The sequence below is a fragment of the Coffea arabica genome, chromosome 3c (assembly GCF_036785885.1).
Source record: "Coffea arabica cultivar ET-39 chromosome 3c, Coffea Arabica ET-39 HiFi, whole genome shotgun sequence".
In the NCBI taxonomy this organism is placed as follows: domain Eukaryota; kingdom Viridiplantae; phylum Streptophyta; class Magnoliopsida; order Gentianales; family Rubiaceae; genus Coffea; species Coffea arabica.
Window position 1 is genome coordinate 42731874 of NC_092314.1, and position 72089 is coordinate 42803962.

The 72089-nt window shown below is 32.9% G+C and overlaps 3 protein-coding genes and 1 long non-coding RNA gene across 11 annotated transcripts; 3 read left to right on the forward strand and 1 right to left on the reverse strand.

Annotated features, from left to right (window-relative positions):
• The first annotated feature begins 5574 nt into the window (after nt 1-5574).
• Nucleotides 5575-11459, forward strand: LOC140037749 (uncharacterized). Of its 3 annotated transcripts, XR_011841751.1 has the most exons (6): nt 5575-5896; nt 7806-7873; nt 7999-8312; nt 8819-9512; nt 10755-10848; nt 10979-11459. It is a non-coding gene; the product is annotated as an uncharacterized lncRNA (long non-coding RNA). The 3 variants fall into 3 exon arrangements; XR_011841749.1 differs by having other exon boundaries at nt 7806-8312; XR_011841750.1 differs by having other exon boundaries at nt 7806-8312; nt 8837-9512.
• A 3542-nt stretch (nt 11460-15001) lies between these two features.
• On the forward strand, nt 15002-21863 carry LOC113735140 (U11/U12 small nuclear ribonucleoprotein 35 kDa protein). 4 transcript variants are annotated; one of them, XM_072082790.1, is made up of 9 exons: nt 15007-15371; nt 15465-15562; nt 15706-15757; nt 16405-16475; nt 17517-17607; nt 17683-17758; nt 20487-20565; nt 20869-21226; nt 21324-21863. In XM_072082790.1, the coding sequence occupies exons 1-8, from the start codon at nt 15230-15232 to the stop codon at nt 21202-21204; spliced, it is 945 nt and encodes a 314-aa protein (XP_071938891.1). In that variant the 5' UTR covers nt 15007-15229; the 3' UTR covers nt 21205-21226; nt 21324-21863. The 4 variants fall into 4 exon arrangements, with proteins under 4 accessions (XP_071938893.1, XP_071938891.1, XP_071938892.1 ...); XM_027262102.2 differs by having other exon boundaries at nt 15013-15371; nt 20869-21239; XM_072082792.1 differs by lacking the exon at nt 20487-20565 and having other exon boundaries at nt 15002-15371.
• A 24521-nt stretch (nt 21864-46384) lies between these two features.
• LOC113735141 (formin-like protein 2) lies at nt 46385-52011 on the forward strand. Its single transcript, XM_027262103.2, has 4 exons — nt 46385-48671; nt 49033-49226; nt 50008-50252; nt 50901-52011. The coding sequence occupies exons 1-4, from the start codon at nt 47068-47070 to the stop codon at nt 51723-51725; spliced, it is 2868 nt and encodes a 955-aa protein (XP_027117904.1). The 5' UTR covers nt 46385-47067; the 3' UTR covers nt 51726-52011.
• A 1028-nt stretch (nt 52012-53039) lies between these two features.
• LOC113735142 (acyl-coenzyme A thioesterase 2, chloroplastic-like) lies at nt 53040-58972 on the reverse strand. 3 transcript variants are annotated; one of them, XM_027262104.2, is made up of 5 exons: nt 57949-58972; nt 56398-56575; nt 54727-55199; nt 53933-54061; nt 53040-53397 (listed from the first exon to the last, which is right to left on the reverse strand). In XM_027262104.2, the coding sequence occupies exons 1-5, from the start codon at nt 58837-58839 to the stop codon at nt 53260-53262; spliced, it is 1809 nt and encodes a 602-aa protein (XP_027117905.1). In that variant the 5' UTR covers nt 58840-58972; the 3' UTR covers nt 53040-53259. The 3 variants fall into 3 exon arrangements, with proteins under 3 accessions (XP_027117905.1, XP_071938896.1, XP_071938894.1); XM_072082795.1 differs by having other exon boundaries at nt 56398-56564; nt 57949-58144; XM_072082793.1 differs by lacking the exon at nt 53933-54061.
• Nucleotides 58973-72089: the final 13117 nt, after the last annotated feature.

The following is a 72089-nucleotide window of genomic DNA, read 5'->3' on the forward strand; positions in this document are numbered from 1 at the left end:
AATTTCGGCATTTGGACTTGTATAGACTGAGTTATAGTAATTACAGTTTTGTGTGATTTGCAAACCTGTTTTGGGAATTCTGGTATAGTATTTTGCATATTTGACCTAGTTGTGTTAGGAACTGGATTGAGTGACCTTCTACATTATTGTAGCTCTGTTTCTTGGCTTCGAAATGGTGGATCTTACACCCCCATCCGATAATTGTAGTGAGAGTTGTGCCATTACCGCAAAATGACGTCAAAACTGTATTTTTCCGGGCCAATGCTAGTTACATTTCCGAAATTTCTGGTTTCCTCTATTGTTTGTAAATGTTTATGGAACCTTATTGGGGTCATGTTTGGCCTTGGTTTATGACTCGTTATCGAGTCTCATTGTATTTGTTTGCATGTTTTTAGGGCGTGACGGTGGTGCACAACGTTCTTTTGACTAAAGTGTTTGAAACCACATTGTGCTAGCTTGGTGAGTGTACTACTCACTTATGTGCTATTACATGGCTTTGATCTTTGTACTTGAGATGTTGAATGTTGATTGATCCAAGTGAGAGTGTACTTTATCACTTTCACTTATTGTTTCGCATGTTATTGGAAAGTTATATGAAATGTTATATGAAATGAAATACATGACTTCAAATATTATCCATGAGCTCAACCCCATTGGTTATTGATTGAATCGAGCCGGCGAGGGCTTGGTCGTGCCAATTAATGTGCCTTGGGGCAACATCATAGGGAATCTTGTAGTATGAGAGACTCTTGATTCCGGTTTACTCGAGTAATACCACAATGTAAGAGTTTGGATTTCGGGCCCGGTTGAGGAATGTTAGGAGGAAGGGAATGGAAGTTAAGAGGAGTCTACGGTTGGTTACCTTTCAGACATTGACGGAGAGTCAATGAGACCTGATCAAGAATTCAAACGAGGAAAAGGGCTCTTGAGAGCCACCCGTATCCTTTTATCCTCATTATTAATGTGTGGCTTTATTTATTTTGGTAAATTGGACTGTTAAACTTGACGTATTCATGAACTTGGTTGCTTGAGTTGTATTCTCACTGGGCAATTAGCTCACCCCGTTCCTTTTGTTTTCCTTACAGGAATATGACTCTTTTGGAATGAATTTTGATAAATGGTTGCCGAATGAACTAGATGAATGACTCTTTTGTATTGTATATAAAATGGGACCCTAAATGTATCATTAGGGCCGTTTTCACTTTTGTTTTGGCAAACCATATATGTAGTGACTTTTGTATCACTTTTAAATGTCATTTTTGGTTTGTAAAGGCTAAATGTTATGTGGTATATGTAATTCGATGTTTGGTTGGGTTCGGACGAGTCAGTTACTATTCATGGCCGACTCCGGATTTCATTTTCTTTTATTTTGGGTTATTTTGCCCTTTTACCTTATTTGCGCTCGTTATAAGTTCCGGAACGTGAAAGATCGCTCTATACTGCACCGTTAGTCCTGGCGAGAGCTGGGCAGGCAGTCCGCTAACCCCTTTGGTTCGCCTTAGGGGAAGGTGGGGCTGTCACAATTCCAATCTTCTCTTTCCATAAATTGATATTTGCAACGTGACACTATATTCTTTTCAATATGCCAAACACACAAAATGATTTATTGAAACTTGAACAACCAATAATCTCAAGCAATGGTATTTTATATCCATTGGTCTTATAAGTGCAATCTATCATAAAGACATTAGGATAACTTCTACTCAATACAATTAAAAAAGGATGAGCAAAGAATAAGTGTGTTATCCGTCTATTAGGATCTTGCATTGAGTTATAGATAAAACCTTCCTTATCATGTTCCTCCAACAAAACTTGTATAAGTGTGTGACCAGATAAATATTGTTTTCACAACTTTGCCTTCAAATTGTTTACCATCTTAGATATTGCTTGAGTGTTGGCATTGTGTTGCCTCATTGTAGAAAGAATTTGACAAGTTGGTATACCAGACTTGATCAACTATTCAAAATCTATTTTCTCATTCTTGGAGAACCGATGACAAAAAGGATGACCTGACATATCTTCTTAAGATGCATGATTATGGATGGCATTTCCTATTTCAAGCTTTCAGTATCCCTTCTTCTTCCTTCCACGAATTTCAAAAGGACAATTAATAAGTCTTGATGCTATATTTTTCTTACGATTGTGCTCCGAGAGATTACTTTTATTGCAATATATGCCTCCTCTACCATACCTTATAACTATCAATTTATCTTTTTTGGACCTCTTAATAGACAAAGAAAAGCCTCATTTTAAAACAAACTCTTGAGTTACTTTCAAAAGACTTGAGATTTTCAAAATGGTTCTTTCATAATTCCAAATGATCATCTTGCATTGCATATTATGATTCAGTTTCTATTTCAAAAGTCATTGATTCTCTTTCACACATTATGCCTGCAGTTAAAAGAATAATGAAACCAGTCATATATGCATACATGTATGACTTGAGATCAAAAAATATTGATAAATATTCGTAAGTTATTTTGGCTTAATTACAAACACTTGATACCTATAAAATGTTAGTAATTCATACCAAAATTCACATGTATGCTAGGAATAAAATCAATTACAAGTGTACTAGTTTAAAAATAATCAATTGTTACAAGCACTCAATATATTAAGAGAATTAATAGAATTACGTTTGTAAACAGATTAACACTACCAAACAATAATTATTTCCATGTCAATTTTTTCTAGCATAAAATAAGCTTCTCATCTGAATAACCATATTGATCCAACCAACTAAACATATGATTGTTTGGTGTCCAAATCAAATAAAAGATTAGAAACCATAATATCCAAAGACTCTAAAATGACTAAAATTTCTTAAAACATCCAATCAAGAAAACCCAATATTATTGATAATAAAAAATAAAAATTTCAGGATCAAAATTGAAGAGTGATACTTGATTTTCAAATATCTATTGATCATAAAAAATAAATGATGATCATTGCAATGATTTCATATTCACTTAGAACTAGAAGTTCAGAGTTCTCCAACTGATGATAATAATTGCTGCTGTAGTTTGTGAACATCAGAAAGTAAGAAAAAAGAATGATGAAAGAACGCAATTGAGCGGGGGGAAAAATAAACTTAATTGGCATCATCTTTCTCCACCACAAAAGATTAGTTTTGGTATTGAAAAAGTTCCTATGAAATCCTGATAAATAGTATGAGGTTTATAGATATTTTAGCGTAAAATATGTGGATTTACACTAGAGGGGTGTAGATTTAGTCCTATCCAATGATATACTATTTTTTGATACTATATGTGATTTGATTCATAGTGATAAATAGTAAATTTTAGTATTTTTCTTTAATGTGTAGGTTAATATTGAATTAACTAAATAATATAGTAGAGGAGAGGCAATAATAGAATCATATTATCTTCTCTATCCTAATATTAATTTTTAATTATTGGTTGGGTCTAAATGTTATAAGATCTGCTATAGTTCGTGAACATTAGAAAGTAAGGAAAAAGGATGATAAAAGGATGAAATTGAGTGGGGGGAAAATAAACTTAATTGACATCATCTTTTCCCACCACAAAAGATTAGTTTTGGTATTGAAAAAATTTCTATGAAATCCTGATAAATAGTATGAGGTTTATAGATATTTTAACGTAAAAGATGTGAATTTACATTAGAAGGGTGTGGATTTAGCTCTATCCAATGATATACTATTTTTTGATATTATATGTGATTTGATCCATAATGATAACAACAAATTTTAGTGTTTTTCTTTAATATGTAGATTAATATTAAATTAATTAAATAATGTAGTAGAAGAGAGGTAATGATGGAATCATATTATCTTCTCTATTCTAATATTAATTTTTAATTATTGATTGGGTCTAAATGTTATAAGATAATTAACCTTAAGAGAGGTTAATGTAAATTTCAAAATATGGAGAGAGGTCAGTGAAATAGTAAAAAGTCTTAGGGGAGGTTTCTGAAATTATCCCTTGTTTTTGTAGTATATAAAAAGAACTTTTGGACCATGCAATATACACACGCAAACATTTATGTATATATATACACACACATATATATAGACACATGCACATATATATGCTTGAGTACATTCAATTATTTTTCTAATATCTTCTTTATGTCTTTAATTTACTTGTGCTCTAAAAATACACACACACACACACACATAGGGTCTGTCTAACCAGTGCCTATAGAACACTCATTAAAATATATTTCAGGTGTTATATTTTTGAAAATGTAAGATTAATTAGAGAAAGTAAATAAATATAAAGGAACATAGGTAAGATTAAATAGGAAAAGTATATAAGTGCAAGAAAAGATAATAATTGTTAATATGTGTATGTACATGTTATGTTAGATGAATATTATGTGTATTAACGCACCATTAGAAAAATCCACATATATATATATATATATATAGATTAATCTTTCCCACTGTCAGTGTGGGATGAATGATAACTATGTAAAATTTGAATTTGAAATTCAACATTTGCATATGTATCATGAATCTAATGGTAATAGTGTATACACTGTTAGTATATATAAAATTTGCCTTACATATATATATATATATATCTGACAACTTTTTTATACACTATCAGTGTATAATTTTTTTTTAGGAGCAAATTTAGATCATGCCACATAACATGAATTCAAATTTCAAATTCAGATCATGCACATGTTACATACATTCAAAATCTTTAATATAAAAAAATTACTATACTATTAATACATAAAAATTTAATCCATATACATATATATATATATATTTCTTGAGTTAGGAACAACATCTAGAAAACAATAGAAATTTCTTTTCTAGCATTATTTTTTTGTCATACAAATTTTGTTTTATTTGGAAATCATTTTCTAATATAATTGTTGCCTCCTTGCATTTTGGATAATTTCTCAAATTAATTTTAATTATCCAATAAATTAATACCAAGAGTGTCTTCTAACTAGTGTCCAAATCTTTTTTTTAATATATTGAATATTTTCTGTCTTTTGTTTATGTATTTATTTTCATTTACCATTGCTAGGTTAGTTGGCTGTTTTATGGTGATAAATTAACATAAGGAAATGTTATTTATACTCCCAGTTTTTAAATTACATTCTCACTATTACTTTAATCGTATAATTTTTATTTATTAAATTATATGATAAAACAAAAAATTAGAGTGCAATTAATAAAAAAATAAGTGCAAATAACATTTCTCTTTATGGTATTAGAAACAATTAAATATACTTTAAAGTTGTAAAATACAATGGCATTATAGATTTTTCGTGTGTCAAGCTTGTAACAGAAAACAATATCATGAAACAAAATAATAAAACTAGTTCAAAATTTATATAATCTATAGTTTTCCATTTTATAAGGAAAAGAGTGTATATGATACAAATGTGTTTCCACTCCTACAACGTATTAAAAGAAATTCTACAGACATTAAATAATAAATAATAATCGCTTTGTATGGATTGATAGTTTCCTTTATTCTAATTTCTGACCAGTAAAATTTTGGAAAAATTGACCAAATTTGACCGAAATAATTCGTCCCCACTACTTTGTATCCAAAACAAGTACAAACACTTATTGTATTCTGACCGTTAGAAAGAAGTTCTCCCATAAAGCAAGCAACTCAAAACCCCTCCCCCCACCTCTGTACTTTACTCTGGATTTCAATATCTCCACCTTCCCATTTTGTGTGTCAAAAAAAAAAACAGACATCCGGTGGTTCGACGTAATATGTTTCACTCCTTAAAATTGCTTCCCTGATGTCTGATAGTGCCTTCGTGTGTTTTTCGTGGTTGTTGGTGTGCGAACACTGAGCATAGAGAAGAGAGGTGCTTCTTGGCTGTCAGCGGCCATCTTCGTTAACCATCTGGCAGGAATCCAATAATTTCCCTTCAGGTACATCTCCTTCTATAAATTGTTGCCTTGTTTTTTTGATTCATGGAAAGGGCTATGCAATCGTAGCTTTTATTAGCTCTAGATAGCAGATTAATTGTACAATGATACTGTAGTCGGGGTTAAAACTTAGGGTTCGTCATTTTTTGGGGTTTTTTTTAGTACAATTGCAGGGAGCCAATGGTTCCTATTTTCACCGTTTTAAGAAGACAAATATTAGTTCCAAATAGCCATTTGTAATGACCACATGGTTCTCATACGAGATTTGCCGATGAAAAAGATGTTCCTTTGGTTTACTTTAGATGCTTGGGATAGTTAATTATTTATCATTCAGTATACAATACCAAGCAAGGCCTGAAAATCACACGAAAAAAATCTGAAATTTGCTTAATAAATGCAACAGGTCTGTATTGAGGTAATGCTTTGTATACAGATGCCTTTACACTGGAGGAAAAGACACTATTAACATAAAATCACGTTGATGTTAGTTGATTTGGCAATGAGAAAGAAAATTTTGACTGGTTAATTCTTTTTGAGCAAATTATCCGAATGGCCACTAAACTTTTGCAATTGTCGAGTTTTGGCCATTGAACTACTAAATCTCTGGTTTTGACCATTAAAATATCAAAAGTTGTGACTCGAGACCATTTCGTTAGATTTAGTCATTAAATATGCTAGATCTAACTGCCCGCACCATTCCCAAGACAAAACGAATGGGGCAAATTAGAAAGTTGAAAAGAGTGCTTGTACCACTTCTTCCTCTCCTATGCATCTGGTTCCTCGTCTTCCTTTTTTTTTTTTGCTTAAACCCAACATCAAACATTTGAGAAACGAATAAAAACGAAACGACAAAGTGAATGGAGGGATTAAGAATCAGCAGGAAGGGTTGACAAATAAGATCTTCATTTCCTAGAATGATGGATTGGGTGATTAGACTAGCAGTAGCAACAACACCAGCAATAGCAAGTTCAAATTGGTAAAGTGACGAAAGAAGAAGTAGTACTGACTTTGGGGGTAGAGACATGGAAAATCGAAGGAGCAGTGGTGATAAGGTTGTTGAGGCAATCGAAACTCGTCAATGTTGAGTTTCCAGGAGGAGGAGTCATGGTGGATGGAGGCGGTGGGTTGAAATGGAGGAGAGATCAATTCTCTCTTTGAAGATTGCAAGGAATCCGATCCTCCGCCATGGGCATCTCTGCTAGTCAAGGCAGCAAGGCTAGGGTTCTTCATATTCTTCTTCTTGAGATGCTACTGCCACTACTATTGAATAGTAAAGATATTCTCCAGCCTATTAATCACCACTAGATAATTTGCCCCTTTTTCTTGCGGTCTTAGGAATTGTGCGGCAGTCAAATATTGGCATATTTAACGACTAAATCTAACGGAATGATCTTGAGTCTTAACTTTTGACATTTCAATGGTCAAAACTAGACATTTAATAGTTCAATGGCCAAAACTCGATGATTGCAAAAGTTTAATGGTTATCCGGATAATTTGTTAATTCTTTTTACTCATCCGCAAAATTCGACGCGGCAGTCCCATTTCTATTATAAGTCCTTCATTGACTTGTGCAGCCCCTTATTCCGGAACACTGTTGTTCTACCGATCTTGTCCTTTTTCACACGTTTATATGCTCCATAAATGCCGTCGTGTCCTTAAGAGCAGTGGTAAGACCCTTTTGCATGTACTACTTTCATCAACTTAGCCATGAAAGTAAATATTATATGTTTATATGTTCATTTCATCTATATTCCATAGCTGTTTTAGCACACACTAGTTATGGTTTGGCTGATTGCCTAACTACTTTCATATTTTTTTTATTACAAACTTCAGCTGAACTTTTTTACTTCAAATTACACACTTTTCAGTCCCTAATATGACCATGTTGCATTGAAATTTATTTATTTTATAGTCTAGCAATCACATTTCGAGACCACTTCAAACGATCTAGGAGCATGTGCAAGAAACTACTTGCTGAAGGTATATACCTTCTCCAACTTTCAATTGCCAGCCCTCATTTTCAAGTCCTTTTGCTCTTATTATCTACCGCTAACCCAACAGTAATATATATATATATGTCGGTCAAATTAATGATGATTCCGAAGTAGCTGATTGAAAAAATCACCGCACTTTGGAGCCAACCTTTGTTGCTACATTGGTGGAGTGGCATAGTGCATGGGACAAGCTGCAGAAGGGCAGGTCAAATTGGTATCACTTGTCCTTACACATGAATGACAAGTGCAACATAAATTTGAAATGAGATCAGTACCGATCCAAGTTTTATAGGTTGGAAACTGAATGAAAGTGTTTCACTCAGTTAACTGGGATGTCTCGATCAACTGCAAAGATAGGACTCGGGTGGAATGCCGACCTTTTGACCTTCCAAGCTATCAAGGAAAAATGGAGTGCTCTTAAGAGGGTAATGCACTCCATTAACTTCTACATTTAAATTTAGATATGTGTGGTGTACTACTGCACTACATTATGGACAATACCCATAACAGCTTTGGCTATTTGATGACCTTTTGTTTCCTTGCTACTTAAATATAATATTAGCTTTGGTTTGGCTCGCTGGTTATGAAACTTAAACTGTTTTATATGCCTAATTTAAGACTTGTGCTTTTCAACCTAATGTGCTGATGTAACAAATAATCATAGTCGGGAAATACTGACAACAACCTGTGTTTAAAACGTTTGCTATTGCTTAAAATTGTCAAACTCACATCAAAGTGTTCATAATTGGTGATTATTGCTGGATCTAAGATGGATTTGTCTTGTACTTGATACTTATTTTGCATCTGATGTTACATACTCAGGTTGTAGAGTTTTAATTAATGCTACTGGATTGCCCTTTTCCTTTGCCTTGTAATTGAAAAAATCCTGGTTGTACTAGATCTGTCTAAAAATTTTCTACTATGATTTTAGATAATGCTACTTGCTCAGGGGTTGCATACTAGTGAGTAAATATTTGAATGGCCGGAAAGCAAGCACTTTGCACAGTTCAAAGAAAGTCGAAGCTGTGGCATTTTCTTTGAGTTGACTGAAATTCTGGAGGAGTGCACAGCTACCGGTAAACATGCCCAGTCATCCGCCCAAAGTGATGTCCACCACTCTCTGTGATCTACCAAAACGATAGCAGGTGCATGTTCGAGGCTCAAGGGAAAGACGAAACTTGATGGACCTTGCTCCGACTTCTGGAGAGAGGATGTGTACATCCCTGTTCGCGATAATAAGGTTGAATTTGTTTCAAAGAAACCTGGTAAAAGACCTACATCGAGCCTAGGGAATTCGTCACATGATGGATGTAGGAGCACTAAATCTCAAAAGACCGGGATGCTCTAAGAGACGCAACCACCCACATCAGCAAGTTGTCACAATTGAAGATTGAAGATAAAGAATGGCGTAACGAGTGGCGTGTCACTGCAATAAAAGTTTGGGATAACAGCTATTCGAAACATGAGTCCGTTAAGCTCTAGTCCCAGAAACGATTGGCCTGCATGAAAGAGTTTAAAAAGAGTGAGAAGTGGTGCCAAATGTTCCTCTAATCAGATGAAAGCTTCCAGTATTACTATGCTGATTCCATTCTGGATCCTTAAACCCCACAACCGTCACACACTTGGTACTCCCTGAAACCTTTATAGTTGGTGAGCAGTTTTGTAGTTTAATCTCACCAATTTTAGGCATTTGGCATATATGTTGTTACTATGTGAAATTTGAATGTGTTATGTGATTTCAACTGTGGAAGTGGGGGAATTGCTTACATTTTCGCCCCATGTGAAACTTGATGTGTGTTTCGATTAGAAGCGGGGACATTAAAGACGTGGTATTCATTTTAATTTGAACGAATTGTAATGTGATCACTTGGCTAAAATCTTTTAATATTGTGGACATTGCATAACTATTACTGGAGGTAAATTATACGCATAGCTGTTGGGATCCATATATATACACATTCTAATATAATTATATATTTATTTATGGATATATATAACCCTATATATAACGATGGATATAAATGCATATATAAATATATATATATCCATATATATTTATATAAATATATATGGATATATATATATATTTATGTATATGTAAACGTACAAATAGATATATGTATATATATACATAGTTGTATATAAATATATATATATTTATGCATATATTTATATAGAAGTACATATGTAAATGTATATGTGTACTCATTGAAGTCCTTTTTTTGTGTATGTATATATACTTTCTTCATAGCAGATTATATGAAAGGATTTTTAGTAGTGGAGAAATGAAAATGAAATGTTCATCACCTGAATTGAAAACATTTGTTTTAAACGTTTTGATTGGAATGTGCCATTCGTCCCTATCAATTACAAGTAACCCACTGGTGGCATTCAAATGTCGCTCACTGAAAGTTGATTTGTCTTGTAACAAGATATTTGCATGACATTGAGGTCCCCCTAATTATGCTCTTTATTACTCCAATGAACTGAAATCTGGACAAAAGCAACGCTGTTGTTTTGCATTCATCCCTGCACGCATACTTCTGGCTGATGAAAATGTAGAGATTGCAACTTTTACTCCTTATCCATGCTCTTCAATAGTTGATGCCACTAGTGTCTGATGATGCATATGGCCATCTACATTGTTAAAACTGTATAGCTTTATTAGACATCCGGATGGAAGTACTTGTGTTTTAACAATGAAAGTGGAAATGTTTTCACGTAGACCCATTAAAAGTTATCTAAACTTATTGGTAAGGAACAAACAAATAACTGTATGGACTAGTAAAAAATAAGATTGTGTGAGATTCCCTTGTACAGCTGCCAACTACACGGACTCATTCTTTGTCTATAAATTACTGTGAAAGAGATATCGGCCACCTACTTTCACAACGGTGTAGGCTAACCTTCCAGACACATATTGGTTGCTCGAGACACTAGTTTGACTGTATCACAATGCAGGTAAATGTATCATAACAAAAAATCTATTTGTCTTATCACATTTGTCTATGTAAAATTAGATCTTCTCCTACCAAGGATTCTTATAACCTGTGCATTGTCTAATGAAATTGGCATTTTGAAATTGGTATAGGTTGCTTGTATCAAGAGAGAGTAGAAGCATGGACAGGAACTGAACTACTCGGGGAACTTCTTATGACCAAGATGAGGACAATGAGGATTGGCAACTAATTGAATGGACAGTTCTTGTTCTTTTCAATTTGATTGCCAAATGAGCAGTCGAGTATATATTGCCACTACCATGTAGAAATAGCATGTTATAGATAAGAGATTATGTCCAAGAAGTGATTCATAGATATCCAGCAAGGATTCTTGAGAATTGTAGGGTCACAGTGGACTCTTTCATGCGATTATGTTAAATTTTGGTTAGTGGAAGATACATCCCGCAAAACCCTTAGAAAAGAGTAAAAATAGAAGAGGCAATGTGTATGACATTGGTGATGTTAAGTCACAACCATCGAATGCGTTGTCTTGATGAACGATTTCAGCATTCCCTGGAAACTATATGCAAGAACATTCACGAGATCCTACGAAGTCTTTGTGAATTAGGAAAACATCTTGTTCGACCCAAAGGCCAAAACAATGTGCATCCAAAAATTTATACGGATCGAAGATTCACCAATTGGTTTATAGTAGAAAATTTTTGCACCCTTTTCATAATGCATATTTTTAATGATTACAAATCGATCCTTTACTCCTAAGATTAATATTTTTTATTGCCATGGAAAATGCTATTACAGACATCACACCAACTCATTTATTTCATGCATAGAATGCAATAGGTGCAATGGATGTGATTCATATTCCAGCACATGCTCTGCCTGGGGAACAGGTCACATACAAGAATAGGCATGGCCAAGCAACTCAGAATGTATTAGCCATATGAGGTTTTGATATGCACTTTATATATATTTAGGCTGGATGGGAAGGGAGTGCCCATGATGCACATGTGTTGGATGGAGCACTAACAGGGCTCACACATTTTCCAATGCCTCCGCCAGGTGGAAACAATTATATAATAATCTTTTTTTATATAGTTTTAAGTGTTTATTCTTGTACTAATCACTGGTTCTTTTTTTCTCGTTCAATGAATGACATGGTAGGAATACTACTTGATTGACAGTGCATATAGAAACATTCTAGGATTTCTTGCACCTTATCGTGGTACACTCCGACAGCAAGTATAAGGACAACGAAGTTTCACCTCCCCGCAGCAGCTTTTCAATAGTCGTCATTCATCGCTTCGAAATGTAATCGAGAGATGTTTTGGGATGCTAAAAAGATGATTCACCATATTGCGCAGTCCAGTGCCAAATTTTTATATGACTACATAAATAAATGTTATCATTGCTTGTTGCACACTTCACAATTTTATACGAGACGAATTGCTAGTGGATGACATCTTCAATGACCACAAACAGGAGATGGAGGTTGAGGGAGAAGGTAGGGTGCCACCAAGGCCAGAAATCCAACCCTTCCATGCCTCGTAAGAAGAGGTGAATGAATGGCATGGAATGAGGGATGCAATGGCAAATGGAATATGGAATGACTACAAAAATGGTAGGCGAAGGCAATAGGAAAGAAATTATCAATGCTCTTGTTTTAATTTTAGTGTGTCGGCGTACGGACTGTACTAAACATATAAAGTACAGTTATCATCTAATATCAACTACCTTGATAATTCTGTTTGTGTCATGATTGTGTGTGCTAGTTGGTAAGATGCCACTGTCCGATTAGAAGCACTTATTTGTATTTGCTAATCTGAATCTGTCGAGAAATTACTTGCACTGTGGAACAAGAGTTAGAGATGCCATGGTACTCGTGTTTTTAATTGATTTAAGGGATAATTGCAGAAACCTCTCCTGACTTTTATAGTAATAGCATTGACCTCCCCTATCAATTTTGAAATAGCACTGACCTCCCCTATCAAAAGTTGGATGCAATTTAATAGGCAAAAGTGGGTCAATTTACTAAAGTACCCCTGGCATGATTTAATTTTACCAAATGAATGTGATGAGTACTTTCATCAAACCCAACAAAACATTTGTTAAAAAAAATTACACTAAATTAACTATTTCTGCATAGTTTAACTAATTAACTAATTAACTAAATAACTAATAATCTAATTAATTAATAACTAATTATCTAATTAACTATTAACTAATTAACTAATTATCTAATTGTTAATAGTTATTAACTAATCAAACTATTTCTGCATAATTAAACTAATTAACTATTAACTAATTATCTAATTAACTATTAACTAATTAACTAATTATCTAATTAATTAATTAACTAATTAACTAATTTCTGTTTATCTAATTAACTAATCTCTATTTATCTAATTAACTAATTAACTAAAGTTGTTGTCTGTTCGAAACTAATAAACTATTTGCATGTTAAACTAATTAACTAATTAGCTGCTTAACTAATTAGCTACCTAATTATCTAATTAATTAATTAACTAATTTTTATTTATCTAATTAACTAATTATCTAATTAACTAAAGTTGTTGTCTATTCGAAACTAACAAACTATTTGCATGTTAAATTAATTAACTAATTAACTGCTTAACTAATTAACTAAAGCTGTTGTCTATCCTAAACTAACAAACTATTTGCATGTTAAACTAATTAACTAATTAACTGCTTAGCTAATTATCCAATTAATTAATTAACTAATTTTTGTTTATCTAATTAACTAAAGCTGTTGTCTATCCGAAACTAACAAACTATTTGCATGTTAAACTAATTAATTAATTAACTGCTTAATTAATTAACTAATTAACTAAAGCTATTGTCTGTCCGAAACTAATAAACTATTTGCATGTTAAACTAACTAACTAATTAACTACTTAACTAATTAACTAACTAATTATCTAATTAATTAATTAACTAATTAACTAATTTCTGTTTATCTAATTAACTAATTAACTAAAGATGTTGTCTATCTGAAACTAACAAACTATTTGCATGTTAAACTAATTAACTAATTAACTGCATAACTAATTAACTAACTAATTATCTAATTAATTAATTAACTAATTTCTATTTATCTAATTAATTAAAGCTATTGTCTGTCCGAAACTAACAAACTATTTGCATGTTAAACTAATTAGCTAATTAAATGCTTAACTAATTAACTAATTAATTAGCTAACTAATTAACAAACTATTTGCATGTTAAACTATAAGCAGTACGCATTACCTATTTAAAGTATTGGTTCTTTATAGGTATTTTACTTTCAAACATTTAATTTATGATAAAAATATCAATGTTTGTAAATAAAATTCAAAAAGTGTTACAAAAAATATCAATAATCTTACTTTCAAACATTTAATTTATGGCCCTATGTCCCTCCCTTTTTGTAAGAATATTACTGTAACACATTTTAAATTTTACTTACAAACATTGATGTTTTTATCATAAATTAAATGTTTGAAAGTAAAATACCCATAAAAAGCTGATACTTTAAATAGGTAATGCGTACTACATATAGTTTAACATGCAAATAGTCTGTTAATTAGTTAGTTAGTTAATTAGTTGATTAGTTAAGCAGTTAATTAGTTAATTAGTTTAACATGCAAATAGTTTGTTAGTTTCGGACAGACAACAGCTTTAGTTAATTAGTTAATTAGTTAAGCAGTTAATTAGATAAATAGAAATTAGTTAATTAGTTAATTAATTAATTAGTTAATTAGTTAATTAATTAATTAGATAATTAGTTAATTAGTTAATTAGTTAATAATTAATCAGATAATTAGTTAATAGTTAATTAGTTTAACTATTAACTAATTAGATAATTAGTTAAGCAATTGTCAAGCAAATAATAATTGTCAAGCAAGAAGAGGGCAAAATTGAAAGAAATTTCTTATCTTACTTCTACAAAAGTTGTGAGGGAAGTTTCTGCAACGAATTGTTACTGTTCAGGGGAGGTGAATGCAATTTTAAAACCTAGAGAGGAGGTCAGTGCAAATGTCAGAAATCTCAGGGGAGGTTTCTGCAATTATCCCTTGATTTAATAGTTTACAAAGAGCAAAGGCAAATTATGCACTTTCAAATAATTATGACAAAAATTTAGAGGTATAGAATTAACAATCCATACAAAAATCCTATTTAGAATTCAAGAGAAATTAACTATCCAAACATAATTCTCAATATATTTCAAATACTTGACTGGAATAAAGATAATTATTCCAAAGATATCAATCCATACAGATCCGAGACTGTTGTTATGATTCGGGTCGGGTCGATGAAATTAACCCAAAAAAAAATCTCAAATAAATAAAAGAAAAGCAAGCAAAGAGAGCAAAAGAAGGAAGAAGATGAGCAGCAGCAGCAACGTCAACTCAGTATTCTATGCAGAATCATACCATCCAATTCAAGCAGGAAGCATCGATGGAACCGACGTTCTTCCTCACGACAACGGCATCTACAGAGCTCTCCTTTGCACCAACTCTGGCCTCTGTAACTTTTCCTATTGCTGATTTCCTTCCCAGGTTCTTGTTCATTCTTTTTTGCCATTTTTTCCCACTTTTTTATGTGCCCATTTTCTTGCAGATGACCCTTTTGGTGATCCAAAGGTGATTGGTGACCCCTATTGCACGATTTTTGTGGGCCGTCTTTCCCACTCCACCACTGAAGAAACTCTTCGGCAGGTCCCTTTTTTTTTTATTTAAGTTTCATTTTCTTCATTTTCACTTTGTTTTGTTGGTTTTTGGTTATGGCGTTTTATTTGAAAAGATTACTTTTTTGAGCTTATCTGTTGAATTGGGGATATGGGTTTTGTCTATTTCTTCAGGCTATGAGCAGATATGGAAGAGTAAAGAACTTGAGATTAGTCAGACACATTGGTTAGTTACTAATTTATCCACTTATTTATGCTGTTCAGTTTTTTTTGGTCAACTTTAATTTCAATTGTATTTTCGGTTTTGAGTATTATTGTGTTATATTTTACTTGTCTGTTTATGATTTGTAAAGGAAGTTATAGTTTTTCTACAATTAAATGTGAAGCACCCTAGCAACCACCAATCGTTACAAGTATTTATGATGATATATGGTTTTTCTCGGCCCGGAATTTTGTGTTTCTTTTCTTCAGTTGCTTGGAAGAAAGTAAGATGAAATGCTCCATTATTATAGCTTTGTCGTGCAGCAAATCTTTTTGCTCACAGTTTGTTACTTGTAGAAAGAACGAAAGAAATAGAAGTGTACTTGGTTTTGAAATTGTAACACGCTAGGGAGATGTTAAGTAGGTACTTGGTTTTGTAATGCAGCCTAGTATCAGTTGTATGGGGAGAACAAATGCAAAGGAGAAATATAGGGAACCTAATCTTTTTTTATCAATTGTGACACCCTTTCTGTTGCAACATATAGAATGATCCTAGCTGAATCCATGACTAGAAACTTTTACCGGGAATCTTGTCCACGTCTCAGAATGGCATCTTTGAATTTGCAAATGAGTTGCTGATGTAAATTAATCATTCTCATGATTGCTCTGCAGTCACTGGTGCCTCACGTGGTTATGCATTTGTTGAATTTGAAACAGAAAGAGAAATGAGGCGAGCATATAAGGTGAGTCTACTTTGTTATATATGAGAGGTTGTCAACCGTGTTTGGTTCTCTCCCTACTTACGTCAGTGTCACTTCTTTGTTGTTCTTTCCCTTTTGTCTGTTTAATTTGATAGCCTTAAGAGTTTTTCCTTCAATCTGTAAAATTTTATCTCTTGACTGGATTTTGGCAATGCATGTATTTCCAAATTGTTTAGCTTTACTCTGAGGAACGTACTTTACGACTACCTTATAGTTGGTTATCACTTTAATGGCTATCTGGAGCAATCATGAAATTTGGCATCTTGATTCAAGCGTGCATTAGTTCAACTGTTGATCTATCAAGGTCATCTCTTGATTACCACTTTTTGTTTTATTTTCTTTAACTGCTGCCAGTCTCTGGAGCTTTTTGGTTCTGGTACTAACTAAAAATGGGCAGAAATGAGGAGCCTGGCATAATTTGTGTCAGGGCTGAGGTTTTTTAAGTCAGAAACCTTGGAAAAGACGTTCAACTTGTCTGAGATTGGTTGCCAAAAAGTGTAGACTAGCCATCTTTCTGCTAAGTAACAAAACAAATTTTCACAGCAGCTTGGTAGTAGTTAGAATGCTAATTATGAGTGAATTAGGATGATGTAAACTTTTACTTCAAAAGGTCAGCAGCCAAGGTAAAAATTATGGTTCTACAAACTAATCTTGTGATAGATGTGTTAGATATTACACTATCTATGTGTGTAATTTAAGACAAGGAACCCTGTTTCCTTTTCACGCAGAGAGATGCCGAGTTCTTGCATATACTCTCTTCCTTAATTTCACCACAACCCTCTGTTTAAGCATTCCCTGTTCCTCTTGAATTTGGTTGCATGAGATGTTCGCGATAATACATCATGTAGGATATGACTTATTAGCTAGCAGATCCTGGAGTACATTTTCACTGTAAAATCCTGGTATTAACATGTTTATCCGTACTTCCAATTTGTTGCGGGATTTAAGTCTGAGATACTTAAAGGGATCATCATAATCAGAAAAATACCAGATGAAAAGCCTATTTCCACATCTTTTGTGCAGGATGCTCATCATACCTTTATTGATGATTCGGAAATCATAGTTGATTACAACAGACAGCAGCTCATGCCAGGCTGGATCCCAAGAAGATTAGGTTTGTCAAATCTTTCTAATCTTTCGAAGCCTTATTATGATTATTATCAACTTTAATAGTTATTTTTCTTTCCAGGAGGGGGTCTTGGTGGTAGAAAAGAGTCTGGGCAGCTGCGTTTCGGAGGGCGAGAACGACCATTTCGTGCTCCCTTGTATGTGTCAATCCTTTGCTTCTTGAACCATGCTAACTAATTGACTGGAATTTTTCTATATGAAAGTTGCAACAGAAGGTATAAGGAACGTTAAATAGTCCATTAGAGTTGTTTTCTTATAGGTTATGCCTTTGTTATTTTTGGCCACTGGAATGTTTTCTCTTGTTTCCATTTGTAATAATTTAATCGCTTTGTGGGATATATAGATTACATAATGGGTGACTGTTATCTTTTGTCTTAGTAAAAGGATGTTTTCATAAATAGAACTTTTGCAAGTGGGAAACAAGTAGATATCACATAAATTTTGCTAGTGACAGATGTTAATGCAAATTTTATTGATGCATACTCTTGAGATTTAGGAAAGTATCTGCTGCGTTATCTAAGCTTGTAAAATTAATCTACTTTTCTCAAGGAATATGTTGTTACCGATTCAGTTTTTGGATTTCAGCACTTCTGTTTATGGATTTAAATGTTTTGAGCATCAAGCTTATTTTCCACATAAAGTTGAAATCAGAATTTCACTCTTTTGGTAGACTTTTATTAGGTTTACCACCTTGGTGAACATTGTGGATAAAGAAGATGATCCTAATTTAGACATTGGTTGTTCTTCAACTGGATCACTTTATGATAAATTCATTGATTGAATCACATAATTCAACGATTCAATGAAGGGTTGATCCCTTTTCATTGGACTTCCTTATTCGCACTGAAATGACTTGACTGTCACTGTCAAAATAAGTATTGTAATCCATTTTTAAGAATCTTGTCTTATGATGTATTGCATGTATACCTAATTGTTACATGTTATACATGAAAAATAAACCTTTTAAAAAAAAAAAGGGAAATGCTTTGCTTCCATTTGGCAACCTAGTTTTGAGAAGAATATTCAGTATCATTTTTCAAAATTTAGAAACTAAAACACTCTCTTCCCAGAGTAATTTTGATATTCTTTTTAATGTCAATTGTCTGATGCGAAAATCCAATTCCGTTGTACTATATTGACCTATTATACTTGAGATTCAGTAATTTGCTACATTTGATTAGTTTAGATCCTTGAGATGTAGCCAATCTTATAGCTTAAGTATATCTTCTGTTGCAACTGTTTTAGATACACTGGAGGAGTTGATCTTGTACCTTTTGTTGCAGTTTGATATGTCAATTGTCTGATCATTCCCAATTTGATTAAGCTGTGTCTGGTCTCTCTCTCTTCTCACTATTCTAAATCATCATGCTCAGCCCCAGTAACGCATTCAATTTGGGAAGTTCAGGAATGAAGGAAGCATAGTCTTTTTCATGACATCTGATTCCTGGGTTCAAGCTATAGACTAAATTAGCAAACAATATCAGAGTTAAGTTCATTGAATTATTTGAAAAGAAATCCTAAAGAGTTCCAGTTCCCTAGTAACTCGTGAGATTTGTTGATGTTTAAACCTTGCACCTAAGTGTGTTTGGTCCAGAATGACCATAAACTGTAGTATTTTCTTATCCTTCTTATTCATCCTTGTCATGGCCTTACACCAAATGGTAGAAATTCTATGATTCCTTCTATTTCTATTGTTTATTCAAATGCCCTTTTAGTATTCAAATATTAGCAAAAGATATCAAAGTTAACTTCATTTGAAAAGGGATCTTAAAATTCCCTGTTCCTAAGTAATTTGTGAGTTGTTTGGTCCAGAATAGCCATTAAGTAATAGGCTATAGTTTTTCCTTTTCCTTTTGCTTTGTCTTTGTTTTGCGTTGCATCAGATGCTGAAAATTCTCTGGTTCCTTCTGTTCCTATTGTCTAAGTGCACAGCAGTCATCCACAGTGAAACATATTGAAGCAGTTTTCAATAAACTACATACAATGAACCCTTTCTGTTGTGAATTTCCAAGTCCTCCCCACTTCCATTTTGAGGTTGTAGTGGCCTGCCATTCTGGATCTACAATTTTAAATACAGTTGTCCAAATATTGAATAGCCATAATATTTTTCCCAAATATTCCCTTGTTTGCTCTAGAGTACTAGGCCCTACAGTTCTCCTATTTGTGTAAGTAAAAGGATAAGAGGTAAATTTCTCCTGTTAATAGGTGAATGAGACATGATTCAGTTGTATGATTGAATTGTGACCTCCCTATAATCAAGTTTTAGTTCTTGTTGTTCTGCCGCTTTTTTGCTGTCACTTTACCCTAATGCTTACTTTCACAACTTCCTAACAGCTATTAATGCAAGTCGAACTATTCTAAATTGAGAAAGAAATTGAAAATTCTGGCACCTGGAGAAATGCAACAGCACCTGACTTGACAAAAAGTGACAAGCAAATTATTCTTTGTTATCTTCCTATGTGATTTCTGCGGGATAAATTAAGTTCTTTATTTATTTTCATTGAGGCTGAAAGTTATGGAGTCCATGACCAACTGCTCACATGAAAGATGCAGCTATCTTGTAGTTTTTTTCTAACATTTTGGATTGGCGGGAGGCATTGTGGTAGACTGGTCATTGATCCCCAAGGCGGTGCTTGAAATTATAGTGGTGTGTGGGTCTCTGGTTCTTTTGGAAGACTAAGAATGTTCTGTCATGTACATGACTGATCATTTTATCCTAAATTATAAGCAGTTGCCTGGGTTGGGTCTTCAGATTTATTGCTAGCCACTATCTTTGCCTTGATGAATTCAACTGACTATAACTTTAATTTGTTCAAGTTTTTAGATATCCTAATCTTATGTTTGCATGGTTCTGGTATAACCCAGGCGACAAATTCCTTTTGATGACCTCAAAAGGCTTGGCATACCACCTCCCCTGGAAGGAAGATATGTGTCACGATTTGAGGTATCAGAATGTCAAATATTAGATTTCTGGTGCTTGTGTGTGTGTGTGTATTCTGATACTAAACAAGAAAGTGCAACTTTGTTCATCAAGATTTCCTGTAGTTATTTGCTTGAATAATCTAAGTAACTACTTTGACTATGTTCAGATGTTTTTCCCCTTGTTTCTTTTTCACTTTAAGAAGCCTAGTTAAACATTTCTTGATCCAGCGAAGACTATGACCGGAGTCCCTTTCAAGTTTGATGAAGCAAGTACATAGTAGTTGCCAAAAACTTGCAACTAATAATGTTTTATTTAATGCATAAGGTTCCATCACCACCCCGAAGAAAAAGGGTTTCTGCAGACCGTGAAGACTACTCCTATAAGCATGATGAAGAAACTAGTCGTGATTATCATCTCGAAAGGTCACCAAGCCTGGATCAGTCATCTGATAGATGGAGGAGGTCAAGAGACAGGCACGACCGCTCAAGCAAGCACCACAAACGTAGTAGGCATTCTCATCGAGATGAAAAGAAGTCTAACAGTCGTGATCACTCAGGTGTCAGTGGTTCCATGGACAGAAGCAGTTCACGCCAACGTGGCAGATATTCTCATGAAAGTGAAAGGTGGTCTCCCAGAAGGAACAGCTTATCAGACGACTAAGTAGCAGCTAAATCTCCAACTGGTGCTAGTACTGAGTGAGCAACTTTTTACCATTTTGTGATTTTCAGATTTCAGTAAGGAGCTTCTGACATCAACATTATATGATTTCTGGTTTTAAGGCTTTTGGATGACGCAGTCTGAGAGCCACTGCATCTGTCTCGGAGAGGCGCAGTTGCGTGGATATTGGTTCAAGTAGCACAGAACGCATTGATCAAGATCCATTAAACGTGGAGGTGAATGGTAGCAATCATATGCAAGTGAAATGTATAAAGCTTGGAGTAGACTTGGAGTAGACTTGGAGAATATGAAGGGTGCCAGTTTTGTTGCTTGATTCCATCTTGATACGCCAAATGAAAATACCGGTGCTGCATCTGATTGCCAAGCTTGCAAATTCCAACATTGTACTTGGGTATAAGCAAAGCCAGAACCTCGCCACATCCCTATGAAATTAAGCACGTTCGTGAAGCCTTGTACGGTGGGCAGAAATGTGAAAAAAGTACTGCTGAAGATATTTTGTGTAACTAATGTATTTGCTAAGACTGAATTTACACCGAGTCATCTTATACTTTTTGGTTGTCTGTACTTTGATTCCCAACTTTCAATACATTTGCCGAAACTCTAATAGGTAGAAGATATATTTCATGTGAAGTTATCTTGAACACAGGGGCACTAGAGTTTTTTCATTCAAAAGTAGCTATCAAGAAGTGTAATCATATACATATACATACATACATATATATACACTATATATATATATATATATGTATGATAATGTTTAGTTTTAATTTAAGAAGGTTGTTGACTTGGTTAAAGTTTTTGACTTGGGTACTTTAACTTTCTATCAAGTGAACTATTTATTTTCTTTTTGTCACATGGACAACTATTTAATAGTTGTGTTTGATTCTTTTTCTATTTTTTGGTAACAATTAATCTCCTTCCCTTTTCACTTCCTTATTTATGAAATTTTCAATCAATTTATTAGTTTCCACCTTATATGGGATTGCATTTATTATGGCATGTCAAATCTATTTATCAATCAACTTATAGCTTTTTTTAAATTTCTCTCTAATCACATTTTGTAATTTATTATCCGGCTTGATTATATATTAGAAGTTGCTATTACTAAAATTTGGAATTTTTTTAATTTTTCCCTATAATTCACTACTTTTGTATTTATAACAAATTTCAATCAACATATTGATTTCTTACTTTTTAATTCTTTTTATTTTTTGGTAACAATTAATTTCCTTCCTTTTTACTTCCTTATTTATAACAACATTTAATTAATGTATTAATTTTTGCCTTATATATGTTTGTATTTATTATGCCTTACTACATTATTTTATCAAAAAAACTTATAGTTTTTCTTATTTTTTAATTCTCTACAATCATGTTTGTATTCTTATTATTTGGTTTGATTATATGTTAACAGTTACTATCACAAAATTTCGGACAATTTTTACTTTTTATAATTCATTATTGTCTTTTTTATAATAAATTTTAATCAATATGTTATTGATTTTGCTTTCTTGATTTTTTTTTTATCCATAAGTCTATAGTTTCAAATCCTGTTTTTCAAGATTGTTGATTTTGCTTTTCTTGATATTTTTGTTTTATAAATCAGCCCATAGCTTTCATTTTCCTAATTTTCTCATATTATGTTTTTCATTTCTATTATTTGACTTGATTATTTGTTAATACTTCTAAAATGTAGACAATTTCATTTTTTTTTATCATCCTATATTTCATATTTTTGGTATATGACTCATATTGATCCATATAATTTGTATCAATAGTTTTTTTTTTTTTTCTGAGATTCAAAGTTCTGCAATCCTGTTGTGATGCTAATGAAACTTGATATTTTCCTGGTAGACAACTTGTAAAAATAGATGGTGCACTTGAAACGGTTAGTCAAATTTCCGTTGCATACGTTTTTATGAACCTTAGTCTTGCACTATATCAACACTCAACATTTGAGGGCTGGCAGCATAGATTTTCTGAAATTTTAGCATACACAGACAGCCACCAGATTAGAGATCATCTCAAAAGAGTTGATAAAACCAAATTCTCCAACTCCCCATTCACTTAAAACACCACAGACTATCCTACCTTGACCAAATTCATCTTCCATATTATGTTTCTCGTGTTTTCTTCTATACTATGCCAAATATTGATAATCCTTGCCAAATTTCTCATCAGTTTAAGCAGTCTTTATCTGATGTTTTAACTAAATATTATCCCTTGGCAGGAAGGATTCATGAAGCTGATCTGCTTGTTGATTGTAATTAGAGGTGCCAAAATGGATGACTTGGACGGGTTTGCGTTGGATAAAATGGTTAATAGGTATAAGTGAGTTAACCCATATTTACCCATTTAATTAGATGGGTATAAATGGGTAAGTCAAAAAATGAATTGGGTAACCCAATTACCTATTTATAACCAATTTATTTTAACTTATTGTAAATTCATTTAAATTCATTTTTACAAACTAAGTTATCAATTTATACCGCTCTTTGTACCCATCATTAGTTTTAAATATTTACTTATAATGCTCAATAAGCTTAATTACCAATTTTTTTTTCCATTGATACTCTATGTCGCAAAATTACATATTATTTAATAATTGAATAATAAGAATATAAAAATTTGAACTAAGTACAATAAAAGTTAAAATAAAAACTTAATTCAAAAATTTTGAACCCCTAAAACTCTTTACTTTTGGTTTGCTGGTGTACATGCTTGGCCATCTAACGAGCTGCAATTAGATTTATATTGTTGTAATAAACTTTTAACTTTTTCAGGTTAAGTTGATGAAATTGTGAAGGTGGTGATGTTGCCTATCATGCCACTGATGGAAGTTTGTTATTCAAATTGTTGTCTTAAATATGAGTTGGACTCTTTTAGGATCATAAAAGAATGTCAACATTTATTTTATTTATTTTTGTGTTTTTATTTGTGATAATTGGTGAACATTTGGATTATATCTATTTATGATTGTAATGAGTTTATGAAAACTTGCGGTGAATAAGTTTTATGTATAACTTTTAGAAAATTTATTATTATCTCAACTTAAATTTAGTTATGTTGGTGAATTCATTTTAGGGACTTAAGTTATCAATAACCATGTTAGATTGTGCATTAGCCATCAAGTTCAAGTATAACGTGAAGACTTGTGAAGTACTTAGCACTAAAAAAAAAAAATTGGTGAACCGGCCCCCTTCCGATTCGCTAGCCGGTCCAAGCTTAAAAACATTGGTTTACGGTCCCCTATGCATTTTGGGGTTTTGTATCTTAGGGGCAAATAGTGACGAAGCCAAGATTTTTTTCCTAGAAAGGCCAAAATTTTTCTTAACAAACTTATCTTAATATGTAATATTCAAAATAATTTTCATCTATTTAAATATATGACATCTAAAAACATCAAATATTGATTTTAATTACAAAGTTATGACTATTTCATAAATATGCAGCATAGTCATAACAAAAATTAAGATAAAAATAATTTTTGATTAAATATCTCATAACATCACATATCACCCAAGTTGCATATTATGAGAAGATGCTCCAATATGTCACATGTCCAACATATATATATATATATATATATATATATATATATGTGTGTGTGTGTGTGTGTGTGTGTGTGTGTGTGTGTGTGTATGTGTGTAGGTATGTATGTATGTATGCATGTATAACTATGCAATATAAATATAACTATTTTCAATTAAAAAAAAAAGATAAAAGTTATGTTAACATACCTTGAAATTTCAACCTCTTTTCTTAAAAGTAAATTGAGCTTTACGTTCTTTTATAGAACTAAATTCATCTATGATTGAATCAGTGCTAAATTTTTTTGTAACTTCCTTTTCTATGTACACAGTTAGACAATCATTTAAAAACTTATCTTCCATCTTGTTTTGAACCTTTGTCTTGATTATTTTCATAATTGAAAAATGCCCTTTCTATAGTTTTAGTTGATTTTGGAAAAATGTGAACAAGGCTGATCAATTGGGCTAAGTTGTATATTGTATGTGGACCAATAAAGTAATTATTTTTGTTTTAACCTATTTATAATTATTAATTGGGTCTTTTATTACAATATATCAAATTGAATTTACTATGGATCATCAAATTATATGTTTAATTTTTTGAAAGTTAAATAATTACCACAATAAAAAATAAATAACTTTTTTTGATGAAAAAAATTAATTCAAAGGCAACTAATATATATATAAACTCTCATAATATAAACTAAAATTGTAAAAAATTTGGAGGGTCAACTTTGTTTTAAACATATATTTACAAGTTATAAATTAAAATTTGCAAAACATAGCCCCGGCTCCGTCATTGGGGGCAAAATAGTGTTTTCACTTGAGCATCTTCCAAACAACTACACGTCTCCCTCCGCCAGTTTCTCTTCTCTTACTATTTTGGGCCATGTTCAAGAAATCTCCACAACAATTTGGCCAGAATCTGCATAGAAGAGCTTTTGCTAACTATCATATCTTGGTGGTGCATTTAATATCCTTTTGCAATGATCTATCACTCTTTAAAAAGGGTGGCGCAGTGGTTGATTTTGGATGGCGTATTAACTTAGTGAATGTTTGAACTTGTAGATTTGTTGACTATAGTTAAGATGAAGCAATTATATATGACTGTCATCTCATTTTACGATTGACAGATATATTTATCTATCCTGATTTTGTTGCATGTATGAATTGTTGTGTCCGATTCAATTAGAGCAAGGAAGGAAGACAAGTGATACAAAAGTTTAAAGGCACTTATCTCTTAATTTTTGTAAATTGATCGATGAAATTCTTTAATGAAAATTTAAAAATTGATAATAAGATCGAAAAACTCTTTAATAGTTTTTGCGTCATTAGTTCGGATAAGAAATGTTAAATTACTTAAAAGTATAAACAATTTATAATACTTTTAAAAATAACTTGCAGTAATTCACAACTATGATAATATCTTTTTGTACTAATTTAAAAACAATACAAAATTTATTTATAATTTTTAGCATGTTGTGTCCTTTTAATTTTCAAGCCATCAATTTGGACAAAAAAAATTAAAATTTCAAAAAATGTAAATGATTTATAAAACTTCTTAAATTAACTCAAAATGCTTTAAGTAAAGAAAATATTGTCTTGATAACTTGCAAAATTTTCAAATAAACTTTCATATATTAACTCTTGGTATTTAAAAACACACTACATTTTGTCCAATCAAAATAAATCTTCATATTTTTTTATTTTTGTTTTTTCATTTGTTTTTGTAATAAAAAATAAGACAACAAAAGGGCAAATCTGGAACGAGATTATATTTACTTTCCCAAAATGAATTTTTTTAATATTGTATTTTAAAATGGGTTGTAAATGATACAAAAATCTTAAAATAAGAAAGACAAGTGAGATCTTTTAAAGTCTAAAGGCGTCAAGTAAAATTGTTAGAAACCTTAGGGGAGGTTTCTGAAATTATCCCAAAATAAAATAGAGAAGACTAGGTGAGTAAGGGAAGTATTACATGAAGTAAAAATATAAAAATATTTACTGCTTCATCCCTTAGTTTTTACAAGAAAGCGTTTCTAATTACTGCTTTAGTTCTGAATTTAAGGTATACAATCTTCTCGATCCAATTCTTCAAGTGTCTATTACTGATTCAAAAACACTAAATTTTGACGTTGGTTTCAAACAAGCAGATCAAGCTACAGGTGCAAATTGGGTTATGGGAACTGATTTGGTAGACCAGACGATGCCCAGACCAAATGGGAAGTTTTCTGTCTAGTTGTGTAAATTAATAGACAATTAAGTCGGCATAAAATTCACGATTACACAAAAAAAAAATGTATTCGTTTACATAGCAATTTTCCCAATTTACATAATTTGATGAAATTAGACGGAACCTCAACTAGAGAGGCCCCGAATCCGTTCTGCAAGCTCTCGCGTCAAAACATCAATACAGCTAATTCAAAGTTGTAATTGTGGAATGTAAATGTAATAAATCCTTCATTCTGAGCTTTACTCTACCATTTACTTAATATTATAAGTCTGTATACATCCCACATTGCAAACGCCAAGCGTCTATATATCAAATATTTTTGCATGGATCTTATATGAATGAGAACCCTCATGGTCATGTCCATACTCTATAGTAGCTCTCTGCCTTGAAATTTGTAATAATCATAAGAGAGAAATGTAGTTTTGATGTCTGATGTTTGATTCATGTGCCAAATTAATTCTTAATGCTCATTTGCACGTAGAAAAAGTTGTTCTAAATTTGCACAAAATCATAAATTTTGGGAACCAAATTTATTTTTATTGAAATATTAGATACCAAATTGGCATATAGGTCAAATATTAGGGACCAAAGTTATATTTTTTTTTCTACTAATAAAGACCTCCCCATGTAAGGTCGTAAAATCATTCATGAACCTGCTCTCTTTTTTTTTGGCCTTTTTTGAGGGATGATGGGTGGATATTTTAGGAGCTTATCATTGAAGACTTTTAAGATTCTGAGTTTATGAAATCACCATATTTTTGCAAACAAATTATAACTTGATGCCATTAGCTTTTTATTGCATACTACTTTTAAAGTCTAGTCTGTTTGGATTGTAAGTTATTTGGGATTATTTGAGATATTTTTACTGTAGCACTTTTTGTGATGTGATGTATGTGAGATAAAAAGATATTGGGAAGATAAAAAAGTGTATTGGAAATTGTAAAGATGATGTAAGCAAATAAAATTGGGAAAATATGAAGCAATCCAAACAAACTAAATTAGATTTTCTCTTAAAAGGAAAGAGAAATTGTCTTAAATCCAGTCTTAGATTTTGTATTTTTGGGTTTGCCTCCCAAATAGTTTGTTTGGAAAGTGTTCGGCTAATCCTTAGGACTTTATTTAAAATCGATCACGTATATGTCACGTGGCAATTTCAGGCAAAAAAAAAAAAAAAGGTTGCACTTTAGGCATTTGAGCCAAATTGGACCAATGTAGTTTGTAACGGACACAAAATTTGCATTTTAAATGTAAGGGACGAAAATTTCTTTTGAACAAATGTGAAGGACTTATAATACAATTTTTCCAAAAAAAAAAATGATAAAAGCCTATGATTTCTTTTTTTTTTTTAAGAAAATCACAGGCATTGCCTCCTAAACAGGTTAATTCAAGGCATAGAGAGAAATTGCAAAAAAAAAAAAGGCCGTATCTACAAAATCCATTTATGTCATTATTATTCGGTAAATTCACTTAATAGAAGAGAAAGATACTATTTGAGTTGAAATTTCTTATTTATTTTAACAGACTTAACCATTAGAAGTGACATACACTTCACCCTGCAATCTCCCATTTAGTGGCATATACGTGCAACTCACAGCATTTCCTTTTTGAAAAGCAAGAAAATAGAGAAGACTAGGCGAATAATATGGTAAATATTGCATGAAGTAAAAATTATTTAAACAAAAATTTACTGCTGCTTCTTCCTCATCTTTGTTACAAGTCCTTCAATGATGGGATAACTTAGAACCAGAACACGGGATGAGAGAAAGAACTGTCCGAACATCTCTCCATAATTTCCTTTCTTTCTGGTATTTCTCAAGCTTTTCTTGGTCACTGGCTTTATTTGTCAACCTAAAACTTGCCTTTGCTACTCCTAGTCGATTTAGCAAAACATCCACGCATCCAAATAAGCAACCTGTAACTAACCCTATAATCCAAATTCTTTGTTCACTCCACCATGTCAAAATTGAGCTTCCACGAGGAAGGACCTCGTATAAATGTTGAAGAAGGGAGGATATATATACCACCGCGAAAGGTGCAAACCATTTGTTGGATACCTGCAGAAATATATTACCCAGTATAAGTATCTTACGAAAAAGAATTGAGCCCTCCAATGTTTAATTGTTCAATATAGCCTATGTTACTCGGACTCGGCTGCTACTCCTGCCGGAACAGACTACTTGAATAACATAGAATATAGCCAAATACAATACAATCCTTCAAGAGGGTTTTACAGGAAGGGGAGCCTAAAGATACAATCACAGGCAGAATAATGTTAAGGGTCTGAGCTACTATTTCCATGTCAGTAATCTGTTTGCCTCTGTGAAGCATGTATAGCACATGCTTTGGAGGATAGGCAGCATATGGGAGATCCCATACAGTAGAGGGCTACACTTTGAAAACCCCACTTGAACCAATCCACAAGCCCATTTCATCATCTGACCATGGAATCCTTCGTGTCAATGGGGGTGCTACCAAGAAAAGCTGGCCTTTTTATAAACGGGTTTCCATCCTTTGCTATGCGTAAGGTAACCAGTAAAAGTACTCTCCAACAAACATTCGTAGGAATAGCCAATCTGTCAAATCATTTTTTTTTTTTTGAGAATAATCTGTCAAATCATTAAACATGCATTATTAGTATATATGCTATAGCTAAGTTTCCAATGCTCAAGTAAACGAAAGAACTGGTTAACTATGCATCACGAATTAAGTTTTAGTTATCATTTTTTAATTCTTGTACTCACCTGATTATACATGTTTGGCAAGTGAGTTTTTTGGATATTTGTTTAAAATTTTACTGTAACTTACTGTAGAAGACTTTTAAAAAAATTTTGAAGTGTGTAAATTTTTGAATATTTTAAAGTGTATAGTTTAAAAATTTTGAGAAATTTTTTGAGATTATCGTAGTTAAAATTTTCAAAAAACTTGTAGCAGACAAATTTGGCAAAAAACTTGCCTGCCAAACAAGGCCTTAATTTTGGTAGAACGGACCTTCCTAGCCGTGGGACTATATGAATAAAAGTACTAGAAAATATATAAGGTTGGGATCCTATCAATTAGATTTTTTTTATCCAATGATTTTGCCATTTATCCATATCTAAATTACTGTAATTTTATAAAATCATATGATTGTGTCGTTGCCTTACTTCTGATCTCCAAATTAACATACTAAAAAATAGTTTTTTAAAATTATTTTGGCATTCAATTTATACAAAATATTTGAACCGTGAAGAAAGGATAAAAATCGTAACTAAATTTATAATGATAAATCAGACAATAAAACTAAGTCAATTTGATATAAAATTTTATGTATAATTAGCGTAAGTGATGCAGTATATTATGAACGGTGTTCATTTTCGAAAATGGTTCCTAAGTTAATTTTAATTAGAGGATAATTGAGAGAGGTTCAATGGAGAGGAGTATAATATACCTACTTGATTTCCCCATTCAGTGCTTTCTTCAAATGTGCAAGTAGCAAGGGATTTTGCCTCTTCCACAGTCCCATGTGATATGACTTCTTTCCTCCTTGTGTGACTCTCATTCAAACTCTTGATTGAATCATTGAATCTACTGCAGGAACCAAATTTTTGCCCAGGCTCAACAACCATCTCATCTGTCAATTTTGAGAGAGAAGAGGGAGTATAATGTGCATTAAAATTCATTTTTGACTGTATGATTTGCTGAAGGAGTAAAAAAAGTAAATCTTGATAAAAAAAAATGTAGATTGTATAACTACTCTCATGATTTGGACGAGAATATAAAGCTTTTTTTGTTCAAATAGTACCCTGTGCCGGCACAACCAACGCCTCTAATTCCATCCATAGCTTGATATTTAGTCTTAAGAAAAAAAATTCAAAGAATTCAAAATTTGAGAAATTTTGACCATAAAATACTCTTGAATAAGAAAAACTAGACAACAAGAATACGGGTGTTCGGTTGAAGGTTGTGTACTGCGTAAGCAGATCTTGCTTGACCATCATAAATATCATTGTTGTTGACATTGTAGAAAATTTGAGGGAATTGGACATAAGACTGAAACTAGATATCTCTTGATCAAGATGGAAACACATTGCTTGTTGGGCAGAGAGAGGATCATTGCAATACATGTCACAATCCAGCACTAGGACATAAGGCGCATTGCTCTTGATTCCAGAAACTCGAAGCTGCAATGCCACATTAAACTTTTTGTTTCAGATACGGTTTTTTTCTTTCTTTTTTTCTTTTTTTTTTGGTGGGGGCAAGACGGGGGAAGGGGGTGGGGTATTGCAATTTGCATACTCAAACTATTACTAATTAGTGTTTGCACCCTGAACTATCAATTTTAGACTTGAGTACCTTAAGCTATTAATTTGCAGCACATTCCTCAAATTGATTGAAAACCGATAAATTTTTAAAACTTATTTTTTAAATTGAAGTAGCTTTCCTCCCCGTAAATGAATAAGAAAATTTTAGTGAACAGATGTCAATTCGGGGTATTATAGATTGTGATTTAAAAAATACTAAGACCAATTCAATAATTTTTAAAAGCTATGACCAATGTGCCACAAATTATGAGAGAAGATGAACAATGTTGGTTGACAGGAAGAGCCTTGGAAGAAACGAATGTTGCAGGTTGCATGGACCATGTACGAGTTTCTCATACCTTCTTTTGTTGTAGTTGTAGGACAAAATAAAAGAAGATGATTCCTTTGAGCTGGTGACCACCATCAATGCATTAAAACTTGGTGAATCCTTACCTCCTATCAATTTGCCACATTAAAAAGTGACTCTATTCAAAAAATCCAGACGAGTGCAGTGGTTTAGTTTCTTCCGAGTTATCCTGGGAGCTTTTCAGGTACTCCCCCTCCCCCTAACGTAGGATAATCTATCATATCGACAAAAAAAAAAAGGAGGACAAGGGCCAAGGGAGAACTCTAGCGGAGAAGGAAACCAATCAAATATGATTTTTCTTGTGCTTAGTCATATGCCTTTTCATGTCTTCACTCTTCAGAGATCATAGACTAGCTAAAGTGTACCCTTTTTTTGGCTTACCAACGGGAGAAAAATCCTTTGATGCAAGATGTTTGGGCAATTCTACTTCGATTGGGACATGGACGCGATGTGCATCTTAATGGCAACAAGACTTGTCCCAATTCATCAATTTCCTATATGATGTCGCAATGCAAATCCCATTTCAGAAGTACTTGGCTCTTAGTTGAGCTTTCCTCTGCTTCATCCATTAGGGTTTGCCTTTCTTCTTTTGAGTCCTATTATAGGCTGAACTGACAATGTCAAAAAATTATGATCACTCAGCAGCTGAACAACTTATTATTAGGGAATACAAATTTTACCTTTGAACAAGAAGTGTCAATTTTGCACTTTTTTTACAAAATGGAGGGCTATTTCATTGGATGTGAATGTTACAAGAAACAAGATCGCAATTGTTATTGTGCATCACTTTCGGAAGGAAGATGCATAAAATCCGCAACGGTTCTTCTGTCCAACACCCTGTACCATTCTCTGTCCCACTTTTTATTATATTGCTATTTTTCCTATATAAACACCATGTTTTAGTTATTTTTTGTTTCCTTAAGATCCAATAACTATTAATTGAGTAATATACAAAATTTAACAAACTCAAAAAATCAAAATGAATAAAAAATGAGATTTTTTATGAATTTTTTGCTGTATTTTTAAATTTTTTATTATATATTATTTTTTTGAAACTATTGTATTTATTTTTTATTCAATTAATAGTTATTGAATCTTGAGAAAACAAAAAAGAACTAAAACATAATGTTTATATAGGAAAAATAACAATATAATAAAAAGTAAGACAGAAAATGGCACAGGGTGTGGGACAGAAGATCCATTGCGCATAAAATCAAAGTTCTGTCAAGCACTACTCAAAAACTACATGATTACTTGATTATTTGCCTCCAATTTAAGTTATTTTTTGTAGTTATCACTTTGGCGATTCTCATCAACTAACTTGTGCAATTGGAAAAATTCACGATCTTAACAAATAAAAAAAAAAAAAAAAAGAAAGAAAGGAAAGAAAATTGCATGAACCAAATACATTTTTGCAGAACTTATGAGACCAAATTGGTCTATAGCCCAACAATTGGACCGATTGGGGCAAAAATCCAAAACTGTTATAACGTGTATGCCAAACACGGAACTTTTGGATCTCTCAACATTACTGTAATTGAAGATACTATTCAGTGAAGGGTTTTTATTGTCACATGTCCAATTATTGATCTTATCTTTCTAGGGGCAACATTAAATTGTAGAATTCGTCACAAGAAAAACCCTTGTGATCTTATCTTTCATGCAAGCACTCATGCAGACCAGGGAACAGCATTGAATTGTTGAATTCATCGTCAGAAAGCTCCTCTGTATCTACCTTTTGTCACTCTCAATTGAAGAATAACGACCACTGATCAAAAAATTTTCTTTTTCGATAAAAAATAAATATCATTAACGGGTTGTTGAAGATGTCCAGCATGATTTGATTTATATCATAACTCTAATTGCAAGTTAAACATGCACTGAAAATAACAGATCTGTAATTTAACAAATACAATAGATCCAAAAATTATTATGAACAAATGTGCAGAGTACAAAAAATTTTAAAATATTCTTCTAATGAGATAAATCGCTGCAACTCCTTCTATGTGTATGCTGTAATTATCAAATCTGCTAATCAATGGTTTCAAACTTCAATAATGATGATGAGATCTGCAAAAAAAATGTAAGATATAAAAAAAATTCCAGATCTAACAATTATATTTGAAAATAAATTTAGATCTAACAATAAAATAATAAAAATGCAAAAGTCTCACTAGAACTCCTAGGAGATACGAAAAAATTCTTACTAGTAAGAGAAACAAAGGGCTCTCATTCCAAAAGAAATTTAGGAGAGACCCTGTTAGGAAAACGAGAAAACACAATCCGTGGGTCTCCCTCGCGAATAACAAAGCCTTTTGGGATGAAAAAGTAAAAAGAAGTCGGAGAGAAATAGAGGTTACTTTCCAGAGAGAAAAAGTTAGAGAGAAGTAATTAAAAACAAAAAGAAATTCCAGAAAATTTCTTTTTGATGACTATACATGATTGAGGAGTAAGTACGTAATGGACCATTATTTGTTCTGACGAATGGAATAGGTGAAGCATCAAATTTGAATGGGAGATGATGGCAACTTATAAAGAATAGGATCACACAACGTTCTTTTTTTTTTCGTTTTTCGAGGAACAAAAAATGTTCTTTTCACTATCTAGTTTAAAACTAGGCCTTTTGAATCCAAGATCAATTATTAGTTGAAGGAATATACACCACCAAGGAATTGAAGAAAAGTACTATAATTGCTGCTGCAGCTTTTGTCAATTTGTCGCCTTTAAATGATGGTCAAAAAAACAAAATGACCCACATCCAGAACCATTATTCAATTTGACGGGGCCAAACAACATTAGATTGCCACTTGGACCCATGACAAAAAGAAATGAATGAAAAGGTTGGGCAGAGGATCTTAAAAACAAGCGACAAAGCACCATGACTAAATACCACATCGTCCTAGTTTAGCAGCAGGTGCTCTACGGTCCTTAGTTTAGTCTCACATCAGTTCTAAGAGGGGTTTGGATTGGATAGTTAAATTCCTGAATTACCTTCAAGAGTTGTCGGCTTTTGAAGATTAATTTGAAATTAAGGTTAATTGTTTAACAAAAGTCATTACTGGAGTTGACAAAAAAAAAATACCAATTTGGTAACTTAAAGTTTTGTTTATTATAGAAAGGAACAACCAACAATGTCAAAAAAATTAATAATAATAAACAATAGGGATTATCGAATGATTAAACTTCTATACACTAATAATACATACATTGTTGTCATTAGATGTATAATAATTAATCTGAATTTGAATTTGTAATTCAAATTTTATGCATGTATTATGCATCTAATCATAATAGCATATACACTCTCAAGTGCATATAAAATTAACTTTTATCTGAAATGATTATTATTACACTTTAAAAATTACAAAAAGCATCTTAAATGTTCACCATCGTTGCAATTTTAAACTCTTGTTTTTGGAAATGCAATGCCTTCTATGGTCAACAATTTGAGTTTTCTTTTGTTAATTATTTTTTTTACTATCTTTCTGCTGGCCTCTCTCCACTTAAAAGGAATCAATTTTGAAACTTTTATTTAACCTTTATAAATGTAACAAATGTCAAATGGAGATCTTGACATAGCATAGATGATATCTCAGGGTAAGTTATTTAAACTTCGTAAATTGAAAGCAAAATGGAACTCCTTTAGAGATAAGAAAAGTTTGATTGGTTGCATCTATGAAATTTCGAAAGTAATTCTCTACAAATAATGCTTGACTAACTAAAGGAATAACGGGCCGCATATATATGGGTTTTTTTTTTTTGGGTTGAGAATACCTTTTTTCTTACTTTGTCAGGATTATGTGTACATTAATTTATATTGTGAAATTGAATTTTGGACTGTTCGTCATTAAAGAGAAAGGTTAACTAGTTGAAAGCATGAAGATTGGACAAATTCTGCATAATTGTTGGAAGTTACAAATTGTAGAAACTCAAAATTTGAGAGAGTACCAATAATTCGTGAAACCCTAAAATAAGACAGCAATAAGTTGGTTTCTTTTCCCAACACAACAGCCATTGTACAACTTTTTCCTCGCTCTCTGTTTTGGAAGGTGAGTTTTTTTGGAGTTTGTCTAAAACTTTACTGTAATTTACCGTAGAAATTTTTAAAAAAATTTTTGAAATGTGTAAATTTTTGAATATTTTGAAGTGTATAATTTAAAATTTTTGAGAAATTTTTTGAAGTTATTATAGTTAAAGTTTTTAAAAAACTTGTAGCATACAAACTTGTCAAAAAACTTGAATTCCAAACAAGGCTAACGTTCACCTTTTTAGAATTTGTTGAAACATGGTCAAAGGTTATTTAGCGCATTTCGAACATTTTAATAGATTAAATAGGTCCATCCTCTCCTCTTTTTCTCAATAGAAGACCAATTGTTACAATGTTATATTCAAAAAACTACCATAGTACAACTTTGATTTTTTGCAGGCTAAATGCGATTAGTGTAAATTCTTCAACCAGGATTTTTATTTTCATTTTCTTGGGAGGTGTTGGCGGGGCCAAAAATGATATGTATGACAGTAATATGTGACTAGCAGATTCGATTCCTAAGTGATAAGGGGAGGGATGTAAATGTCAAACAATTTTTTGAGGTCAACAAAATTTTGCTATAGATTCTTCAATGTAAAATGAATACTTAGTCCAACAAAGATAAAGATATTTATAGCACTAGTGGAACTATCGTTAGCAAATTACATTCCGAAGTTATAAGAGGAAGGACTTAATATCAAACAAATTTTTTAATGTCAAACAAATTTTGCAATTTTCTAGAGTTTTTTTTATATAGAAATTGTACTGTTTGGATTGCTATTTTTTAGACTTTTTGTATAAATATATACTATAACAATTTGATATATGTGAGACAAAAATATAATTAAAAAATATGTTCATGTAAAACGTATAATTTTTTTGATGGAAAACAGCTTTCCACACAGACCTTTTTTTAGCAGCAAAAATAAATTGTATGACAAAAAAGTCCATTGTATCCCTTATTCTCAATTTCTTTTTTTTTTTTGAAGCAAGTATTTAATACTATTAAAATAGTTTCTTAAGGTAAAAATTAATATCAATAAAGTCTACCGTGATTAACCTTCTTTTCTTTTCATTTGCAGTGAAACAGAGAAAATGACAATGGATAATTAATAGTAGTGTGCCGTACAATTTTACCGAGGACCAAAATGGCGGTGTGACACCCATACAGGCATACACAGGGAAACCCGTGATTCTCGCATCGTCGCTTACGGTACAAAAGGAATGGTCCAGGAAACGACACCTGCCGGTTTTGGAGTTGCGTGCCCTATTTCTGGCCGTCAGTCTAACCTCCCCTCCACGGATCCTAGCCTTGGATCCACCGGCGATTGCCTGTCAGTGGGGAATGATTTTTGGACAGAGCATCCAAAATTCCAAATTCCCAGCAAAGCTTTTTACCTTTTGTTGCTAATTGCTACAAGCGATATTTGCCAGTTTGGTCCCTAACATTTTTCATAAAATTTTTTTAATCCCTCATGTTTAAAGCCAGCCAAGATAGTCTATTAGATATGAAATGGTGTGCTGTCTAGTCCGAAAGCTCATTTTCGCTCAGTTCTCTGGACTGAAAAACATGCTCCTCACTCGCTTGTCCATCATTTTAAAAGCAAAAATGAAAATACATTTCATTTTTCTTTAGAAAAAGGCACGTGACAAATCCTTTTATTCCTTCTATCTCTGTTTTCAGTCACCACAACCCTAATTTTAAACCACCAAAACTATTTTCTAGAGAGAAACAAAGTGCATTTTTTTTTTTGCCTTTGAAATTATGGGCACGCATGGGAGATGTGCACTTTTTAGCTGACAATTTGAGTGAAAATGAGCTTTAGGACTAAAAAGGCACGATTTCTTATGTATGAGAGATTATTTTAGTTGATTTTGAATATGATTGGCTAAAAAACCTTTTTATTTTCTTAATGTGAGATACCAAAATGACAAATTTTCCTTACTATAAACAAATTTGAGACACATATGGTAGTGTTTGTTTCATTTGGTTCTATCCATTTGTTGTATTTACTTTATGTGATGTTTTAATTATTTGTTACTGTTAGTACACCTAGATTTTATCTAATTTATCGTGTAAGTGCACATTACTTGCATTTATTTTACTGATATTTAAACGCTTCCCCAAATTAGTTTTATTTTTGCAGGAAAAGATGAATACCTAAAACCCCTCTTATGGTTGTGTTTGTTCACGTTACTTCCATTTATTTCATTCGCATTTAAATGCTTTCCCCAATTAGTTTTATTTTTGTAAAAAAAAAAAGGAAAATTTAATACTTGAGAACTATCTTAACGAGTATGCATTAGGCACCAGTTAGCAAAACCGTCCTATATGTATTGGCGTATAGTCACATTGTATTGTTATAATGTGTTTTTGTTGTATTTGATTTATATACATTAATTTTTTCATTAATATAACAATACAATGTAATTGTAGATAATAGACCAAATAATTTTTTAAATACAAAAAAAAAAACAAACAAACCGGAACCGGAACCGGAACCGGAACCGGACGAAACCACAATGGTAATTGGCCTAGTCCAAATATATTGAGTTTTTGACTGCAAACTTCCAGTTTATTAATGCATTGAGGTTAGCTAGCATTATTGAGTTTCGGCTACAAATACATAAACTTGCTTATGTAAATAATACTTTACACTACGAAGGTAAATTACACATTTGTTTATTTTATTAACATGTGTGTGATTATTATGTCCATAAATCTTATGTTCAAATTTGGATCATGCACAAACATTGATGAAAAGAGATTTTTCTTTTTGTCTTTAACATCCTACTATAGTCTTACCAAAAGATAAATATATTGCAAACAAGAATTTGTTTGATTTTTGGTAATGAAGTGTGTCTCTAAATCAATTGTTCTTCAACTCCATGTCATTTTTCTGTATATTTTAGTAGTTTGTTGCTGATGTACACAAAGGAAAATTATCATGGACGATCCAGAATTTCTGGCAGAAATTTGTGAAGTTCTTGAAACTCTGGATTCTTCAATTAAGCCCCGTGAACACCATATTTGATCTTGATAACTTTGTCTGATATTAAGGTTGAATACTCGAATTCATGCAAACTTTTTTGTCCCTATACATCACAAGTGAACTAAAGCAAAAACAAAGTACTTAAATAAGTCAATTTAGACTTGAAGTACTTAATAAGTTACTTTTAAACTAAACTTCGGTTTGGTCCCTATTTGGTACTAAAATTACAAGTTCAGGTCAATATGTGCTATATACTAAGATGCTTTGGGTTATTTAGCTTGCCCTTATTATTAGATTATTTAAAATAATTTTTAAAAAATATTATAATACTTTTTTAATAAAATATATGTGAGATAAAAAAATAATTAAAAAATATTGTTTGCTCTAAAATGGTTGATGCATAGACCTTTCTGACAAAATTTCACGAACAATGGATGTTCTCACATATAGCTTTTACTTTTTCTTTTTTTTTTCAAAAAGAACCACTAATGGTTCTCCGTCTACTCTTCAATAACTCGAATCCGTAACCTTTCGATCGCAAGTGAAACGATCTTATCAGCTAAGTTGCATTTTGTTGTTAATAGCTTTTACTACTTCATTGATGCTTTTATTTTATTATGTAATTTTTCTTGACACATATTGATGCTTTGTTGTTGATTGAAAACGTCAAGTCCCATGAGAAGCTAAATATCCACTTCATTGATGGGTAACCCTATGAAAGCTTTTGTTGGATAATTAATATCCTTAAAGTACATTTGCTCAAAGAATTAAATGTCAAGCACTTACCTACTTAGTCATCACGTTATGAGTGGCCCAACAATCTGTGTCTCATGAATTATCTCACCTAAACTATTGATTGTCCGTGCTAAGCATCTAGAGTCTCGTATGGTGCACAATTTCTGGTCTCTTTCCATAATTCAAAAATATTGCTAATGATTTATTTATCAAGCACTTTATATCATTTATATCATGAAACAATTATTTCATAATTAAAGCAGAATGATAGGAGACAAAAAGTAACCAAGACAAGGATAGATGAAGATTTGAATTTTGAAGTACTTGTACAACATCTTTAATTTGCTTCTATACTTAAGTTTAGCGGTTATTTGGGGGAACAAAATAATGAAAGAAAAAGTAGTAAATGTGAGCATGCATAGTTTATACCACATATTAAAAATGCATTTTAAGTAGGGATTATATTTTTATTCACTATCAGTATGTACAAAAAGCGGGCATAGGTGTATGTCATATAATTTAAGGATTAATCTTTCCAACACTGACAGTGTATACATTGTCAGCGTTAGATGAATGATAACTATGTAAAATTTAAATTTTGCATACATGTCATAAATTCAACGATGATAGTGTATACACTACGAGTACATATAAAATTTACTCATAATTTAATTTTAAATTTAAAATTCAATTTTTATATAGTTAACATATATCTACACAGTGTAGAAAATCTTTTATATTAACAGTGTATAAAAACTTAATTCCTTAAGTAATGCAATTAAAAACACTCTTTTAGTAGTTAAATGTGGCCATATTCCTGTATGCAAAACTCAAGAAAGCATGCAATAGTAAATTATGCATGAAAAAAGGAAAGACATGAGTAAACTGTAATCGTCATACTGTTTGAAGTATGACAATCTTTTTTTTTTTTTTTTTTCCGAAAATGATGTTTGAAATATGATACTCATGGCAGCTGATTGCAAGCATGCTAAGCATAACTTTAAATTGTACTAACTTTTCATTACATGGAAATATTTTACTCTAGGATACACAAAATATACAACTGAATAAAAAGTAAAGGATGGCAAGCTCATTATGTCTTTCTCTATTTTTACATTTATGTCTAATGCACAGACGCATCGTATTTTCTACTTACCCATTTTCTACTCCCTCGTTTGTATAACTATACAAAATTTAGAATCTCTCGTTCACATTCTTTCTTTATATACCGCATAACCTATCCCTCGTTCATCTTCCACAAGTATACATTAGCTTTTATATATTAAAAAATTAGGAGGATTTTTTTTTTATAGAATGCTAAAATTAAATGAAATTTCCTTCAATTTAACTCAAAGAGAGACGTACATTCATGCATTAAAAATGTTTAAAACGCATTGGACAATGTTTGGCTAAGAGATTTTGATTTAATAGTTAAAGTTGAAATCTCGTGCATAACTCTGTTTGAATTTATCATTTTTTTAAAATTAAAATTTTCAAATACAATGTACAATAATATATAAATAAAAGTAAAAAAAATTCTTCTATACAATATATCAAATATTTTTAAAAATATTTATAATAAAAATTTTTTATATATACTATTACAATAAAATTTTTCAAAAAATCTTCAAAAGCAACTTCCCCCCGCCTGCTTTTTAAATCTCATGCCTAATCTGCTTAAACTTTTTTAAAAAAAAAAGAAATGTTTGAAAAAGTGTGTGTATTATTGAGGAACAAAAGTCAAAAGAACCTAGCAACAACAAACGTTCCAAAAAGCGCGCCAGGTATTAATGGCTATGCTTAATTAAAGTCGGAATTTAATATTACACAGCCAAACAGGACGTAAGGACAAAATGCCCATTCATGCAAATTGAATATATTAAAGTTGCCGCTTTTGAAAAAAAAAAAAAGAATTAAAGCAGAACGACAAAAGAAGATTGCATGAATCTAGCGCCACTGAACGTTTCCCTATTGAGTTCAATAGACGGTGGACCAACGCTTTTCCTCTGCGCGTGCTGTCAACTAACTATTGATTTTTTTTAAAACGGATGCCTAATTACAAGTCACGTTTATTGCATTGCAAGACGCTTTTGCAAATTAATTATATTGATGTAAAAAAGAAATTTAACATCTAAGACCAATCTTAAAGATTGTTCACTAAACATTCTTTAGCTAAATCCAATTGATGAGTGTGGTGTATACATATAATAATTAATTTATCTACTGTCAATTTTTATATTTATAAAATTCTAAATACCTTACATGCGATTTTCACAAGTATACGAGTCAAAATTGAATGTATAGTATTAAGGGTCGAATCCGCGGGAAAGATTGTCAGTTACTGATGGTTTTTGAGCTCCTTTATTATTTACACCATCACAAGTGCAAGAAATTAAATCTACACTATAAACATGAAATAAAAGTAATAAAGTAACAATAGAAAACTCCTAGGTCTATGGAATTTCTTACTATTATTGCAAATAAAATTACCAGTTAATTGAATAATATTATTTTGGCTAATAATGGTGTAATTTTCTTATGTATGTGAAACCTACTGTTGTAATGAATCAACTATACTTGTAACTAATCTATACCTACTCTCGTTGTTATGAAATTAGTTACAAGTTAATTATCTCTATGAAATTATATAAAATAAATCACTAAAACCATAAAAGTGCATCTCTACTCTCATGAATGTACTCTCTAAATTTAGCACTTCCTTGAACTAGTGTTAAATCTTAATTCTTATTGAAGAAACAACACATTAAGATTATCATAATTAATGGCTGGTTAATTAAGATTAGATAAGCAAAGTAATAAATAACTTGTTCAAAATAATATCATCAATTAACCAAACAAATATCATAAGCAAAATATAGAAAATTCATCCATAACTCTAGCCATAAACTTTAGCAAAACATGAAATGAATGAAAACAAGATCCAAACTTGTATTATAACCAAATATGAATTTAAATACAAAATAGAAAGTGATAGGAAAGAAGTCATCCTTGTCATATAAGTTCCAAGTCTTCATCTTTGTTTCTCAAATTTTCATCCAAATATAGCTATACGTATAATATGGGAAAACTATACTAACTATAATATACTAATAAATTAAGAAAAACTAGTGAAAACTACATTTTGGTAGTGTCTCTAACCTTTTAAAGTTATGAAAATATTTTTCAAAGCCTCTGTTTATAGAGGAATCCAAGGTACAAATAAGATGTTAAAGTTAATGTAAAATGCTCATTGAGATTCCAAAAGATGTCTCTACAAGTCTCCATGCTTTTCTTTTATAGCTACAGCTGAAATTCTGAGTTGGGAATAGCTGAAAAAGTTGTGTGAATGCAGAATAAGTTGATGTGCAAGTTATAAAAAAACAACGGAGAATACACAGGCTCTAAATACGCGACTTGATGCCACATATTTAGAGCTCACGTTTTAGTTTTGCGAGTTGAGCACTACTTCAACTAATATTAGCTCGATAATGGAGGCTGAATTAACTCTTTTTCAAAACATGAAATGACCGAAATGACCTTGTTTCAGCTTTTGATAACAGAAATGATCGATTATATTTCAATATTTTGACCAGGAAAACAAATGAATTAGATTTTGGTGTCCTCACAAGAAATGTAGAATTTTGTGTTAGCTTCAAAATGACATAAGAATCACCTCAATTTGATACTTGTAACTCAAGATATAGCCAAAATACTAAAAGGTATCAAAACTATATTAATTTGCATTTCATCCTTTGAACATTTTACACTTCATGTCTTCTTTAAATCACTTCAAATCATTAACAATCATCCAAATATCTTCTCAATTCACTTCATTTGATGATTGAATAATTAAACCTACAAAAATATGAAATTTTCACCATTAAAATCCATAGAAATACAATTTTTGACACTTAGATTACAGAATACATGCATAAGATGAGAAAAAGAACTCATCAATCGTTCTTCTATTATTTTTCTTCTCTACCATTTCATAAAATAGATGCCCCGAATTTATTGCAGAGAGCTTTTGCAATCTTCGCTTGTGCTATTTAACAGCATTGATTCAGTTAAATAATAGTAAAATGCTAAAATATAGGTTAAAATAGAAGCAACTAGGTATTGAATACGATTTTCTAATTATTATTTTAGTTGTTCATTTAACAAATGTTTTACCAGTCAAGCAAATTTTGGTTTAATGGTCAAAGTTAGGATTTAGAAATTAGAAGTTTTGAATTCAAATTTCCTCTACTACTCTTCTCACTTTTTAAATCCCATCTCTTCCTTATTTAAAAAAAAATAAAAAAAATAAAAATTTTATTAGATAGACCCTTTATTATTATGCAACTAACCACATGGTTTAATACATAAGAGTTAAAATGCTCTCTTTTATACGTTTAGCAATATAGTGCAATAGTATTTGGATAGTTCAAAAGTTGAAATTACCTTTTAATTACCATTTTATTTCATATATACCACATCACAAAAAATGCTATAGTATTATCTTAAATCATTTTTGCTAAATAATTTCTACCCAAACACATGTTAGTTTAGTGACAAAACCCAATGAGTGCTCTAGATACCAAATTTATTTTCCTAATCTAGGGAAAAAAATCTAAAAAGCTAAAGAAGAAAAAAGAAGAAAAAGGTATAATTTCACTTTTCACTGAACTATACTCAAACTATCACTTTGCTCTGTAAACTTTAAAGTGGGATACTTTAGTACTAAATTACAAAATTTATCAAGTTTTAGTCCTTAAAGTATAAAATATGTCCTTCTTTACTTTCTAAATTATAAAATTTGTTCCACTTTAGTTTCTAAAGTAAATCCACTCAAATATAAAATCTTTCTCACCGAGTTTCTGAACGATCTAACTTAAGGAGGACGAATTTCATAGTTTGAAAACTAAAATATCTCATTTTAAAGTTTAAGAATCAAAATAAAAATTTGGATAAAATTTAAGGATCCAAAATAGAATTAACCCGAAGAAAAAGAGGCAACATTTCAGCACGCGCAGCAAAAGAATGTGGGAAAGCGACAGTAGATTCTTCCTGATCAAATTGGAAAAAGGACCATTTTTTCACAAAAACCAACAAAATTATTGGGGTAATTTTATACTCCATTTTTCTAGTTCTCCTTTGACGACAAAGCCAAAATCACCAATCTTCTTTTTCAACATACAAGGTAGTGTGAAAAGGCTTTGTCATTATTCAAACTCTATTGTCACCGCCAGAAAAGTCACAGCTAAGTTTAGCTTTTTCCGGGTGGAGTGAATGAAATATGTAGGAATCTAATAGTACACACACTCACGTAAGGGAGAGAATTGCAAAAGCTGCAAATCCCAGTGAAATGGACCACTCCATCCATGCTCAGAGATTTTTTTTAACCTGCAATTCAATTAAATCTCCTGGCATCATTCTCCAATTTCTTTTTTGTTTCTCTTTCATTTGAGTAATCAATTTTCTTTTGGTATTTTTTGTACAAAAGCGGGGCAAGGAAAAAAAAAAAAAATAAGATGGTCAAAATATATTTAGTAACGCTTTCGTTTAGGACCTTTAGGCTAGGTCACGCATTAATACTAGAGTTATAAACGAATCAAGTAACTCGCAAGTTATTCGAGTCTGAGTTCTACTCGAATCGAGTTCCAACTATTCAAATCGAACTCGAGCTCCAAAATACTAAGTTGTGTTTGGATTGCATTTTTCGTTATTTTTATGAAAAAATTACTGTAGCGATTTGATATATGTGAGGGAAAAAGATGATAGGAAAATATAATCACAGAAAACGACAATATTTTCCGACGGAAATAAGCAATTCAAACAAGGCCAGTTCTTTAATTCGCGAATCGACTCGAACTCAATTATATATATATGTATATATATATTTATTTATTTTAATAGTAAAATTACATATATTTTTAATATTTTAATATTTATTAATTAAAATTATTAATTTATTATTTTTTTAAATATAAAATATTATTTTTTTAAGTTCAAATTCGAGTTTGACTCAAATTAGCTCAGAGTCGAACTCGACTCAAATTAGTTCGAACTTGATATTTTGAATTTGTCAAATTCGAACTCGTATTCGAGTTTCGCAAAATTATATTGACACTCGATTTGATTAGATCGAATTTTGACTCGACTCGATTCATTTACACTCCTAACTGATGCTAATCAAATTTCCTCAATTAAATGAGATCGATCCTCATTGTCTATTGAGTACTTGGATATGAAACATTCGCATTTTTTTCTCTAACGGGAAAGGAGTGAAATTTAAGAAATAAAGCAAAAAAAAAAAAAGAAATTAAAACCCATCATAGGATGTCAACTTTAGCTATTAGACCAACACCGCCTCGGGTCAAAACTCAAAAGACTTATTACCTTGTTAAGTTATTGGCATTAGTACATTATGAAACATTTGTCAATTTACATGTTTTGACCACTTCCGAAGGTCCTCGGACAGTCACTTCCATGCCATCAAAGATTAATAAAAAAAGAAATAAATATTCATTTCCTATCATCTTAAGTGGAATATAAAAATTCATCCCGGTTTGAAAAATGAATTGGCTGCTAGGTGATGTATAAGGTGCAGATTTGACAGCAAATTAGAGTTTTAAATCTCGGCACTCAAAAGATGTACAGAAGAAGTAGGAGTTCATGATTGGCCAAAAAAAAAAAAAAGAAGTGTGAATTCTAAATAAATAAATCAACATATTCAATTAAGGAAAAAGAATACTTTTGACAAAAAAAAAATTAAGGAAAAAGAATACCACACATTTTCTTTATTCCTAAATTGCCCCCAGCTATGCTCGAGGCAATCAGAAATCACTCATGTTATACTGGATAATAATAAACCAGTAGTAAAGTTCTGTCTTTAATCTTCCTTTTAGGATAAGGTAAAGAAGAAATTGACTGCAAACTGTCAAAGGTGAACCCTTTTTCAACTCTCAAGTCTGAACCATCCTTCCGTCTGAACCACCGGTCTCTTTCTTCTGAGCATCCTCTGTGGCTCTGTCCTGTCCAAAGACCACCATGTAAAACTCCAATCACCCTTCCCCCTACCATTCCTCTCCTGCCCTGCCTGTTAGTCCTGTGACCTTTCCCCCTTCCCCTTCCCCTTCCCCCTCCCCAACACCACAGCCCCTGCAGCAGAAAACACATTACACAAACAGAATAAGAACCAAGAACAAGAATTTCTTCAGCATTCATTAGTCTGTTCTCAGCATTCTTCTTCTTCTTCTTCTTTAAAATTTATCATTCTACACTCACCTACCAATCCCATTCTCAGTACTGTTTTCTCTTCCTGTTCATCCAATTGCTCACTGAAAACTGCTCAGTGTATTATTACAACATATACGACTCTTAGAGGAGACAGCAAATCAACGTCAATCTTTGCCAACTGTTAACCATGAAACAAACAACAATAAGTTAATAACAAATCTTTCTTTTCCTTAGCTTTCCCTCTCCCTCTCTTTCCTTTGCAATGCTCAATGCAGAGCTGGGAACAGCCTCCCGTCCCCCCCTCCCCCTCCTTCCTTCATCCTCTTTTCTTTACTCTCTTTAGCCTTTCTGCTCATCTCTCATCATCAAAGCCTAAAGTAAAGAATTTCTAAACAAACAGATACTAAGGAGGAGAGGAGAAAACAGAGCTCGTTAATTAGAGACTTTCTCTAGCTAAAGATGATGACTTTTACCAGTATTAGTAATATTTTCTTTTGCATTTACTGCTGTTTCTTTACTTCTTTCTTCACCACAGCTTCCTCCACCACCACCACCACCACCACCACCATTAGCCACCACTACGGCCGCCGTATCCTTCATCAACCATTGTTCCCTGTTAGCCATTCTCTTCCACCAGCTCTTCCACCAACCACCCTACCTCAACCTCCTTTCCCCTCCCCACAGTCTGAACCTCAGCTCCAACCAAAGTACCCTTTCTCCTCACTTTCACCTCCCACTAATCCTCAGTCCGAAAACAACCCATTTTTCCCTTCTATTTGGTCTCCTCCACCAGCTTATCCGCCGCCTCCCCCCTCCGCTTTGTCAACTTTTCCGGCCAATATCTCCTCCCTCATCCTCCCCCATTCTTCCTCTTCCTCTAATAACAGGCCCATTTCTCACAGACTGATAGCTGTCATTGTCTCGGTATCCCTTGTCTCCACCGTCTTCATCGCCGGCATTGCCGCCTTTATCCTCCTCCACCACCACCGTCGCCTCCGCTACTACCACCAACACCAACGGGATTTCTCCAAGACAGACAGTCTTCGCCTTTTCCCGCCTAACGTCACTCCTTCCGACAGCACCACCACAAAAAACCCACTTCCGGGAACACCAATGCCGCCACAGCTGGCCCGCCACACTCCTTCCTCTAACAGCTCAGAATTTCTCTACCTGGGAACTCTAGTAAGCTCCAGAGATGTTAATTATGAGGCATCTAATGTTCCTCAGAGCTCAGAAGATCACCATAATACTGTCCCTTCTTCAGCTTCAGTTTCAGCTTCACTTCAGTATCAACGGCTAGGCTCCCCGGAGCTCCAACCGCTGCCGCCGCTGCCACGTCAACAGCAGCACCAGCACCATTTCCACCAAGACTACAGAAATGGTGCTGCAAGCAACCTGGGTTCCGACGAGGATGATGAATTCTTCTCCCCAAGAGGGTCCACGGGGGAAAAGTATAGTCCTGTCCACAGCGGATCAGGTGAAAATCTCCCTAGCCCAGGTTCAAATTCACACCGTTATTCCACAAAATCCCATTCTTTGTCAAGTAGTCCCTCAGTTATGCTGAATTTGAGCCCCAGGAGCAGTATAAGATCGAAATCGCCAGATTCCATGGTGAATTTTCTTGCCCCGCCGCTGTTCATTCCCCCGCCACCGGCCCGAGAACCAAGGGGAATGTCGTCGTCCCCACCATCTTCAGGGAATACCAAGAATTCGCCTACTCGAGTTTCGGATTATTCAGGGATAACTATGGAGTCTCCAGGGGAAAATTTGGATCTTTCGGGGAGGTTTGCTGGTATGAGAACAGTGCCTCCACCACCTCCACCACCGCCGCCACCAAGGTTTTGGGATACTCCTGAGTTGAATGCCGGGCCACCAGAGCTGGTGGCTCCTTCCAGGCCGGTTGTGGGACAAAATCTGAGTAATGGGTTGGGCAATACGGAGGCTCTGGAGGGGAGAAATGAGAATGGTGTGAAGCCCAAGTTGAAGCCTCTGCATTGGGATAAAGTTAGAGCCAGCTCAGATAGAGCTATGGTTTGGGATCAGATGAAATCTAGCTCATTTCAGTAAGATTCTAGGATTTATCGAAAGCCTTTCTTTTATTTATTTATATTTATAATATACGTGTTAAAAGTATTCAATGATGACCTTTTTCTGAGTTTCGATCCTATGAAGTTTTCCAGTTTCAGGTAAATATACTTTGTAGCTGAATCGTTTTCAACTTTGGTTGATTGGTTTTATTTTATGTTTCTAAAAGAGAATGATTCTTGATGGATACTTTTCTTTTGTATTTAAAGTGATCTATTCTTGCTTAAAGTGGATATTTGGCCTTAATAAATAGTTTATTTTTGTGTACAATTGTTCTTTTCTCCTTCTAAGCATGTAGGATATGGATCCTTCTAAGCACATGGAATATGGATTTTATAGGTTGAATGAAGAAATGATCGAGACATTATTCACTGCTTCAAATTCAAATGCGAGAGATGGCACAAGGCGTCCATTGATGCCTCCATTAAATCAAGAAAACCAGGTCCTGGATCCAAAGAAGTCTCAGAACATTGCCATCTTGTTGCGGGCGCTTAATGTTACCATTGAAGAAGTTTGTGAGGCACTTTTAGAAGGTAGACACAGAACCCTTTCCTTCGATCTCAGAGCATTTTTCTAATGCTTAAACTTTACATTCAGTATGCATCTGATATGATTCATTGAAATTTGGCGAGCTCACTCAAATTATGCCAACTTTTTGTTTGAAATGAGAACAATGAATCTGAAGCTGATGGTGTCCCTGGTTTAAGATTTCATTGGCATTTGAACCACATGCATGATTAGGTTAAATAGGTTGGATTGTCATCTTATGTTTACCTTAATGACCAGGATTTGCTGTCCTAGGTTCCTGAGTTTGGCAATTGCTTCTCTTCTGCATTTTTGTTGGCAGCAGATGGTAGGAGGTGGGCTATGGGTTGGTCATCTGTTGAACAATGTTAATTATGTAAAAGTTTCTATATTTGGACACTAGATTTAATTTTCGCATTTTGCTTACTAAAGTGCTTCAGAGTTTGTAAATTTGGCGGTGGCAGCTGGTGCAGAAAGTCGCTAGTTCCTCGCTTGTGGAAGCAGAAAATCCCAATCCAATGCCATTAGTGTAGTGTTTTAAAAGCCACAAACTAATGGGGTCCTAAGATTTTAATTTTTTTTATTCATTGTATTAAGATTGCTTATCTTGCATGAAGTTTGTTTTGTGTGATACTGACTTCTTAAAGATACTGGGTTGTGAACCTTGTTGTAGTAGCTGGAAATCACTGCTAATGCAAAGTTTGATTGGCCAAATGCACCTCCTCTCTGTCTAACCTGCCAAAAAACTCTTTACTAATGAAATTTTCACCTGATTGCAACTGTAACTAGGCAATGCTGACATGTTGGGAACGGAGTTGCTTGAGAGCTTACTAAAAATGGCTCCTACAAAGGAAGAAGAACGGAAATTAATAGAGTTCACAGATGAATCACCACTTAAGCTGGGTCCTGCTGAGAAATTTCTGAAGGCAGTGCTCCACGTACCCTTTGCGTTCAAGAGGGTGGATGCTATGCTCTATATAGCAAATTTTGATTCGGAAGTCGAGTACCTTAGGAGGTCATTTGAGACACTGGAGGTAAAGTTTGATCATCTGACTGATTTCTCACGGACATCTATTATCTGGAAATCATATTATCTTGGAGCTTTTATTTCAGTCCGTATTGGCTTCGGAAATCCTGCATTGTTACTTTTCTTTTCCCCCTCTGAATATAGTTGTTTTTTCAGCTATGTATTGTCAAGTGGTTATGGGAAGAGGTTAGCTAGATGATCTTTAAGGGTATCCTTATCATGCAACTTATGATATATGAACTGCATTCTGAAATCGTTGCTTCCAGTTGCTTTTATTGGTTCATACCTTTTCATTCCGAAGTGATAAAAGACAATCATGTTTCTCTGATGACCTCAAAAACAATGCAAGCAGGAGCATGATCAGAGAAAAGAAAAATGAGAATAAATTTGTGTTTCAACATGTAACGATCCCTGAATGATGTATGAGTACGTGGCCAAAGATCAACAATTGAAAATTTGCAATGTTTATTCTTCTTCCCTGATTTACTGTTCTCAGAGTTCTTTTCATACTAAAACTAAAAGCAGAAATTCTTAATAGCAAACAATATACCCACATCTAACTTGGTGAGCACCTTACTGTTAATTGAAAGTTGCATCAACTAAGTTTGATTGTAATCTTATTGTTCAAACACTATCTGCTCATGTTGCTTTGCAGGAAGCTTGCAAAGAATTAAGAAACAGCAGAATGTTCCTGAAGCTTCTAGAAGCTGTGCTTAAAACTGGGAACCGTATGAATGTTGGGACTAACCGTGGAGATGCACGTGCCTTCAAGCTTGACACGCTACTTAAGCTTGTTGATGTTAAAGGCACTGATGGCAGAACCACGCTCTTACATTTTGTAGTTCAGGAGATCATCAGAGCAGAAGGTTCTCGTCTTGCTGGTGCTCATCAGAATCAAACTGCTGAAACAGACCAGCAATACACATTGCAGAACGAAGTTGAATTTAGAAAGGTTGGTCTTCAGGTTGTTTCTCGTCTTAGTGGGGAGCTTAGCAATGTCAAAAAGGCTGCTTCAATGGATTCAGATGCTCTAAATAATGATGTTCTAAAACTAGCCCGTGGAATTACCGATGTTACTGAGATTTTGAAGTTAAACGAAGAGCTTCCTTTAACAGACAGTCGTGGAAAATTTTCTGAATCTATGGAAGGCTTTCTTAAGAAGGCAGAAGAAGATATTATCAACATCCAAGCCCAAGAAGGCGTTGCTTTGTCCATGGTTAGAGAGTTAACAGAATATTTTCATGGGAACTCAGTGAAGGAAGAAGCTCATCCATTTCGAATATTCATGGTTGTAAAGGACTTTCTTTCCATCCTTGATCAGGTTTGCAAGGATGTTGGAAAGGTCAATGAGCGAACTATTGTCAGCTCTGCTCGACAGTTTCCAGCACCAGTGAATCCAAGCCTTCCCCAAGTGTTCCCAGGATTCAGTGGACAGCAGCATAGTAATTCCTCTGATGATGAAAGCTCATCCTTACCTTAACTTTCGATCCCTTTCAGCAGAAATTTCATCTCTGCTTGGTCCACTACACGATTTTAGTTTGTTACCTAAACCTAAAGGAGCTTTGCCTTGTGTGAGTCATTTAGCCATCTCCTTTTCATTTTCGACCTGTATAAATTGATGTAGAGGATTTTTAGAATTATTTCGTCCTATATGTAATATAGCCAGAAGTAATCATATCAATCAGGATATAATAATTTGGTAGTTTTGATTGACGAGGGCTAGCTTGTAAATCTCACCATGTTTAGTAATGCAGCATCTTTTTTAAGCTTACTCTTGCAAGATTGTACATCTCTGAATCAGAGAAATTCTCGTATGCTGCGTTTCTTCTGATTTCCATTTTTAATTTTACTATTAGCTTTAAAAGGGGGCCCGGGGGGAGAGCGGTGGTTTTCGAACTAGGGTTGCATACAATTCGAACCGATTGCAAGCAGTTTGAATCAAAATTATACTTGGGTTCAATGAACATCAAGTTTGAATCTGATCAAGTTGAACTCGAGATCGTACTCGAGATCAAAGATATTCAGTTTGTTAGTTTGCGAATTGGCTCAATTATATACAAACACACAAACATATATACATATATATATATATATATATATTATTTTAATAGTAAATTAAATATATATTTTTAATATTTTATTATTTATTAAAAAAAATATTATTTTGTTCTTTTTTTAAAAATTAAATAATTATTTTTATTTTTGTAAACTCAAATTCAAATTTGAACTCGAGTTTTACATTGAGAGATCATCGAGTTCGAACTTAATAAAATTAAGTCAAAATTTAGTTTGATTAGACCAAAATCGATTCGATTCAACTCGTTTGTATTGAATAAAGATGCGAGATGTGCGTGTTATGTTCTATTTTCAAGCACTTGGCCTTTTTGGGGAGCAGGGTGCAATGAGATAATACTGCAGACATTCTCTTTTCTCTAGGACTCTTGGATTTGTTGTCTGGGAATAGTCTTTGACATGCGTATAGAGGACAATGGAAGCAAGTTTTTGTGCTGTCGTGGAGGGTGTCTCATTCTGAAGAATTGTCACTTACCTAAAAGACCTAAAAGACATAGCAGTAGATATATGATCAGTATGGTTGGCAGTCTGCATAACAATACTCACTGGACTGACTGTTAATTCAGAAAATGAAAGTGAAGGGAAGCTTAGTTATAGCTTGCAGTATTGGTGCTCATATAGCAAACTTCTTGCCTATTCAAGCGGTAAGAAATTTCTATCAATCAGCAGTTAAAGGGACATTTGCGTTCTCTACACAAAAGAAATAATGGCAATCAACAAATTTCAACCCAATATGTCATAAACATAAACAGATTTAAGTCTGCAAAACCTGGCATATTATTATTTACAACAGGGAACTCTTCACATCCGCTGTTCAGGTAACCCAGTTTTGCAGAACAACAATACTGTCCTAATTAGTAAACATACCATCAATTTTATTCTTGGGATCAACAAGGGACCTAAATGTTGCTCATAAGCAACAGATTTTATGAGATGAACACCTACATTTTCTCGGCGTCCATGCGTTCAATCACACGTTTTGCTTCTTCTTCAGTGGCGGGTACGACGTTCCTGATCTTCAAACCATTTTTTATGGCATCTGGGCGGACAGTGAATGTGAAGTAGAACTTGTTGGATACCTGGAGAGAAACAAATATTGCCCTATAAGCTCTCAACAAAATTAAATATTACCATGAACATATTACTGTGCATGTATCCTTTGGAGGAGAATATGTATTTGCTAAACAACACATAATGCAGTATTTCATGGAGTTGTTCTTCTTTAATTACTGTGAAAATGTAAGTGATGTATTCACTGGACCAGTAAAATGCTATATAAGCCATTTATTGGTGCATCTATTTCTCAAACATGAGCATCCCCAAATGTCTTTTCCACTTCTCTTATTCATTTCCGCTTTTGATTGCGTCTTTGGTGACTTTAGATGCCCATCCAAAGAGAAGTAGAACAGTTGTTTCATCTCAGATTTGTTCCACAAAGTGTCCTATGGAGGATGAAAGTACTAATACGGTAAATCAAAGCCTTCTCATGGTTCACCAAAGAGGAAAAGTTGAGAAAATATGGCAAAAGTACAATTTAATAAAGTTTGACAAATGCATGGATAATTTGACTAATGCTATGAATATCGGCTCAATTCTATTAATTGGAGAACTTACTTCACTAGATCTAAACTCAGGCCTCGTAACATGAGCTACAACTTCCACATTGATCATAGGCTTGTCTGGATTCTCAAGTTCTGTATACAAAACACATGATTTGAAACGAAGAAAATTTCCAACATCCACCTGCATGAGCAGAATCATATCGGTTACTAACTCATGAACTTAATATCACAAGATTGTTAAGCCCTCCCTAACAATGCCAGTTTTTCAGGATGTGCATCTAATATTCTTGGACTGGTTGGGTATTATGCATGGATTTATCCACCTTCTTACTAAGATATGGTCCATTGGCAGTCTCATTGAATTACTGAAGAATTAGTTGCATTTTGTCTTATTCACTATAGAATTAGTGGTGATTTTTCCTATAAACTAGTTACTACTCTTGAATGATCAGTCAGTTAAGCATTTGATCTACACAGACACCATGAACATGGGATGGCTAGACTAGTACTTCTGATCTTACAATATATGAAACTATGTGACTACAAAAATATCTTCGCCCCAAAAGACTAACTTTATCATGTGACCCAGCAGTAATAGGCTTGAATATACAGGCTAATATTTTTATGGCATGCAAGTTTCCCTGGTAGTGCAAAAGACCAAACTAGAAGCAATTCAAATCCAAACCACGTGCAGTTTGATGCTTGAAGTTTGCTCACTCACAAAAAAGAGAGGGCCAGAAATGTGACCACAAAAGGATAAGTTCAGGAACATTCTGAATGTCAAAGAATAATGCTTGTGCTGGTAACCCACCATGAACACAGGGCACATGCAAAATAGTTACTTACAGGTTTTAAAAAATCAACATGGTCAACTTCCACAAAGCGTGGTGCGGCACCAGCAAAACTATAGGCTGTGGCAAAGGCCAATTCAAAAGCCCTTCGCATTAAAAAGCCTCCAAAAATCCTACCATGAATATTCCTTTGTTGTGGTTGACAAATCAAAGAGTTCTGCAGGTAAGTATCCCTTATGAGAATGCTATCTCTGTCGGCCAAAGCTGGCATGTCACAAAAGACCCGTCCCTCAGCCAGCAACTCATTGAGCCTTTTTGTTTCCTCATCATTATCAATCCCTTGCCTTTTCTCTCCCCTCTTCTTTTTCCTAATTTGGTTCCTTTCTTCTGCCTCTTCCCAAAGCAATTTTTCTCTTTCAGTTTCAGGTGAGATCTGGTTTACTGGAGCTGATTTTCCAGTTCTGGAGTCGCGGGCCACAAAGGTAAAGTTTGCAGTAAGAGCCAATGAGTCTGATTGACTGGATGTCTCTGCAAAGAAATGGCTTACAATTTCAATCTACAGACAAATATAACAAGAGGATACTGAGAGAATAAGAAAACCAGTGATTCGTAACTGTTTCTTACTAAAAGAAACCACTCTATGTCTTATTTCTTAATTCTCCAATATAAAATAAGCTTATAATGGTCTCTACGGGAAAATATTATCCTATATGAAGAAGAAACCATACAAAAATTTCTTATTATAAGACTGAGGTCTGGGCATCACGAGAAAAACCCATTGTAGGATATTTGAGACATTATACTCAGACAAATCGATGATTTACAATTACATTTCATGTACATTTTTCCTGCATAACAGCAAGATATTGATGGTAAAATCAAATCATCAAGATGTCATATGATATTTGGAATTGCCTAGAAAATGGATATAATAAAACCACAGCAAAAGAAGAAAAGATTTCCCTTTGAACAAGAGCAGTAAACTTGGTATTCATATTCAAATCATTCAAACATATAAAGTTTCCTTGAATATGAAAAACATTTGGTTTACAGCCAAACATGTACAGCACTGAGCTTAAACTTTTTATTATACTCTTACAACAGAAATGTGATGCAGCAAATTTCAATTCTTTCTTCAGTTAATATAAAGTTTCTAATGGTCTGTGTTACAAATGCACCAAAATAAACATGATGAGACATGAATATTCAAACCTTTTCATCTGTTGCAACTGGTTTAACAAAGGGATACCCTACAAGGCAAAAGATATTTCTACTAGAACTTCTCCAGAAAAATCACAAGAAACTTGCAAGCTCGCACTAGAAGGAAAAGCAATTTGGACATTACTTTACTCTCTTCTCATAATTAACATCTCAATCGCAAATATCAACTTAATTACACTCTAATTAGAAGCAATTTGATTCCCATATTATAGACAAGCTTCTGAATTTGTCTAATTAACTCTTTCTGCTCCTGTCCCTCTACACTCTAAACACATCCATCCTTGTAATCAAAGACATGACACCTAGAAGTTTAATCCATAAGATATGCTAAAAAGCTTGGGATTCCATTTTTCAGGATAAGCTGGCAATTGGAGTACTATATCAAAACCAAAAAGAGTATATGGCTGACAAGTGCGAGATTGTTTCTCACACATTAAATGAGAATTTGTAGGAGGAAGATTTTATCTAGATTGGGTGGAAAATAGAACAGCATTTCCAAAGAAACCTTGCGCAGACTGAGTTACTTCAAGTTGAATCTCCAAGGATGAACGCCCAACCCAAGTGACAGCCCCCACTATTGTGAGATCAGTATCAACACGAATTGGTCTTCTCAGAACAATCTTGTCCACAGATGCAGTGACTAGTAATAAAGGCATCGTAGTGCTGTCAGCGCTGGAACAATGCTGGTTCAGAAACATGTAATTTATGAAGTAAAATAATCTCAAATAGGAGAACAGAAACAAGAACACAAACCACGAACTGTCCAAAATCCATGTAAATCTGCTGAAGGGATATGAAAATTTCGAAATGCAACAATCAATAACATGAAAGAGCATAGCAGACTGGTGAAATCAACATTTTGCTCACCTTTATTTTCTAGAAAAGGATTTTACTTTTCCAAGGACACCTATTTAGAACTGTTCGACAGAAAAGTTCTGCACATCTCTTTCTTTGTTTTTTTCCTTATTATTTTCTTCTGAAAAATGGCTTTCATAAATGTATTTCTGTTGATGAGTTTCATGATCTGAGTCAGCGGATCAAGGGCTACTAATATGTTTGAGGAATATGTTAGGTATTCTGAATCAATAAAATTTCTCTTACATGTATTTTAAGCCAAATCTATTCCAAAATACAGTAAAATGACAAGCAAATAAATAAGACACACATATGGACTCACTTGGTAAAGGAATGGTCATGACATCAACACTAGTGTTAGTGGTGATACTAAACAACAATCAGATACAACTAAATGAGGTCTTATGAAAAATTTCTACTCTTATTCTTCTAGCATGTTAGTAGTGATTCTGGAAAGAAATCATTCCGATTAGAATCGCTCAGAAAGCCAGAAAATGGGGTTCGAAGCTGGAGTCACACCAAAGGAGAAAAAGGTCAATTGCAAGACTCAAACAGCCCACATAAGGAATGGATATAGGGAATTTAAACAAGACCACCAAGCCGCAATAATAAGGCATGATCAATGAACATTCCCAATCTACAATATTCATTTCAAATAGGATGACTACAGGAAGCAAGAAAACTATGCAATACTGAGAAATAGGCAGACATTATAACACGATGAACTACCAAAGTTTCAATTGAAACAACCAAAGCTAAATATATCACAGCATAACGCAAAATGGTGAAAGCTCTAGAATTGGAATATGTTCTGAAAATTAACAGTCAGAAGTTTACACCTACAGGAGCCTCAAATTGAGCATCTATTAGCAACCAGCAAGTGATCTTGCTATGATAGAAAGATAACTAGAGAAAACAATTTACAAGAGAAGCAAGATATGCACAATGTGACCAATGATTCAGCATAGACACATTTATTGTCAAACAACTCAAATATCAACACATTTATGGTCAAACAAATCCATTTTCCTGGATATTTTATTAAGCAACGCCCAGCATTTGAATTGATCAAACTGCAATCCAAACCTTCTAATGGTGAATAACTTTAAATAATCAATGCTTGCACAGGCCTAAATTAACACTGCAATTAAGCAAATCGAAAAATTACATTACAAATCAAACAATATCCTAATCATATTACCTTGAAGGATATTGTTCCGGCCAATGCATCAAGGTCCTCAACCAATTTTCCCATCCTAATCTCATTCCAAGGATTCCTATACTGTTCCCTCAGAATATAATCAGTGGAAAACTTATACACGATACTAGTCCTACTCTTTGATGGAGGCTTAGCAATCAACTCATTAGGTGAAGGGGCATCAGCTGCAACATTGTTAAGTCTCTCAAAAATACTAGACCTTGCTTCCCATAAGGCATTTGTGACAGGGGAATGGTACATTCCTGGCCACAAACTAATAGGTTTCCTCATTGAATGGCCTGCATCAATTGGTGCAGAAGTCTCAAATCGTGGACTCATTGTTGAATTCACAGGGATTGAATCACTAGAACCAAACTCCATTGGTTTAACAGAAAAGGGGTCTGATGGTGCTGATGAGAATGACCTTTTCTGAGTAAATTTATAAAACATTCGATCAAAAGAGATAATTTTGAACATGGGTTCTGGTTTCCTGAATGAATTAAGAAAACGGGTACAAGAAATTCCATCATTTAGGTGTTTTCCAGATTGGATACTGGTGGAGGAAAAGTTAGTCCGAAATTTCAGGCCTGTAGCTGTAGGAGGCAGATTTTGGTCAATAGATGTGATTTTGTTAATGGATTTTGGCTGTTTTGATGAACCAGTAAAGTTGGTTTGTGTGAATTCATGATTTAGGGGAGTTATGGAGGAAGAAGGAAGAGTTTTGGCGTGATAAAAGTGCAATCTTGATGAAGCAATTGTTCTGTGAAACTCCATGTTGAGAAAGTAAGAAACCAGTGTGTGGATTGATCTTTTACCCACATCCATGCTTGAAACAGTTGGGGAGTTTGGTGATTTGAAGAAGAAATGAGAGATTAGCATGGTTGGACGTTTCATGGATTCAAAAGAAAGATTGAAGCTGATGACGATTTCAAGATTTGTAAGGTTTGATCGGTCTTGCGTGGAAGTGTTCAAGTGGAAAATGTTAGCAAATTATGGCCAGTTTGGTTCAGACTGGTTGGGCTCTGAGCTCGGTAGCAGATTGGGAGTATTTTGCATATTCGAAAAAATGCACTTTTTATCCCCAATGTTTGGGGTATTGGATAATTTTATCCCTAAAGTTTCAGTCAAAACACATTTCACCCTCTTAATTTCATAATTTCAACCAATTTCATCCCTAAAGTTTTATACAAACATATTTCATCCTCATAATTTCATAAATTTGATCAATTAAAGGCAGTTGAATGATTGTTAACCAATTTGGATAGAATATCATCACATGACTAGCATGTCCAATTAATGATTGAATAGCTAATACTTAATTCGGTCATTGATTAAATTATTTAAATAATAATGAGTGTATTGGGTCAAGAGATTATTTTTTTAAATTTATGATATGATGTATGTGAAACAAAAAATAGATTGGATGATAAATAGACAATTTGAAAAACATGTATATGATGCAACAAAATAAAATCTTGCAAATAAATGACAATTTAAACAATTCTTTTGTTCACATTAGTATTTTTCTCCAATTGGTTGCAATGGGATTATTTGAAAATTTTCTCCAATTGACTATAATGGGATTGTTTCTTCTCCCCGACTTTATTTTCTCTCGATCTTTTTGTTCAATTTGTGATTAAGAAGATAGTAATGTTGGCTGAAAATTTGTGAGTTTTTTTTAAATAAGAAAGTGAACTAAAAAATGATTTTTGAGATTTTTGTTAATCTATTATTTTTTTGTATTTTACTAATGGGTATGCTATGGTCAAATGATGATATTCCATTCAAATTGCTTGACAATTTATCAGTTGTCCTTAATTAGTCAAATTTATGAAACTATGAGGACGAAATGTGTTTGCACGAAACTTTAGGGACGAAGTTGTCCAATACCTTAAGTATTGAGGATGCAAAGTGCATTTTTGCCTTGCATATTTATCAAGTTTTACCATTTTACATTTTCTGTTCCTAACTTATTTATAGCCTTTACACATATTCTATTAAAATTTTTTTAATAACTTTTTTGTGTATAGAAAAATAAAACATATGAAAGTAGTTTTTAGTTTATAGTTATATTAATTTAATTTAGTTTAAATCTATCATTTTTCATTTACTAAATTCTTGATAAAGTATGTTGTTTGTGAATATAATGACCACAATAGTAGTAATAAAAATAGCAATTAGTATTTGTATTTGGATAAAAAAAATCACATAAACCAAGCTATTAATGCAACAGTGCAATCTATAAAAGGAAATTGCGGTGGAAAATTTACTTCTAAAGATCCATTGTTATCCCTCCAATCTCAAAACAATTAAATCCGAAATATCAATAATGTTTTATAATTAATACATTAGTGTGTCAAAACTAAAGCAATAGAAATAGTGATAGTGTATCAATTTTGTTTTGTTTAAGTTTGAGGGGAATTTGTAGCTTAAAATAAGGAAGAACAAAAAAAAATCATTTTCTATACAATTTTGTAAAGCTTTAATGTTCTCGATTCTAATAGTAGAAAGGAATTGATTTGCTTCTAGTTTATATGGAGATTCTTATTTTAGTTTTCAATAAATACCTAGGTAAGTACCAAAAAGGATATTATTCAAGAAATCACTATTGTATTGATCCCTTTAATGTCAAGCACTTTTGTAAAAAGATTTATGCAAATTGTTACATTATTGTTAATTTTGCTCTTATAATTTGTTTGAAGATTTTTCCCCCTTTGTTTGCCAATATTCTACAGCTCTACATTAAGAAAACTTATAAAATGGCAATAGTGAAATAAAGATATTGGTTATTAAAAAAATATGAAAGTGTAATGACATGAATATGTGTTATAACTTCTCAGCAATGAGTGCACAATAACGTTTAGTTGACATACCATTAATGTGCTACGTTCTAATTTACTGAATTTGAACCATTTGAACTTCTACACGATTTTTTTAAACTATAGCATTGCAATATTTCTTATGTTTCTAAACCAAAAAGTAAGTCTTTAATAATTCTGATTTTCTGTTTAATTATGAAGTGTTCGAATTGCAAGCCCTTTTGGGTTTGCCGATAAAGATGAGGACAAAATGATAACCAATATTAGTCCCTACGAATTTTAGCACAACAATAAATAATTAATACAAGAAAACAATTTACAATAAATTGATCATCAATGCTTTAGTTATTTGAGCAAGCTATGAAAAGTAAAAATATAGGTTAGATGAATATAATTTATTTATGGAACCCATTGAAATATTATACATACTGTAATATATATGTAATAATTTCTTCTTCTCACTTTTATTTTCTATTTTTCTTCAGTTGTAACTTGCAAAAGTTAAAAGCTAAAGCAAAGTCACCAAATGCCAATATTACCAAGAAGTAGACAATTTTGTTCACAATACGATAAATAGAATAGAATTGAGAAACTTGGAGGGAAAGTGTTGGACCTTTGCACATATGAGATGAATTTGGCTTTTATGTTTAACATCATTTGTTGCTTTTATGTTTAACATCATAGGGAATTTTTTTGTATAATTTAGATGTTTACTATGATAAACAAATTAGAAATGATTTATGATATTGTCATGAGTTGAATAAAATTAGTATGAAATAATAAAACCAATTAACTTATGACCAGTAGCTTTCAGGGGTCAATAAATAGGTTGAGTTAATTTTGAAATTTCCTTGAATCATGTGAAGAAGCCTAAGCCCTTACTACTTGGACTAAGCACAAATAGGGCAAGGGATGGGAGCTAGAAGGAAAGCAAAAGGAGGAGAAGGGAGGGAGAAGAGTCTAAGTAGTGGTATATTGTTTTGGATATTTTATAGAAAAATGATTTTTTCCAATGTTCTTAACAAGCTATTGTAATCTTATAGATTGTGTTTGAAAAAAAGGAAAAAAATTGTCCTTACAAACCCCTTAATTGTTATATATCTCTAGACCTCAATCTTTTTTTTTTTTTGAGATTTCTGAATGTTTTAGATAGCTTAAAAATGCTTTTAAATTTTGAAATCCACCTACAAGAAGTGACTTTAAATCACGACATTACTAAAGAATAGGCATAAATAGGGAATCTCTAAAATCAAGGAGGTGAATTATTGTATCAAGGAGGTGAATTATCATTTAGTTTGATTCTGTTGCCGTTTAGTTGTAATCATAATGTCGCATAGTAAAGTATTTTCTTAAGTTTTGAGTAGTAATTGTAACTCAAGATAATCTTACTTTTGAAGTTACTTGAGTTAGACACTATAGGTTTTCATCTTATTACAAACTTGACACTCATAACTTCACATAAATTAATCAGTTCAATTATGATACAGAAAAAAATTCCAATATATTCTCCTAATTACATAAGGCCTGTTTCTATACACCAAAAAGTTAAAAAAAAATACACGTTAGCATTGATCACGCATCAAGAAAGTATCTAGGAGACATCAATTCTAAGGAAAAAGTTTATGTGTAGACATTTTAACATATACTCAAAAGTGATGAAACCCCGCTTAAGACTGAGCATTGGACAACTCTCACTAAAGAAAAGCATCCAAAATCATTTTTATTTCTCCATTTTAAACTTAAAGCTTAACTTCAAACGGAAGTGTTAATTAATGTTGAGAAATTCAAGAACGAAATAAATGAAAAGAGAAGCATCTCGATTTTATAAACTATAACTCTATTTAGATTGTCTGTTTTTCTCACAAACTATTTCTTTTGTGGAGGCTACACTAACATACTCCCAAAAAAAATCGCAAAAACACTTGATCCATACAATTTCAAATACACTTAACAAAACAAGAACCAAAATAAATGGCTAATTGATATGACGACTGTAGCTAAGTCAAAGATATGCATACCCCTTCTAATTTACGCACTAAGAGAAGCCATCCAAACTAGAGCAGTATGTTGTAAATCAATATAACTTTTAAAGTCTCGTGCTTGTAATGCACTTGAATTGGCAATTTTTAATCATAAAAGGCATTCAACAAGCGATTTTTTATGCTGCCAGTTAAAGTTTTATATCTCAAGTAAATAACCCTCACTCTCTAAAATGACACTTGGTGATTTTTTAGCAACCAATCTTCAAATAGGTGCATTTTCTCCAATCTAGACAATACCTGATATGTTCCCACAAGGGTATCAATAGAAATGATAGAGTATCTATCATGCAAATCTTGACCAGTTGATGGAAGAAGAGGGACCACTTTTTCATCCAACCATTTCTTCAATGCTTTTCCATTTGCAACCTAATAAAGGCCAAAAACTTCACTGCTCGCAATTTACATCGCAAGGATATGAATAAAGACAGTAAAAATGGCATACAACTTGTCAATTTTCCAAATTTCAAGTCTACAAGTTGCATGGAATAAAATCTCAGTTAATCACATAAAAATTCATATTCTATTTTATAGAACTTTTAGTAGATGATAAGATCATTTGATTCTTCCTATTCCACTCAGTTCCACTCTAGAAAATATAAACATCTTTATAATATTAAACATGAATAAAAAAAGGTTCAAACTATGTATCAATGTCAAAGTGATTGTCTTAGATCTTGCTTATCCCCTTTATCCCACTAAGCCCCCTTCACATCCTAATACTATCTAGAAGTCAATAATTTTGTTAGATACATCTCACACTAGGCTTAACAATGTTAGGAATCAAAAGTGTCCAAACAAGAAAAGGAAGAAAATTTAAAAAAATGAAATAGTCTATTCCAATTGTGTTCAGATATTTTAAAGATCTTTAGTTTAAAAATTATTTTTACAAGAAAGGAAAGTATATGGTGTTTGACCAAAACTAAAAGAATTGCACAAGCAAAGTTCCAAACACCTAAATGTAAAGTGATAATTGGAATTTCAAAGAAAAAAATATAAGCACCAATGTATTAGAAGAAGTAGGGGAACATAGGTACTAGTTCACCACATATTTTTTCATGGCAACTAGGACATGTTTAGAAGGAAACAATATTAGTCCATGTTTAGATAGTTCTCAAACCTTTTGCCTTAGAATTAGTCTGACAACAACTGTAACACCTCGTAATGCATCAAAGACAATAATATCATCTAGAGAATCTAGTAAGTGCCTTGCAAAATTTTTTCTTGCCTGAAATTATGTCAGAATGCTTGCTATTAGTTTGCAAGTTGAATAATCACAGACAACCACAAAAGATACGGCACGAAGATCTAACACGAAAACAAGAAGAGAAACATTATCTTCTCTGCTAATTTTCTGTATGTTGGGAGGAGAGCCTTCTCTCCAAAGATTTGCATAGGTAAAATCAAATAGATAAGGAATGCACTTCTCCTTTTTAGAGAAAATTTACCTCCACGAGAACTTGCTTTCGACCTCTTGTTTTCAAGGTATGGTCGTGAGTTAGATACGATGGAGGAATATTAGACTCAAGCTGCCCAAAACTGATATTTGATATAATGATTATAATTGAATGACTGAGATTCACATGATGACCATCTTTATCACTTAATCTTTTGTTAACGATGTTTGGAAGAAGAGCATTAACAACAGATTAATGGGTCCTTTCAATTTGTTGAACAAAATAAGACTATGCAACTTTTTTCATATGACCTCAGCAAGCCATAGAAATCTGCATCTAGAATCTTGTCCTTTGATATAGTATATTATCATAGTCAAGAATAAATTAGTGGTCATGACAAAGAGGGACAGAGTAATACTCTAGACAGTAATGAATATATCTAGATATCTGTCCATTAGACTGCATCTTCACATACTCCGACATGTCAACTTGAATCAGCATCCTAGCGTCATCGAAGATTACCTTAACAATGCATTTGTCTACTTCTGTCTTGCCAATACTAGAAAGGCCCAGCAAGAGCAACGAGACCCAAAGGTGGTTATACAAGGATATAGGGTCAAGAGAAAGTCTCCTGGGACTAAAAAATGATCTCACAATAGAATCAAGGATAGAGCCCTAATTGCCAATCCTCCTAAACAATTTTTCTTTCAAATGCGAGATTTGTACCTAGCCAAAAGTAGGTTGCACAGGGATAGAGATACAATAGATTGACTCACTACTTACAGGTGACATAACAAGACAAAAATGTAAATGATATTGTAGTGTCACACAAAGAACGCGAATCATGCAATGCCATGAAGTTGATAAAAAATAACTTCATGGACAAATGTGTCTTAACTAGTCAAAGTAGAAAGAGGAAAGATAGCTAGGCAAGGAGAAAAAAGGTACCTCTATAACATGATGCGGACGTACAGCCATATATTTATTAGTCAAGTAATTACGAAGAGTTTACTCTATCCTGATAGCAAGGCATCCAACTCCTGGATTGCCTGGTAGCGTATAGAAAAATCTTTTTCCATTAGATTCATTAAAGAGAAACAGGCAGGTAAATAAAAAAAAACTTCTGGAACAATTTCATGGCCAGAGATCCCAATTGAGATTGATTTTTCTCAAGTTCAAGCAAAGCAAGCCTCCACCTGTTGATAAACTTTATCAATATGTTTTAATATTTTCACGTGATTCAAGTTGACTTGGGCAAGCCACGGGTCATGGGGTTTTTCTTGTGCAATTCAGAATACTCAAACAAACAACACGAGATAATATATTTCATTTCATCCAACTTCTTCTCATCAGTGCAGTAATTTATTTCATCCTATTGGACTTTTATAACCTTTGCAAATCCCAGTACTCATATAAGAGAGTGTCTCTATAGACTTTATCATAGAGTTGCCAAGATCAAAAGGGTGCACAAGCATACTTGCGGTCGTGGATCAATTGTGCAAGTATGTAGTATTCATTTTCCTCCCAAAAGAGTGCATAGTAGAAATGATGATGAAACTATTCATGGGACACATCATCAAATATTGAAGTTTGCTAGCGTCTATAGTGAGTAACCGAAACTCACGTGTTGTGGGTAGATTCTGGACGGAACTGTTCTATTTGATAGGGTTGGAACTCAACATGTCAACAAATGATGCATCCATAAATAGATTGGCAGATAGAATGAGTCAATAATATGCTAAAAGTGTAGCTCCGACACTATGTAGTTGTGAATTGAGCCGACTGGACAAAAATGATAGATATTGCCCAATTTTGCATCAATCTGCAATAAAATGAGAGTATTGGTAAAAGTTCGTTTGAAACCTATTAGATTTTCATCCGATTGATAGTAAGTACAAGGATCCAAAACTTCCCGCATTTAGATTTACCAAGGATTGGTAAGAACGAGTGACAATGGCCAAGTTGTACTTGGAGAAAATCCAATAGCGGATGAAAAAGTAGGTTGATTTTGAACGTACATTTCGCGAGTTCAAGAAGGAAGACCAAGTGTTGATAAAGCTTTTCAAACACAGATGCATTTTTGGGGTGCATGTGGGTCTCATGTGGCTATATAAAGGATTGCTTACCATACTAAAGAAAATTAGAAATATCATCTACAAAGTGGAGTTGTTTAATGCTCTATTCCAACTTCACCCTATCTTTTATGTTAGTATACTCAAATCATTCTACAAGGACCTGCATAACCCATCAAGGAATGCGTCAATAAAGGCACACGTAGATTGTTAGGGGAGAGCACGATAAGGTCACTAATGAGATTCTATTTGATTGTATTATTCATCACAAGAACTATGCACTATTGATAGAGTATTTGATGCGATGACGTGATCTACTGGAGATCAAGATAAGTTGGGAGTCGGCTGAAAATTTATGGTAGTTTGTGGAGATTGTATAAGCATGTAAAGACCCTAGATGTCTTATTTAAGTGAGGGAGGATAACATGTCCGCACATATTCGTCCTGCAACCGGCCAGACATGTATTACTACTTATAAGAGAATTAGTAAAAAATTACGATCGGTAATAAAGACGTAGTCTTCTACAGTGAACAAATAGAAGGTCATGAAGACTTTTTAAAATTTTTTGGTAGGTTGTAACAAGTTTTAGAAACTTTTGAAGTGTTCTAAGCTATTTAAGAATCTTGAAAAATAGTCTAGAATTTATATATAAGAGACTTGTTTTTCTGTAAAAATGTTCTAAAGACTAAGTGTAAAGAGTTAGGGGGTGCTTGTTTCACAGATTGGAATAAAAAATAGAAATGGAATCATGAACTCTGGTTTTGAAATTAAACTTTTCATTCCAATATCTTAGTTTGGTTCACACACTGGAATTAGTATCATTCCAATTCCTGATGCTTGGTTTGATGAGTGTTTCAGAAATAAATGCAATTAAATTTCAAATTTACTTTTGACATAAAAATTATTATAAAATAAAAAATACACATACAACAAATTAACATCTCCATAATTGTAACTACAATAGTTAGTTGATTTTTGATAAAAGTTAAGAAAATCATAAACCATAAGAAAAATTAACACCAAAAAATATATATAGTGACTGTATTAACAAGTTGTTTGTGGTTCCTATATTAGACAATGATATGAAATAGAAGATCTCTCCTTACATATATGAACAAAGAAGGAGACTTAAATAAAAAAATCTAACCATGCAAAATACAAACCAATGGTCTAAACCAGTCAAGAGTGCCACTCAATATCCACAATCTCCAAAAGACTAATAATATAACCATCTAACAACCACCATAACAAAAAGAAATTGCCACCAAATCATCACTTTTCAACTAGCAATAATTTTTACTTTAGTGAGTAGATGGAGGATAAATGAGGTTAATTACATATTGTCGTCTCATTTCTGTAGGAAGATTGTAGAACACATGAAGCTTGGAAATCAGCTCCGAAAGTATGTTGGCTGTATTCATTACATCTTTATTTGATAAAACAAGTTTCAATAACTTAGCAACAACTTGATCTCTTCTATTGGAGACCAGTTGTTCATGTTTACCCTCATTTGACATGGCTGTTGCCATAGTTGTGAAATTAATTTGAATTTTCCTCACAAAATCTCCAAATTTATTGGTGATAAGTTGCAATGATGCATCAAGATCACCCTTAGCTTGTTGTTAATGAAGATTTCATTTTTTTGACATATTTGCAAAGGAAGGTGATTGTTTCTTTGCGCATTAAAGTAAAGAGAGTTAGTCTAACATATGCTTCAATAATGACAATTATTGAATAATGAATATTATTAAAAAACATTAATGCCTTTGAATATTCAAAGACGTAATGCTTCAAAGAGAACTAATTGCTCTAAAAAGATTCAAAAGGTGGTGGCTTCAGAAATAAATAACAATGATCAAATAGTCTACATAAATAGTGTAAGCATTTAAGGTTCAAGAACAAGACCACAACCATTTTTCATATTCTGTGCAAGCATTCTTTGTCTTACTGACCACATATGCATTTGATTTTGAGGTCTTCTTAAAAAGCAGAAAGTCAGCAAAGCAATCTTAATTATTATGTTAAAAATTACTATAATGTAGCAAGGTATTTAGTAGGAGGTGATGGTTTTGCAACGTGTGTGGATCAGCAAATTCTTTATCAATTTCTGATCAATCCAAGCAAATTCACACTGGTTGATCAAGGGGTAAAAGGATCGAGTAATTCACAAGTTTTAACGTCATATGAAAGCATCTATTAATTAACGTATCTTAAAACAACTTAAGACTAATATTAATGAGTCAGACATAGAATTGGACATCAAACTTGCCAGAAACAAGGGGAAGACCATGAAGTAGAAAAGTTTGTGAGAAACTTATAGAGTAAGAGGACTAAAAAATTGGAAAAAGAAGCATTCCAATAACCCTATAGAAAAAAAAGGAACCAATACTATGATTTTCCTGTATATATCATTCTTTGTCCCCTCCAAAAACATTGAAAGATGTAAACAAGTTCATTTCTGAGCAGCTGAGAAATTAGTAAAAACTTATATATTATTATTATTGATTTTAATTATAGGAGACATTTGAGAGAATACATACCTCAGAATCCTTGGATTTGGGTTTAGGGTTTTCTTTTTCAGTTTTTCTTGGAGATCTTGTTGAACAATTTGTCTACTCAAGATATTTGTCTACTGTTTACCCATTTAGATTTACTTTAAATCTTTTTTTAAAGAGATTTTGGATAAAAGATGAAGAATATATGGGATGATAAAAAAACTGATGAAAAAAAAACAAGAGAGTGAGAGGGTGTGTGATAGAAAGAGAGAGAGAGCAGAGGCATTAATTGTATGTGATGGGTAGGTCTGTCCATAAATGTTATGAAGGAATAGTTTGAGGATTTTTCCAAAACCCCTCAATTTGTTTTGGAATGAGAGAAGTCCGTTTTTTAGAAATGATTCCAAAAAATGCATTTCAATAGGTTTAGCCCAAGCAACAAATAAGAGATTTATTCCTTCCGCGATTCCCAAACCCTTTAACCAAGTGGCCCTTTAGTGTATAAAAGTTTCTAAAATAAGTTAATATTTCTTGACTTGTCTATAAATAGGCCAAGCCTTTCTCATTTGTAAATTATTATATAAGTCCTTGAGTGCAATATAAAACTTTTCTTTAACCTCTAAATGTTTATTCATCTTTTGCTTCTACATAATTGCGCACTTGAGAGTTAGGCTAAATTAACAATCATTTAATTTGTAGATTAAATCTAGAAACTTGCTATGCCGTACGAGCATTATGCTAATAGAGATTTTAGCCAATCTGTAACACATGGGAGGCCTTGATCATAATCATATACTGTATAGTTATGATTAGCGATCGAATCCCCACAACTTAAGCACTTTCTTAGATTCTGCATGATCGACCAACAAAGGCTGCTACTATGAAAATCATGGCCGTACTCGACGAGTGTTATGACGTGATTCTCAAGTTTAAAAGCAACCATACATATGCCATAAACCATTGGGTTTACTATTATGGGTTGAAATTGAGCATTCTCTTGGCCAACTTGCATAATTTCCTCATTTTCAGTAGCTATTATTTCCAAGTGCTCCTCCGCATCAACTTCTCCCTCAATAGTAGTAGTAAGCAAGTCCTCAATATCATCAAAATGCTCATGGTCCTCGCTGTTGTCATCATTACTGCTACTATTGATACCAATCTCTTTATATTCATTCTCATTGTGCTTCTTATCAGTGCAAAACATTGTGATGAATGAGAGTTTGGAATCACTGCTAACAACTACTCAGCGGGACTGATGACAAAGGGGGGAATTTAGGAATCACTTCTCAATGTGTTTCCTACAGTAGTGACAACGCATGCCCAAGATAGGAAGTGAACTATCGCAATAATATTTGTGCAAGTGATGTAAATAGGGGAGCGACAAAACCACAAAATCACCATATTCGTACTCAATATGATATATTGCACACATTCCCTGATTTTCAACCATTTCTAATGAAAAATTATAAAGATTTGTTTTTGCCTTCAATGACATGTCATCATGGCTACCAAATAATGTTCTAAAAGCAGTAAAGGTGACTTCTTCAAACTCGTCGTCATAGATGGATGGTAAGTTCATGAGATTCTCCATGGGGAAGGGTGAATAAGAGAAAAAAAATTCAAACTTTAGCTTCAATAAAAAATCCAACTTTACCTAAAAAATTACAATTTTGAGGTACGTAAAAGTAACTTGATAGACTATAGTTAGATATTTCTAGTTGGAAGAGGAGATTGGATAATGGTGTGTTTGATCTGTACACTAGAGTTGAAGAAGAGACCATATGGAGCACTTGTTCAGACCCCAACTACACGAAATCGAAATGGAAAGCTTGCTCTATTTGAAAATTTGGCTGAGTACTGCTTATAAATATTACTAGTATAGTATTGCTGCTCTTGAGTTGCACATTAGCCTCAAATTTTTATAATTTTTTAATTTAGTGCTTAAAGTCTTTGTAGTTGACTATTGTTGTGATGATGGGTTTAAAATTATATACATAACATATTCTCTAATGAGTCTCATAGATGAAAGTTTAAACTATGCTTATGATCCTATTTAGCAAATGAATTTTTTAGGTATTTATTTAAAACTTTATTGTATCTTCTGTGAAGTTGTAGATGAAATTTTTGAAATGTGTAATTTTTGGATATTTTGAAAAGTACAGTTTAAAAACTTTGAAATTTTTTTTTGAGATTACTATAGACAAAATTGTTAAAAAACTTGTAACAGATAAATTTGACCAAAAACTTGTTTGCCAAACAGGCCTTATGTAAAAAGGACAAGTAATAAGCTAGAAAAAAACTCATTTATAAAAAAAGAAAAATGAAGGTGCAAATGTTTCTTATAGAGCAATTAAAATAATATTACCTAATCTTTTGGTCTTACAAGCTTATGTGCTTGCAATCCCACCAAAACAAGGATATAATACGTAAATAAGAAAATTTCAAATTAACGTTACGTGATGAAATAATAGTTAATCAATTTACAATTATAGGGTTAATTAATCATTTAATACCCAAAAATAGACCATTGGTGGGTTGCAAAACCAAAACATAGACCGTCAAGAGGTCGCACATGTACTTATTTTCAATATTAGGGGTCGAAGACTTTGAAACTTGTTGAATTGGTGTTTAAGAGGTCTAATTTATTATATTTACCCTTGAAATATACTGTTGTGTGCATGTTAAATTAATCTTTTAAAAATTCTACACTCGACAAAATGGACGATTTGATTTGCGGTGTACTACTGGTAGATTTTTTTTAAAAGTGATCAAAAATTCCAACTTAGTCCCACTTAAAGTGAGAATATTATTCGAGAACGCATTAGCAAGTTTGTTTACAAACAGCAAAATGAACCATGAAGCATTAGTTTGTTTATAGCAAAATAATAAGATATAATAGTTAGTTTGGAGAGAGAGAGAGATAGAGAGAGAGAGAGAGATTAGGTTATTATGAGCCTATATGCTTTTCTCGCATAAATGATTTCGTATTTTTTTTCAAAAAACAAAAGGTATTTCATATAATGAAAATAAAGTAATATAATTTTTTTTATGTCAATGAAAGAAAATGCGGCGCTGATGAGAAGAGGTTCGATGAGATTGAATATATTGCCTCACATTGTTTGTTTGAGCATTCTGAATTGTTTAGGGAGGACCCCAGTGACCCATGGCTTGCTCGAGTCAGCTTGGAACACGCCAAAACATCAACAAGTAGAAACTTGCTTTGCTTGAAGCTGAGAAGAAACAATCTCAATCGGGATCTCTAGCCATGAAATTATTCCAAAAGTGTTTTATTGCTTTACCTGCCTGTTCCTCTTCGGTGAA

Bases quoted from the DNA above. Each gene is read 5' to 3' on its own strand.
- LOC113735140 (XM_072082790.1), top strand. From the start codon at position 15,230: ATGAGCAGCAGCAGCAACGTCAACTCAGTATTCTATGCAGAATCATAC. The intron at 15,372-15,464 runs GTAACTTTTCCT...ATTTTCTTGCAG, and splicing joins TTGCACCAACTCTGGCCTCT to ATGACCCTTTTGGTGATCCA. The intron at 15,563-15,705 runs GTCCCTTTTTTT...CTATTTCTTCAG, and splicing joins CTGAAGAAACTCTTCGGCAG to GCTATGAGCAGATATGGAAG.
- LOC113735141 (XM_027262103.2), top strand. From the start codon at position 47,068: ATGATGACTTTTACCAGTATTAGTAATATTTTCTTTTGCATTTACTGC. The intron at 49,227-50,007 runs GTAGACACAGAA...AACTGTAACTAG, and splicing joins TTGTGAGGCACTTTTAGAAG to GCAATGCTGACATGTTGGGA. The intron at 50,253-50,900 runs GTAAAGTTTGAT...GTTGCTTTGCAG, and splicing joins GGTCATTTGAGACACTGGAG to GAAGCTTGCAAAGAATTAAG.
- LOC113735142 (XM_027262104.2), bottom strand. From the start codon at position 58,839: ATGAAACGTCCAACCATGCTAATCTCTCATTTCTTCTTCAAATCACCA. The intron at 56,576-57,948 runs GTAATATGATTA...TTTCTGAACCAG, and splicing joins CCGGAACAATATCCTTCAAG to CATTGTTCCAGCGCTGACAG. The intron at 55,200-56,397 runs GTTTCTTTGGAA...ATTTCTTTGCAG, and splicing joins AGTAACTCAGTCTGCGCAAG to AGACATCCAGTCAATCAGAC.